This window comes from Mangifera indica, chromosome 2, assembly GCF_011075055.1.
Source record: "Mangifera indica cultivar Alphonso chromosome 2, CATAS_Mindica_2.1, whole genome shotgun sequence".
Classification (NCBI taxonomy): Eukaryota; Viridiplantae; Streptophyta; class Magnoliopsida; order Sapindales; family Anacardiaceae; genus Mangifera; species Mangifera indica.
In genome coordinates this window covers 14937098-15008302 of record NC_058138.1, presented here as the reverse complement: position 1 = coordinate 15008302, position 71205 = coordinate 14937098, and the positions used below count along the sequence as shown (strand labels likewise).

Here is a 71205-nt window from a genome sequence, read left to right as displayed (position 1 = left end):
CAAAAACCCGAAAAATGCGGTTTGACCTGTGGATCTTCCATCCAACGGCTGTGGTGTTACATATAAAAGTTGACTTCTTCTCAAAGCCTTAGAAGCTTCTTGGTTTGATTGGTACAGGTCGGCACAAACGAGAATGTAACTCTCACGCGCTTTATCCGAGAATGAGCAACACTATCCTGCCATTTATCAGTTGGTGACGTCATCACACGGAAAGTTCTTTTCTGCGGATGATGTCAACAATTCTTTGCCTTTAACAGCGTTCCATGCTAATTTCTAAATAAGCTTTTTTTTTTTTTTCCTATTATAAAGTAACAAAGTATTTAATTTAGTAATATTAATCAAAATATATTTATAAAAAAAAATTACTTTACCATATACTTATTAATTTAATTAAATATAGTTATTTCATTTTTTTAAAATTTTTAGTAAGATTTAAAGTAAATTTATCTTTATTAATCTTTATCACTCTTTGTAATTGAAAAAAATTTAAAAATCAAAATTAAACAAAAAATATTATAAGTCTTATATTATTATTTCATTATTTTTTATTATTTTATAATTAATTTTATATTTAATAATATTTTATTTACTTTAGATTTAAATTATGTAAAAGATCGATGTGATTTTGAGTTATAAGTTGTAAAAAATTGATTGAAATCGAATTTAACTGTGTTAGGGGTTGAGAAGGTGTGATAGGAATGGTAGACAGAATAAGCGGGTGGTAGGTGAAGTGGGCTAAAATGTAAATTTTCCTGAGCTTTGGGGTTATTAATTTTAAATGTACATTTTTTCTAATAAATAACTCCTCTAAAAAAACATATTTCTTTTATTCCTATTCCTCCACCCTATCCATCTCGCTTACTGTGTCTAATTTACCCAAAACACACTTAAATTAGGCTTCAATGAATTTTTTTACAAATTATAACTCAGAATCATATCAATTTTTTGTAACAACATAGATTTGAAGTAAATAAAATATTCTTTAATGTAAAATTAATTAAAAAATAATAAGAATTGACAAAATAATAATGTATATTTGATCACTTCTACTTTAATTCTTTCAAAATATTTTACATATTTTGTATAAAATTTAACTTTAAATCATATAAACAAAATTAACAATTATATTTATTACTTAAATTAATAATAACAATTAAAATAGGATCCAAAAATGTAGATTATAAGTGACCACTCCTACTGTCTAACACTGCTTATATTAAAAAGTTCTTAAGATTAGTGATTAAGACAAAATGTATTGAATTGAAACCTTAATTATATTATTATAATCGATAGGATTTTGACTAATATTGACTAACTCTAACAAAATTAAATTGAGATTTTAATTATATTATTATAATCCATAAGATTTTTAGATAAGACTGTCTTTGTCGTATAATCGTATATAAAATAAGAATAAATTAAAATCGAATCAAGTTTGAGTGTAACTCAACTAATAAATGAACAAACTTGAAAATACATGTTCAAACTCAAGCTTATAGCTTGACGAGCTGTTGAGCTTGGCTCAACTAGGCTCATTACTGTTTATAAAGCCAAGCCTCTTAACTAACTAGAGCTCATAAGAAGCTTCTTCTAGAGATTTTTGTAACTGTACAGTATATACAGTATACTTGAAATCTGAAAGCAACATATAACAACATATCACAGAATTAAAGCAGATTACATATTTACAGTACACTTGAAATCTGAAAACAGAATTAAAAATGCAGATTACATGTTCTCTCTGTGTTCCCAGAAATGAAAGTATCGTGAAATTGGGAAATATAAATTTGCCTGTATAGCTCAAGGATTAAACCAATGACACTTGAAACATACACATATTAATTTGTCGACGAAACCTCTAAACTCAAGTATATGAAGTCTGCATTTTCACTTTAAAATTTTAGTAAATTAATTAAAATAGCTACATAACTTAATCAAGACTTGTAAAATGTTTGGCAACGTTGGTCAGAGAGTTTTCCTAATTGGTAAAAGAAATTGAAAATCTATTTACCGAATCCTTGTAGATTTCGATAACTTGTTATCTTTATATACACGTCTTCATCTTTGTTGATTTCAATTTTTTTCTTCTATTAAGAAACCTTTTTTTCTTGGTTTTACTTTTAGCTTCTTTGTTTGATCGATCATGGAGAATTTTCACTTTATTCATCTGGTTGGTGAGGGCTCTTACGGGAAAGTTTGGAAAGCTCTTGATAAGCGTTCAAGTGAGCCGGTTGTGATTAAGGAGTTACGAAAGAAATATCATTTTTGGGAGGACTACATGAACCTAAGAGAAGTGAAGTCGCTAAGCGAGATGAATCATCATAATATTGTCAAGATTCACAAAGTTATCAATCATTGTGATTCTTTATACTTTCTCTTTGAATACATGCAAAACAATCTTTCTTATGTTATTCAACAAAGAGAATCTTTCTTTTCCGAACTTGAGGTAAGAAGCTACTGTTTTCAAATTCTTCTGGGTCTCCACCACATGCACCAGAAGGGTTATTTCCCTCGTGACTTAAAGCCATCAAACTTGCTTGTTTCCAATTTTGCAATCAAGATTCCTGATTTCAGAATGGTGAGGGAGATAGATTCTGAACCACCATATATTGAGTGTGTTACAACTCGCATGTACCGAGCACCTGAAGTAATGTTGAAAGCTAGCAATTATAACAACAAAATTGACATGTGGGCTATGGGTGCAATCATGGCTGAGATGTTTGCATTGCATCCGATCTTTCCTGGAAAAAATTCAAACGATCAAGCGTTCAAGATTTGCTTTGTTTTAGGCACTCCAACTGAGAAGACTTGGCTGGAAGGATTACTTTTGGCAAAAAGTTTAAACTATCAATTCCCAGAGTTACTTGGAGTCAATCTGTCCAGGTTTTGACCATTAGCGAGTGAGGATGCTATAAGTTTAATTTCATTGCTTTGCTCTTGGGATCCTTGCAAGAGGCCGACAACTGCCAAAGCCTTGCAACGTCCATTCTTCAGGAATAATGGCTTTTGGGTTCGGACTTCTTCTCTTGGTGAACCTCCAAGATTTAATGTGGTAAGAGGAGCAGTGAAAAAGAATAATAAGATTTCAGATTTTGATAAGGTCATTGGTCCTCGAAAGCTGCAGTTTAATAAGGTTTCAGATTTTGATAAAGTTGTTGGTCCTTGAAAGCGGCAATGTATCATGCACCTCAAGCAAAATCTTCTGATGAAGACTAGAGTAGGATTGCAATGCTAATACTGAAAAATAATTGTAACGACAATGGAGTTCCACTTTGAAGAAAGATATTTGAGTAGGTTTTTATTTCAAATTTTACCTGACTAAAAAAAAAATTGTAACAACATTTTATGGGTTATATATCTAAGGAATTTATATGATCATTATTTATTTTTAAGCATTTTTTTAACATATATTTTTGCATTGCATTGCACTGTTTAGACTAAACTTGGTCCCCAGCACATCATATTGTGAATGATTCAAGGAAAATGAAATTTGTATACTCATTTAGAGAATTATGTTAAATGCGTTGAGACTACTCTTGTCACACAAATAATAAAAATATAAGGTAAATAATGATCTCTATTAATCTATAAAGGGAAATGGTGGAAGATCCTCTGTATCTATGTCTAATGTGCTGTCTTGCAGCTGTAGAATTGCTCTGAATCTAACAAGAACAATGAATACAACAACAATGTAATATAATAGCAGAGCTGCTCTGCACCTATTGGTTTGTACCAGACATTTTGAATCTTAACTATCTCCACAGCTATTACACTGGGAGGCCTTACATCTTCAAATTGTAAAAATATTTTGCATCTCAAATCTTCCACATGTAGATTTACTGCATTAACCTTAAAATAGGGAAAAGAGCAGAAAAAATAACGTCAGTACACACCATTGCATAATGATTTGATAGAACATGAATCAACATTAGCATAAACAAAACATGAACAAATAAATCATAGTTTGCATTGTTGTTAGCAATATCATAAAAACTCTGACAACTGCAAGCATTAGTTCCTATGTTTTACGAGTTCAAAACTCCAATAATTACAAATGCAATAAGAACTTTAACGGAGGCCAATATAACAGCACTGCAGCTGTATTTCCTGCAATAGAAATTAAAATTTTGAGTTGATGTTATTTTAAGAATTAAGAAATTCAGGAGTTCTACACATTGGCCCAATTTCTAGTTCCTGGTTTGCTGCACTAGATTCTTTTTTAGGAAAATTTTGATCTAAAAGAAATTTATGATTTTTGAGACTCAAAATGAAACCATATGAAACCAGGTGATAAAATCTGTATTCAGAAACTTGTTGTGATCAAACCAGAAGGTATTGAAATTTGAAACATCACAGCTGCATAATAAATACTTACTAAATCCATCTTCTCTGTGGAGCTGCACCCTTTGACGCAGTTTGAGGCCGCCTCCTACTCTTCTTGAGATCTCCTCTTGTTGACAGTTGGTTTTGCCTCGATGAAGATATTGTATTGGAATTTTGATTTATTGATATTTCAGTCAGAGGACTACTTTGACAAGAGGTTATACGCAAGTCAGTAGGCTTCGCCAATAAACTAGAGAATTTGACTGGAGCTGACTTCTGTTCACTTGGTGAAGCAGAGTCACCATTCAAAACAGGTGCACCAACAGCTTTCAGAACAGTAATTTCTGGTCGATTCACAGGGGAAGAATCGGAATCGGAAGAAGAAGGGCTTGTAGTACTATCCATATCATAAAGCAGGTTATCTGCCATAATTGGAACTTGCCAACTGTTTGTGGCTGATGCAGTGGAAGGTCTCTGAAGCCTTGTCAACTGCACCAGCTGGGATTTGGAACAAAGTTTAGCTGGTTACTCATGAGGTGAAGGTAAAAGCTAAAGTACTTCGAGAAAGAAATAAGTGATCAAATGAAAAAAAGTCTTTCCAATCCAGATGCCTATATTTTCACCTTATTAAACTAAACAAAATGCAATTTTAGTGTTGATTTCTCACACCTTTTGTTCTAAAACCACCATGTCTTTCTTCAGTCTTGTAATTATCATGCTCTTCCTCCTTATGATGTCTTCCAGATCTGAGATCCTCTGTTATTAAGAGAAGGAAACAAGCTTGATTACTCAAGGAGAAAATACATGTGAAAACATGAAGGAAAACATATATATATATTACCTTTGAACCGTTAGTGTTTGATGACTGGAGAAAAGCAGTTAGCTCCCTTATGCTGGAATCCTTGTCTTCACACTCCTTCCTTAGATTGCTGATATCTTGTTCCAATGCAAAGTTGTTCATCTGCACAAAGATAAACGGAACAATACAATCTGAAAGCTTGATGATACCATAGTCAGCATTATTCTCTTTTTACCAGATCCTGCCACATCAATGATTGCTTGTATCAAGCCACAAATCTACAAACTCTCTTTCCATGCAAAGTGTATGATAAACCTCTTTGTTGATCAATTAAAGCCCCAGATAACAGAAGTCTTCACTCAAAAAATCCATCAAACAGCTCTCTCCAAAGTGCCAACCATTCATCAGAGTGCAATTCTAGGACCATCCAACTAAACTATTATGTTGTAGCTATGGCCAATGATTTCTTAAGCAGGAAGATGATAAGTGCATATCAGGACTTTACAAGATTAATTTCCGAAATTCAAATAACAGGTTATGGAGATCATTGTATCGAAGAAGCTAAAATATGATTAACATCCTATGATCTCTTAATCAAATCACATGTTATGCAAAATCCAAAAACCAGATAATTTTTCTGAACTTCCATCACCTGAACTTCTACACTAGATGTGACACTTGAAGCCCAATCTGACAAGTCAGACATGCGGCGCTCCTCCGGTTCCACCTCATTCACATGATTCATTTTGAACTGCAGCATCTCATTCTCATCCCTGCGGGAAGCTTTCACAGCAGATCTAGCCTGTTACCAAATTAATAAGCCCAAAAAAAAATCATCAGTTAATAAATTAAAATTATTGTAGAAGTAAAGATGAAACTTTACCATCAACCCATTAAAGAGATGATGATGTTGATCACAAAGCCAACAGCCACACTCAACAAAACTGATTTTCTCATCGCCAAACGTTTCGCCAAATGCTGACTCTTCTTTCCCTTTTAATGGTATATTGGCCTTTATTTCCTTCTTGTCCTTGGCAAAATACAACTGTTCACAGAGACTGTCAAGCTTCTGCTGCATGCTCAAAAGCACTTCATCCTTGAAAAGCATTTGCACAAGTTCATTCAAAAAGACTCGAATTAATAAAAAATTCCATAATAATTGAAAAAAAACAAAATCCCTTTACATAAAGCAGAGTAAAAGTTTTAATTAAACATAAATTAAATCAATACGTATAAGAAAACCCAATTAATAAACATGTTAAAAACACAAACCCTAAGTTCAACAGATTTTTTGAGTTGCGAAATGACCCAATTCTTCTTCGACTCAGCGACGGCGACGCCGATCACGGCAACTATCAAGAACCTCTGAATGGGGGTAAACATCTCCCAAGCCGCGGCTTCCTCTCGGCTCAACCATCCCTTTATAGTTTTAGACGAGCTGGCTTCTTCTGCATTAACGAGTCGTCCTTCCAAGGACACCCAAGCCAACTTACGAACCGCGGAAACCGGGGGGCTCGGGCGGGTGAAATGGCTTGAGAGGCGGCAAGGGAAAGGGAACGGAATTGCAGAAAATGCCGCCAGAGAAACTACAGATGGGGAAGGAGCCGACACAGAGCCTAAACTGAAGCCATGATTATGGCCGTCGTCTTCCATAAAGAGACCAAAGTGAAATGAAAATAAATAAATAAATCAATAGATAGATAAAAGATTAAGGGAAGAGAATAAATAGAAAGCAATCAAAGTTGAAATAGAGAGTGAGAGAATTGAATGAGTTACTAGTATTGAACTGTACGTCCTATTCAAATTGTTTTGAGTTTGAGAGGGAAACCAGGAGGAGGAGGAGAACGTTGGACTTGGAATTCAAGTTTTATTTTAGCTTCTCATTCAAAACAGTGTTTATTTTTTGAATTAGTAATGTTCTGTGTATAGTTTTTATATACAAATAATGATATATTATTACATAATTAAATAGTTAAAAATTAAAAATAAAATAACACACAATTATATTATGACATGTCATTACTTTTTTTTTTGTTTACTCGAGGAATTTTTGTAGTAAAACTTGAGAGACCGTAACTACTTAGACTCGTAACTACAACCTAAGCAAATTAAGGGATAAACTTTATTGTGATATATCACATTAGAGTCACTCAAATCTTGAACAATTGCAAATAACCCTTCACCCTTCACCATTTAGAGCAATCTTTGAGTCACATGTTATTGTATATTATTTTTTCATTCGCTAGTTACTAATCCGAAAGTATTCAGGAAAATATTGGCAAATTTACACAATATTAATTCATAAATGATAACAAAATTTCTGTTAGGGTAGATTTAGTTTAGGTAATATTTTATTTAAAAATAAAAAATTATCACAAAAATAAATTACCAAAAAATTATTATGTATAAATTATTACTATGTTTAATAAAATTTTATAAAAATAGTTATATTTGATAAAATTTGATAATTATAAATCATTATTATATTTTGTTTGGGATAATAAAATAATATTAAGATATTATTTACTTAAATAGTTTCAGTTATAATTAAGCTAAAATATATATTATGTTACTTGTTGTCTTAATTGAAAATGAAGATATTTTTGTCCTAAAAAATTAATAAATAAAGATAGAATTGTAATAAAATCAGTATAAAGATAGAATTGTAATAAAATCAGTATTAAATAATCAAATTATATTTTATATTAACTACCACATTATCATTAGTAATTAAGATTACTATAATATTTTATTATTTATAAACAAAACAAATTAATGTAAATAATAAAATAGAGATTATTAAAGTAATATTTCTTTACCTGCAACCAAACTAGAGATGGTAATTTCAGTCCGAATTTAAGATATCCGACCCTCTTAGACATTAACAGGGAAGAGATTTTTTGATAGAAATAGAGAAGGGGATAAAGATTAAAAATTCCCCACAATCGGGGACAGAGATGCATGTGTCCCCTCTCCGCCCCTTTATATTAGGGATGTGCACGGTCCGGTTTGGTGGGGTTTACAATATTTTTCAACCCAAATTGAAAAAAACGGTTTGAAAAAATTTCAAACCAAACCAAATTATTTTAAATTACAAACCAAACTGAAACTATACGGTTTGGTGCGGTTCGGTTTATGGTTCAAACAGAATAAAAAGTATTCACTTTCAATTTTTCAAATTCAAGAAAAAATAAATAAATAATAACCATAATTAAAAGACATTATAATTCAATATTTTCTACTTAGGGTCTACTTTATTCACATCATTTAGAGAATTTTTCTTACACCTTGACAAATGATTTTTTAGTGTACTTGTTCCAAGATTTCTTGGGGAACACTTGTACACTTGACCACAATAATTGCATTTACATTTGTTTTCCCCATTAGATTCAAATTTGGTAAAATGCTCCCATATCTTGGATCTTTCCTTCATAAATTTTCTTTTTGCTACTGAAGAATCACTATCATTGCTCTCAACTTGAGGTAAAGAAGATGAACTTCCTCTCTCTCCTAATGGGAACTCATCATTGATGTCTTCCATTTACAAAATTTAATGAACTATACATTAAATAATATCATACTAACATTAATTAAAGAGATTAACCTTAAATTAATTAATAAATTGAACCCATTTGCCCTTAAATTTTACCATTTGATTAATTAAATCATTTGATTAATTAACACAAACTATTTACTTTTCTATACTATACATTAGATAATATTATACTAATATTAATTAAAGAGATTACCCTTAAATTAATTAAACTGAACCCATTTACCTTTAGAGTTTACCATTTAATTAATTAAACCATTTGATTAATTAACACAAACTATTTACTTTTCTATACTATACATTAGATAATAGTATATTAGTATTAATTAAAGAGATTATCCTTAAATTAATTAAATTGAACCCATTTACCCTTAGATTTTATCATTTAATTAATTAAACCATTTGATTAATTAACACAAACTATTTACTTTTTTATACTTATATTAATGCAATATATTCATACAACTTTAATTTTTAATATTGTAAATTAACATTAGTTGATAATAATTTGGCCAAATCTCCATATCAAAATGTAATATTAATATATTACTTTAATGTGTAGTAAACACGTCTAAAATTTATTGAAAAGTATAACCTATTAATGAAAATAAGGAATATGATGATTAAGCCAACATATATAACAATATGAACAATAATAGATGCATCATTGGGTTCTAAAGTAAATTGATGACTTACCGGCGACGATGATGAGTTGAGCGATGGTGAGTTGACTGGTGCTTCAAATGAGAACTTAGACCAAAAAGATGGTGATGGTGCTATGGTTCCTTTTTGCTGAGAAAGAATCACAAAAATTTAAAGTGTGCTGCGGTGTTGAACGTAGGAAGGGGAGAAAGAAATTTTCGTGGAAAAAAAAGTGAGGTATTAGGTGTCGGATATGTTTTATTTTTAAGAAATAGATTAATACATTATTTTTATATATATATATTAATTAGTGGTGGTTGTATATATTTATAAAATATTGTATTAGTTGTTATATGTATTTATGAGTGTTTGTTATTCTTTGTATGTATGCATATATGAATTGCTAACTGCTGTGTCGGTTCTTGTGTAAATATATAGATATATATTTTTTGATGTTGGCTGCTTACCGTGTCATATATATATATATATACACGGTTTGGTTTGGTTTGAAAATCGTTCAAACCGTAAACCGTTTTTTAAAAATTTTTCAACCCAAATCTTGGACGATTGCAAATAACCTTTCACCCTTCACCACTTAGGTCAATCTGTGGGTCATATGTTATTATTTATGCACATAGTTTTATTATTATTTTATTTGCTAGTTACTAATCCCAAAGTATTCATGAAAATATTGTCAAATTTACACAATATTAATTCAAAAATGATAACAAAATTTTTGTTAGAGTAAATTTGGTTTGGGTAATATTTTATTTAAAAAATAAAATATTATCACAAAAATATATTATCAAAAAATTACTATATATAAATTATTACTATGTTTAATAAAATTTTATAAAAATAGTTATATTTGATAAAATTTGATAAAATTTGGTAATTACAAATCATTATTATATTTTGTTTGAGGTGATAAAATAATATTAAGATATTATTTACTTAAATACTCTAGGTTATAATTAAGCTAAAATATATTTTATGTTACTTGTCGTCTTAATTGAAAATGAAGATATTTTTGTTCTAAAAAATTAATAAATAAATATATAATTGTAATAAAATCAATATTAGTTAATCAAATTACATCTTATATTAACTACCACATTATCATTAGTAATTAAGATTATTATAATATTTTATTATTTATAAACCAAATAAATTAATGTAAATAATAAAATATAAATTATCAAAGTAATATTTATTTACTTGCAACCAAACTAGATATGGTAATTTCAGTCCAAATTTAAGGTATCTGACCCTCTTAGACATTAACAGGGAAGAAATTTTCTGATAGAAATGAAAAAGGGGATAAAGATTAAAAATTCCCTACAATCAAGGACAAAGATGCATGTGTCCTCTCCCCGCCCCTTTATATCAATATTTGTACTTAAAATACTAATATATTTTTATAGTTTTATATTATATATGTTTTTCAAATTTATTTATATTTTTGTTATGCATATTAAAGTAGTCAATATATGTTATCTATAGCATTTGAAATAATTAGTTAATTTTAATTTTAATTAATTTTATTGTTTAATATGTTTATGTTGTATTTAAAGGATAAGAAGAGAAATTTTTTTCTCGTGGATAAAAAGACAGGAATGAGATTTTTTTTTGTAGGTAAAAGATGGAGAAAAGATTTTTTTTTACAGAAAAAGATAAAAAATCTTTATTATTCCCACAACGGGAAGGAAGATTGATATTCTTCGTCAAAACAGAGATAAGGAATAGGGTCTTAGTCAAAACAGAGATAAGGAATAGGGTCTTAGTGCTGTCCTTTCCCATTATCATTCCTAAACCAAACCCACCTTTGAGGATTTGAATTTAGGTGCATTTTGTTCGGCAATGTTTTATTACTACCCACCTTTAAGGATTTGAAATTAGGGTGCGTTTTGTTCCGTAATGTTTTATTATTAAGTATAAATTATTATAATATTTGATATAAAATTTATAAGTATAAATAATTATTATATTTAGTTGAATATAATAAAAAATATTAAAATATTATTTTTTTAAATATATTTCAGTTCAATTATTTTTAAAATATTTTACATGTTACTCATCATATTAATTAAAAATAATATTTTAAAAATTAATAAATAAAAATATAATTATAATAAAATTAATAGTCAAAAAAAGCATTACATATATATAGAATTTCTAATTTTTAATTAACTAGTAATATCTAATGTAGTAAATATAATTTTTCTCTTATAATTAGGATAATATAATACACATACTATATAACAAGGATAAATTAAATTAAGATTAAAATCTCTAAAATTAGGAAATCTTAATAGTAGGTTCCAAATCCCTAAAATTAAGAAATTCCCACATTTTCTGCGGCTTCTAGACAGTCATGTTCTCAAATTTGAGCAATTACGTTGTTTATGGGTTAACTAAATTAAGTTTTTGGTCAAATCTAATGACTCAGCTCCATTTTAATTGTAAAGGGTTCAGACTTGACTGGTATTGGTGGGAGTTAATATAATAAGTTAGACTTAAAATAACCACATTTAACATCATTTAGCATATTTTAATTAATTTGCCAAATCATATTGTTAAATAGAACAGGTTATTATATATCATTATTGGTCATATATTATATATTTCTAAACTTTAAAAATATAATAACATAAATTTATATCATGCTATAAACCTTTATCTTATGTTAGATTTGATTTTCAATATAAATATGATATTCTATATTATAGATCCATCTTTCACATTTCAAATAATTGGAAACATAATTAAAAAAAAATATTTATTTAGTATTAAATGGAAAAAACAATTCCTATATATCAAGAAAAGCTATATTCTTAAACTATATATAGGAATGAAATTCATATTCATAAGTGAATCAACATTAAAATTGACTAGGGATTGGGTATGCTCACATTAAGGATGTAGACAAAAATATATAAGTTAATTCTCAAGCAATAACCAACCAATAAATAGCAATGTTATGCATATCCTTTTTCGAATACATAAATGAGTACATACGTGATGTATTATTATGTAATTGAATGTTATTTTATTTTTAATTCGAAATCATTCAATCATTTGATGACACATATCAAGTGTTTACCAATTGTGTATTCAAAATAAATACACATAGTTTTATTAATCAATAAATATGGATCCCTCTAAGAAGCTTCAAGTTATTAAACCAAGGAAAAGATGAACGGTATTCTGAGTTTAGGTATGAGTGTTTTAATACGTTATTCCAAGAGTTTTATGAAACATTAAGCTTATATGCTAAAGTATAATGCAGTTTAGCTTGTTGACGTTATGAAGGCATAATATGTGAGTTTGAGAGTCATATTTTATGTGATATGTGACTCGAGTTATGAATAAGTAAGTCATATGTTGTGTAATCTATGACTTAAGTAAGATGTGAAAACATAAACAAATCTCAGGTGTTATTAAGCATTCGAGCAATAGTGTATGATGCATGAAAACATATCACAACAAATTTAATGAGGTGAACTAGCATTATATATATACATGTTTTCTGGAGCATTAAGGTGTTTGTATTTTCATAAGGGATTCGAACTTGTATAACTTTATGAATGATAGATACTTTCTATTAATCTTTACACCCATTTCCAAAAAAAAAAAATCATTGACCAGAAGCTCAAAAATTATGTCTTTAAACAAGGTTCTCAATTTACTCATGAGTTTATTTTGGTCAAAATCTTTTTTATATATCGAGACAAATTCATCCAATCTTACTCTAAAGGTTAAAACAGGGTTTTTAAAAATTTTTGGGGATTATTTTCATATATCCCCATAAAAATAATATATTAATTGATTTTTCACGGATAATATAAATAAAATTATGTGTATTTATTTTAAGTATATAAATATATACATATTTATATGATAAAAAAGTTATTTTTATTGACTGAAAACCAAACACCCCTTAATAGGTATTAATCAGAAAATGTAACAAACTTTGGATATTCTATATTATAGATACATCTTTCACATTCCAAATAAAAGGTAACACATAATAAAAAAGAAAATATGTGTTTAGTATTAAATGGAGAAAATAATTCCTATAAGCAAAAACCATATTCTAAAAAATTTAAAAAATATATATATAGGAATATAATGAAATTCATATTCATAATAAGTGAATCAAAATTAAAATTGACTTTGAATTGTTATCCTCACATTAAAGACGTAGACAAAAACAAAAGTTAGTTGCCAAGTCGGCAATAAATATGGGTCCCTTCAAAAAAGCTTAAAGTAATTAAAAAGGTCCCCCACTCAAAAATTAAAATTAAAAAAATAAAATAAAAGTCTTGTACTAATATAACCCTACGTACAGGACAGTAGTAAATGCCCCCCACCACCGAATTAGATAGAAAAGGAAAGTTCAGAATAATCATTTTATAAAAATATACCTAAAAAGAAATAATTATATTGTACCATTAATATGATGGAATTTTATCTAATTTGCGTTAAAAAAGTTTAATTTAAAATTAATTTAAATATAAAAAATTAACTCTAAATAGGTTTGAGATTAATAGATGAAGTTCATATTCAGAATTAATATCATATTTCATTTTAATCGATATAAACTCAACTTATTTAAGAAATTGAGTTCAATTTTTAATTAATTCAATCTTAATTATTAATAAGATAAAATTAATGATATAATAATTTTATTCAATATGTAACAATTATAAAATTTAATATAATTATTTAATAGAAAATTATTTGGAGTTATGAAGCGTCATCCTTCGTCATTTGGGTGGAGCGACGAAAAGATCTCTATCTCTTCATCGCACCGTGTGACGAGGAGATGGAGATCTCTTCATTGCACCACCGTCGTCGCACCAAGAGAAAAAGGAGGTCGAAGATGATACCAGAGACAATGTCGAAATATGAAGTTAAAGAATGGAGGTGAAACTGTTATTTTTAAAAGTTATGGGGGGCAGCTGTGTTTTGAAAAATATGAAAACTCTTGATTTGAGAGTAAAAATGTTACTTTTTAAAGTTTAAAAACTTTAGGTAAAAATAAAATATTAGTTTCTAAAACTTAGGGGGTTGAAAAGTAATAAACTTTATAACTTTTAATATAAACAGTAAAATAATTATTTTACTAATCTCTTTAACAGAAAAAACTTAATAGAAGTTTAGTTATGGGTGAGAGTTTAGGTTTTTCATCTTCATGGGTGTGACTTGTAATTAGGCTAAAATTTGGGTGGGACATAGTCCTTTTCCCTTATTTTTAATTAATAGTTCTCACTTGGGAAGAATGACATAAGACATGACATAGCACTCACTCCCAATTGATAGTGACTTATCTAGAGAGTGCAAGAACTTCAAGTGCCCAATTACTTAAATACCAAATTTTATTTCGTTATAAAATAAATACCCGATTAGTTGGGCTTATTTATCAACTAAAATAATTTTTTAATATTGAGAAAATTAAGTTGCTTTTACTTGATTGCAGTTAAGAAAGCTCTAAATATTTAGTAAAAAGTATTATTATTATTATATATAATTTAGATAAATAAATAATATATTTTAATATAATTTAATATTATTTTACCTTTAATTTATAATCATCTAATTATATAATAATTATATATATCTATTTTGGATATATAAATGATCATGTTTAAGATTCATCATATAAGTGATGAAATTATATGTACCTATTTTCAATTTATCTCTATAGTTTAGTTTAAAGGTTTATCATATTATCTTATTCATTGTTTTCCTGTAGATTCCTCTAAGGTTGCTCAAGGTACGATTGGTGAAATTAAAAAACCTACTAAGACTATACGTCATATTTGGAAGGTCAAATTCTTGCCATTTTGATCAAATTTCTTTACACTTCACATGGTTATAACAACCATAATGCTATCTCACACAATACTTACCATGTCTTAGGAAACTATAGTCTATAACCCAGGATTAACCAATTGGATCAAACGTCTTAATATTTTATCATTTTATATCAAATTGTAGTAAGAACTCTTAATATCATCAAGACTAATCATCACACATATATTGATAATAGTGTTGACAAGCTTCTCAATCTAAATTTCAATTTTCTTTTCCTCTATCGTGAGAATCCTCTTAACAAGGCTAAAAATCTACTTACTAATAGATTGTATAATATAAGTTTATAACAAAAAAACGTTATCTACCCGTAAGGGGTGGTTTGGGTGATGAGTTTGAACTTCTATTGTGGGGTCATTAACTAACCTTAGGATTTGCTAAAATGGTCATTCATCCCCCTTAAATGATTATATGACCTTTAATTATTTGATGTGATATTATCCATTTTATCTATCTGACTTGACACAAAGGGATGTGTACCGATGTGTACCCTTTATGTGTGACCATTCAACAATCTTAATTTCAAATTCTTTGTACTTAGTCATTTCCACAAAGTTAAATATCAATTCTATTCATAAATTAATATTATGACTAAATTAACCTTGATATGCATTTATAGTTGTTACACCTTCTTCATAATTTTTACAATAATTCAACCATTATATCACTGTAGGAACCTCGCACCTATTGTGAGGCTAGTATCGACCCTTCTGGCAAAAAACAATGGCAACAGAAATTAAGGCTCTTACAAGTACATATACTTGGGATTTAGTTGATCTACTACTAGCTAAATCTAAGTTGGTTACAAATAGTTCTGTAAAATAAAGACCGGGGAAGATTGTTTAGCTGAAAGATGTAAAGATAGACGGATTGCAAAAGGGTTCACACAAGATTAAAACATTGATTATGGGGAGACATTTACTTTAATAGTGTGTCCTACTTTAGTTCAGTCTCATTGAATATATAACAACTAAGCATTGACAGCTATTTCATGTGGACGTTAAAAATGTCTCTCAATAACGATGTTTCTAAAAGAGGTTTATATGCACCCTCCTCCTGGTTTATTGTTTGGAATCTCACTGAGCATAAACGAAGATGAATAGCTTAAGACGTAGCAATGTCTTTATCACTCAAATATGCCAACCCACTAATTGCCCAAATCAACAAATATGTTTTAACTAACAACATAAAAGTATACTCTATAGAAACAAATATGCATTGGGGCCAAAAGGGCACCCAAAATTAAGATCCAATACGGGAAAAGGGATATCCATTTTGTGGCCTTTACTCTCGAAAAAGATAGAAGTCCTCGTTTCTTCACATAAAGCAAATCACTTATCTCATTCTTCAATCAATCATTAATTTGATAGACAAATTTGGCATCCCACAAGTTTCCCATGATATATATTGGGACAACAATAGATGGCTTCCCAGCCTTCACTACATGACAAAAGTTAAGCTGAGCTTAACCCCCTCTCTCTCTCTAACATAAACTTAACAAAGTTGAGTTAACTTACAAATCGGAAATTAAACACATGTTAAGTACTAAAATAGAATTGTTAAACCCATACAATCGAATAGATTTTTTATATCACAATCTAAGGATTCTGGTTTCCAAGGCTGGTTTCTGATAAATAGAAAAACTAATCCAGCACTTCTGTATAAACCCTTCTTAAATATGCAAATTACTAGTACAAATTGCTGCTTATAGTTAGCTTTTAGCAGCCTCTTCCTTTTCCCCTTTTTTTCCTCTTCAAACCCACATAAAAGATCTTTTTTTGTTTCAGTGAAGAGGAGAACCTCTGCAGTCTTGCCTTTTCATCTTCTTTTGACATTTCTTTTGTTTTATGGCTGTTGCGGCTTGCTTGAACACGTACACCTTGCACGTTTCTCAGAAAGTGCCTGAAAAATAAATGGGAAAAAATCAGACACAAACCTTCTTGTTGAGTAAAGATTTGTGAATTTTGACTATAGATGACAACACCTTCACTTGAGATTGAAGCTCTTTCACGTAATCTACAGCCAAATCCAGCATGTCTGCCGTGTTTGTTTGCTGCAAATTTAGAATCAGAATTAGTCTCTAAGGAACTAACTTCGACTAAAATTCTTAGAAGAAAACGTTGGCGTAATGAAAATATTAATTGTACCTTGTCCATGTTTGGTACAAGATCTTGAAGTTTCTTCATGCGTTCGCTAATTTTGGTTCTTCTCACCTTGAAATAACGCAGATGCAATTAATTCAAGTTCAGTTATAGAGTTAATGGGGTTTTGAGAACAACCCAGATTGCAAAAATGGAAAAATTAAGTACCCTCTCAGCAATGCTTCTGGGATGAGTTGCACAGCCCCGCTTTGCTCGAATCTTGCAGGGCACAGAATCCTGCAACTGTAAAAGCTTCTCGATTGATGTGAGATCTTTCGGTAAACTCAAGTGATGAGCCAACAATGGAGGACGGCGACTTTGGGCTTCCAAATTCTGCGAAACAACTGATAGATCAATTTCTGATCGTAAAGTTACACAATCTCAAACAATCAAATCTCTTACCTCTGTTTCAGCTTCACTAAATCCAGAAAGAGTCCTGTCTTCGTCTCTAAGCCTTTTCACTCCACTGAGATTCTCTGAAATCATAGAAGATTCGTCCCACGAATCGATGCCGAAACGCCCCTGATCGAAACTCTCATTGTCGCCTGCATTTTCCATTTCCGCTATAGGACTCATAGGCACCGGTGGCCTCCCTGAAGAAAAGGGTGCTTCTCTATTTGTGTTATTTCCGCCGCCATAGTCTCCCATGCCTTTCATCACAACATAGCCTGCAATTTTTGCCAAGAATGATGAAGCAGAAACTTTAAATTGCTATAATAAGTACCAAAAGCAAGAATTAGAAATAAGATTGTCAAACTTTAATAAGAAAAAGCTTCATTTAATGCTTAAAATTTTTGTTTTCTAAAGAATGGATCGTTAACCAAACAAAGAAATCAAGCAATAACATACCGTTTTCAATGCTAATATTGTTGAAAAGTCCTGCAGGGGAGCTGCTATGGCGGATGAGATTTGAACTATTACCACTGCCACTCATCTTCATCGGCGGCCGAAAACGATCAACCCCAACTGAACTCATCGCTCTATAGTCCATTTCTGAGCTTAAAGTATTCTGATTTTGCACGTTCTGTAGAGGCTGGCTCTGGTAAAAACCCTGTGAGGCAGGGGGAAAATTTCTCTGCTGATTACTTGATGGAGGAAGAGCACTCTGACCAGACTGTGAAGGCTCAACCATCTTCTCCGTCACCGGGTACTGTTGCCGGGTTATTCCCGGACTTTGCTCCGACGAACCTGATAAGTATTTTGAGAAGATTCGTTCGGTTTCAGGACTTGAAACTTTGAGAAAGTCTTCACAGAATTCTGTGTCTAAGAAATTTGAAAAGAAAGTGCTCGGAGCTGATTGGTAACGTGTCAAGCTCGAGTTCGTCTGTCGCTGGTGGTGCTGAAGCTGGTGATCATGGAGATAGTGATGGTGCTGTTGAAGATCTGATTCCATTTTTTTGTCTGCTAACGCTGATCAAACTTCAGACTACCATTCAAGTAAGCAGAAAACAGAGAGAAAAAACAAAGAAAACCAGAGGTAAGAAAGTTGAGATTTTGATAATAAAAAAAGGACTAAGAATCAAATCTGAAAACAACCCATTTTCATAAACTTGAATCTGAATCACTCAACTCAAGAAGATGATAATAACAACAAAAAGCAGCCACTCAAAAAGAGGAATATTATCATATCAAAAAACCCAAGACAAAAAAAAAAAAAAAAAACAGTAGAAGAACAACAACATGAACCCAACAAACAAGGAAGCAAGGAAGAAAGCAACTCTCTCCCTCTCCCTCCACCACTATTTAAATAATAACCTTTTGTTTCAGAAGTGCTTCTGTTGTACCTGCGCTAGCTATTGCTGTTGCTGTAGCCAGAAACTGAGCAGAGAGAAAGTAAAATGAATAAACCCAAAAAAGAAAATACAGAAAATATTTCTATTTCCCTCTGAATGTAAGAAGAGCCAGAAAATATAATATTTAATTTCTAAGTTTTTTGACTTTATTACCCTTCACGTTCTAGATTCACATTACGTAACGCTAGCAAATCAATATCAACCGTTAGATTGAGCTACACCAACAATGTGATGGGAAAATTCTAATCGTTATTTCAAAAAGTAGTTTAAGTTACAATAAAAAGATTTTAAAAAATTCAAATATTTTTAAAATAAAATTTTAATTTATTTAATATAATTATTATATATCAATTATTAAAATCAAAATTTTATCTGATATTTAATTATAATTATCTCTAATGGATAGAATTAATTGCAAAGGACGTCACTGTACACACGTATGAATTGGATTTAAATCTTTGAAACTAAGTTAATAACATGCCTTGATTAACAGGAATTCGTTCAGTTGAAATGACTATTCTACCCCTCATTCCTTGAATAAATGAAATTAATTAATGCGCCCCTTTTATTAGGACAACGAAACTTAAATATTAAAATATAATCCCTCCTTCAGTATGGGAGAAATAGGACAAAAAAAAAATTTTTTGTTAAAGTAATTGATTTAATTACTTAATAAAAATTATAATTTCACTTGCCACGAAGTGGGTGGACATTGGTTGCGTTGCGATTAAAAAAAAAAGAAAAGATGGGCATAAAATTATAATTTTGGGTCCACACTTTGAGATAAGCCACATGTGACACATTTTTTAACGCAAAGACAGAAATGTCCATGTTTAATCATAATTAATTATGTCTTGATTGATAATTAATTATATTATCATATAGAATTAAAGAAATATATGCATGATGACAAATCTTGCCTGTCAAATAATTTATGTTGCCTCGTCATATATTAAGGATGTTTTGATATATTAAAAGGTCACAACTTCTTTTTTTTTTTTTTAAAATAAATGTGAGCATTATCCTATTTGTTTCTTTTATTTTAATTGTATTATTAAATTTCGAACCCCATAAAAACTATTGGAAATCCACCCAAAGAAAAAACATTTTATTAAGAGAATGTTTAAATCTCTATCATGCTTATAAAATTTTAATTTATCTGATTTAATAATTATGATTTGATCATTATATTTCAAGTTTATCAATCCAAGTAATATGAAGGGATCCTTAATTACAAAAAAAAAAAAGTCTCTTTTTGGCCAAAGACCTATTTCCCTCCAAGTTTTGATGTGTTTTTAAAGTCATACTCATAAGATTTGAAAAACTTAAAGTCTCATTCATAGACCAATTAAGGTTAAAATTTTCTATTAGAAGTAAGGGTAAAATTATTATTTTACTAATAATATTAAAAAAATAAAATTAATTACATTTACCCTCTTAAGTTTTAAAAACTAACAATTTCACTCTTACCTGAAATTTTTAATTTTGAAAAGTTAGATATCACCCCCCCCCCCCCAAATATAGGGTTTTTTCCTTCTCCGCTTCGACATTGACTACCTCCCCTCTCCATCCTAAAACGTAAGCCAACATCTGACGAAGAGATCTGGAGAAGGGAGGTTATCGTGTGCCAACCAAAGTTCTAGGGTAGAGAAACGAGGTCGTTGATGTCAAAGATTATGGCTTGAGGGGTGAACGAAAAAACCTTGGTTTGGGAGAAAATTGTAACTTTTCAAAATTAGAAAACTGTACGCATAGGTGAAGTTATTAGTTTTTAAAATTTATAGAAAAAAAATATAATAAATTTTATATATTTTTAATATTATTACTAAAATGATGATTTTATTCCTGTTTCTAACGAAAATTTTAATGACAACTTATCTATAAATAAGATTTTGAGTTTTTTAAATTTTATATATATGATTTTGAGAATATATCAAAACTTAAGGGGGAATAAGTCCTTCCGCCTTTATTTTTATTTCTTAATGTTGGATTGCCATAAAATGGCATATTAAAAGGAAAAGCTAACTTAGTGGAGTTCCCATCAAGAAACTTTAATTGACATAATCAAAAGTAAACGTTACTTAAAAGTTAATTTTAGATTAGGGGCTAACGCACGTGTTAAGGCAACGCCTAGCAGATTAATCATTATAATAATCCACTTTATACCCAATACTAATCCCTCAAGGTCATTGAAATCCCACTTTACATGTTGAAGATCTTGTTTTTACTGATCCAATTTACATTGAATTAAGACTAATCACCAGTATAATAGAATATTAGTTGAGATTAATTAAGTCGTTAATCATGTGAAGCTCATCGTGACACGTGGAAATTTGAAGTGGATCCCACCACTGGAGAGTGATTCTCGGCGATTTTGTTTTCGTTAATTTTATAATGCTGTCACAATTAAAAATAGTTTCGCGTCATTTTCTATCGAAAGATTACTTTAGCTTTGCGGTTTCTAGTTTTGCCAGGTGCTCGCAGCCCAAAATTTAGTGACGGCAACTTTCAATGATGTGCTTTTGAACTTTATGCCTTGCTTTTAGCATATCTAACGAAATAAAAAGTGAGAAATAAAATCATGTACACAAATAGGTTAAAAGACCTATTCTCACCTAAAATTTAGTGCATCTTTGAATATATATTTATAAGATTTTAAAATATATATTTATAAGATTTTAAAACTCTAAATGCTCATTAATATATTAAAATTTTTTATTAACGTTAAGAATAAAATCACTATTTAACAAAAAAATTTTTAAAAATTAAAATTTTATATTATTTCATATCATTCAAAGTTAAAAAAGTTATATTTTCCTTCTAATTTTTTTCTCTTTCTCTAATGACGGTATTCGTTTCGACCAACAACTGACATTCACCAACTTCTTCTCTCGTCAAATGTCAACACATGATGATTGTCTTCATTCGACCTAAAGATGTTTTTGTCTTTCCATTAGACAAAAATAGTTTATCTTTGTTCGACTACTCTGTTATGATGAAAAGCTCTGATGAAGGGAGAAGAAGATTGTGAGAAGGCTAATCGAAGATGGGAACTGATTCCTATTGCTGGAGAAGAAGAAAAACCTTGTTGGGGGGAGGAAGTGAACTTTTTTAAAACTTAATTTTGAAGGAGAATTATTAGTTTTTCAAATTAAGGGGGGAAATGATTAGGGGTGTTCAAAATTATCCGATAACCGAATCAAACCGATTTTTAAACCGAAACCCTAACCGAAAAATAGGTTATTCGAAAAATCGGTTCGGATATCAGTTCAAAAATATATAAAAACCGAATTTTCGGTTCGGTTACCGGTTTGCCAAATTTTCAAAACCAGTTAACCGAACCGAATCGGTTTTTAAAAAATCGAATAAAAATTTAATAAAATATTAATAGAATATTGAATAAATTTTCAAAAAATTAGAAAAAAATAATAATATATGATAATTTTTAAAATTCGGTTCAAAAATTGGTTAACCGAAAATTCGGTTCGGTTAATTGATATTTTTGGTTCGGTTCAAAATCGGTTAATTTTTAAATCGGTTCGGTTTCGGTTCATGATTTTTTTCAAACCGAAAATTTGGTTCGGTTCAAAAAATGGGCAAAGCGGTTCGGTTAACCGGTTTTGAACACCCCTAGAAATGATATAATATTTTAGGGTTTAGTAATAAAATGATAATTTTAACCCTTATAATTAATATTTTTGGTTAAATTTAATAGTCCATGAGTAGGTGTTTGAGTTTTTTAAACCCCACGGATGTGTGTTTGGAAATGAACTAAACCTTGGGTGGGAATAAGTCTTTTGGCTATACAAATAATATGTACAATTATATATATATATATATATATATATATATATATATATATATATATATATATATATATATATATATATATATATGATTAAATATTATTTTAGTTCTAATTTAAAATTACTCAATCATATAGTAATATATCATTTTTTATACATGAAGTTATACATATTATTTGTATATAATGTTTGTGCATAAAACACTACTAATAAAAAACGTATATTTGGTTTATTTTAGAGGAATTTTATTTAAAATAATAGAACAATATTATATGTACAAATTTTATTTACTTACAAAAAAAAATATAAAGATGATGCATTAGTATATGATTAGACGTTATTTTATCCTTAATTCAAAATCATTCAGTCATGCGATAACATATCATCTATATATCTATTTTATATACTCAAAATATAGACATATAGTTTTATTTAAAATAATATGTTATTTTTTAAAAAGTATAATTAAAATAGTTCATCCCAAAACATTTTTTCTATTTTAAAAAATAATATTATAAGAATAAAATAATAATCTTATAAAATTTACAAAAATACAACTTCACGTCTTAACATTTTAAATGTAACAAGGATTTTATCAAGCATTTCAACTTTTCAACCTTGACTCTTTTGCTTATTAACAAACCACAACAATCTATACCCATTTCAAAAGGGTTAATTATGAGAGATGGTGAATGTAAAATAAATCTTTTAAATGAAAAAAATAAGCGTTGGGGTGAAAGTACATAAGAAGAATAGTGTGTTAAAAAAAAATATTAAAAAAGAATTTTTTTTTATATTTTATAATTTTAAAACAATATAATAATTTTAAAAAATAAAATAATTAACAATAATATAATAATTTCACTTTTTAATAAATATTATAATTCTTTTTAGGTGAATGGAAAGTGTGAATTACGTCAACAATGAATGATTAAATATTTTTGGTCAAAACACATGGTGGGAAAAGTAATTTACTCATTAGAGTATTAGATTCTAGTTCGTGAGGAAAAAGGTGGATCAAAGTATTATATTAATTTCTCAATTATTACGTCATCCGCAATAATTTGTAGGAATAGGTATCAATTATTAGTAATAGAACAGTTATTAGATTTTAAATTTTTACCTATTTGATCTTTAAAAGAATTTATTTGTCTCAAATTTATAATCTAGGACGTGCCAATTTTTTCAATAATCCTTTGAATTATGATAGAAACATATCATATATCGAGTATCATTTTATATGATACAATTTATAATATATAAAATAATAAAAATTCTAAATAACACGTAATCAATTTAAAAAATATTATAAATATCTTTAAAATTTTAAAAAATTTTATATACATTTTTATTGTATAATCATTTTTTTCCAAAGATATATCGATAATAATTTATTATATAATATTAATTTAATATACTTAATAATACATATAATTTTTTATATTATATTATAAAATATATATCATAAACCATAGATTCTGATAATCGCATATATAAATACTCCAAACAGTCACAAGAAGGTCCTCCTAATTTAATAAGAATACCCCATACAATCACAAGAAGGCCCTCGTAATTTAATAAGATTAATAAAAATTCTCCAACTGTAGCAAGAAATATTAAATAATGAACAGATAATCAAATTAGGCTGCAGTACTGAATATAAATTTCTGAGATCGTGAAAATCGGATCCTGTCTATATCGGACCCCACACTACCATTTTATTAAATAACCGAACCGGACTTAACGGGTGAATCATCTGAAGTCTCACATAATTATTAAGAAAAAAAAGATGATTATTCAACCTCCTTAATGAAGTTTTAGGCAAGCAACACGTAATCACCGACATTAAGGAAAAAAGGGGAGTCAAATTAAAGAAAATAAGTGTGAACTTAACAAAAAGTTTTGTTTCCGACGGCACCGTTTGGATAGACTTGCGTTAATAAATAATTAATATTTCAGGTAACGAAAATAAATCAAAATATTTGACTTTCGCAATGAACGCACCGCTTTTGTTGAAAAAGAGTCCATCTATTATTATTTTCTCTTTAATTGTATACTTTTAGATAAAATATAAAAATATATTACGGTTTTAAAAATTAAATCAGATTAATCGATTAAATTGTTAATCACTAGTTAAACTAATTTTGTTTTATATAAAATTAGATTTAATTTAATTAATATGAAAATTATTTTTTAAAAATTTATTATGAAATTTTAAACTTAAAATCTTATTTATCACATTTGAATATATATATATATACACACTATCAATTTAAATTTATTTTAATATTAAATAAGTTAAATTATATAATTAATAATAAAACATACAATTTTTTTAAATATTATTTTTAAATAATTAATTGATTTGATCATTAGTTAATTAACCAAATCACTGATTAAATTAGATCATTTTTTAATTAAATTAATATCCAATTCAATTCTAAAAACATGGAGTGTATGCCAATTTATATCCTCTTTTCCTTTTTTTTCCTAATATGAGAAATTTATTTATAAAAAATATTTTTAATATTTATCTTTGCAATGATTGAAAAATGATTAGGTTTCTCAATATTGTAACAATAAACCCCTTAAATTACTTATTTGTCAAAAATATGTTAAACTATGGCTTATTTGTTGATTATTTTAATAACTTTAAAACCATTGGATCATTAAAAAAATAGATGGTAATAAATTAATAAAAATAAATTAAAAAATCATAGCCCATTAAATAATGTTCAAAATACAATAAAGAATAATATTATATATACACTTTTTTTTTTTACATTATTTAGGTACACAAATAATATATTATCATACGATTATATGTTATTTTATTTTTATTTTAAACTAATCTAATCACATAATAATATATAATCTGTATATACTAAAAGTTAGAATGGAATATATCTTACTAAATCTTCTCTAAAAGAATCTTTATATCTTCTTCTTCTTCAAAAAAAGTCAAACCCTCTAAATATATTACTTCAATGGAAATTTTAGAAATAAAAAAGAAATGTTGAGAAGAAAGCAAAGCAAAAGGAGAGAAATGGAGATATAAATAGGAAGAAATAAATGAAGAGCAAAAGGGTAGTTAGGATTTTGAAGAAAAAGATGAGTGGATGAGGTGGAAGGGCCTAAAAAAGAAAACATAATAATTGAAAAATTATAAAACTCAAATAATTGGATTGGACCAAAGAACATGGATTGGAATAGATTCTTCACAAAATTTGTGACAGCTAACAAGCCCCGTTTATTTTGGTATCAAATCTTATGTTCCATTTTCACAACAAGATTCATACTGTTTTCATTTTTATTTTTCTTTTTGTTTTATTTCCACTACCACTTTTCCCCCAACTTTCTTCGCCCATTTTGTTGAAAGATATGGTCCATTAAATTAGGTTTTATTTTAGGCTAAAGTAATAATTCCAATTCGAAGAATGTTGTTTTTATAAATTCTTACTCTTTAATTTTAAAAACCTCATTTATATATTAATAGATAGTTAAGTTTGCTAGTTTTAAGAGTAAAATCGTTATTTTATTTATAATATTAAAAATATATTTCTTTTCCCCCTAAACCTAAAAAAGTAAAAATTTTTTTTCCTAAATCGAGTTTTAAAAAATTACTTCCCCCTCTGGGGTTTAACTTCAATATCCAACCACTTCTTTTAACACCATCTCTAACAATTTCTCCCTCTCAATAGTTTCTCTTCCTCCGATGGTCTGCTTCAGTGTCTTTTCTCCCTTTGGCAATCGTGCATTGCTCATTTGGGAAGAAAATTGTCTTCCCGAAAGAAGACAACTCATCTTTTTTTAGGAAGACGACCTTCTTCTTAGACAAAAACGAGATCCCTCATTTTTCCGGCTTGAATAGATGGTCGGAGGAGGGAGAGATGACAAGAGAGACATTGCAGGAGGAAGAGGAAGTATCGGGAGAGAGAGGTTGTCGAAGATGTTGTCGAAAATTGAAAATTAAACCCTAAGGGGAAAAATATTGTTTTCTTAGACTTGGGGGGGGGGGGGGGGGGGGGGAGGGGAATTGTTAGTTTTTAGGGTTTATGAGAGAAAATGAGATAAAATTTTTAAAAGTTAGAATTTCGTTAACTTTAACTGTCTATAAATAGGTAAATGAGATTTTCATAATTAAATGGTGAAAACTTGAAAAATCAACAAACTTTGGGTGGGAATTAGTTCTTTGGCGTTTATTTTACCTTGAATCTTACATCTGAAGTTCTACATTGAATCAGAATTGCAAAAGTTTTTCCTGATCCATTGAGTTAGCCCTGAGTTAGCTTTGTTTATATATATATATACACACACACACACACACACACACACATTAAAGATGATCACGAGCACCAAAAAATTATGCTAGATTAAGAAAAATGAAAATTCTCTAGCATTTGTCCAGATTGAAATGAAATATAAATAAATAATAAATTCTTTCAAATATATTGAGAACCCATTATATGAATCAATGAAATCGACGTGAAATATTTTATTGAGATGAATTTTTCATCATTTTTCTCTTGTGTTTGAGATGTCACATATGAAAGGAAAATTAAGACTTTGTTAGCATGAGTATAGCTAAAAGAAATAAGTGCTCAAACATATAGTATTATGATTTTAAATCAATAAAACAAGAATAATTTTAAATCAATAAAACAATACGTACATAATTTGTGTACATAAATAATGTGTTATTACGTGATTAATGATCTTAAACTAAATATAAAATAATACTTAATTATATGATAACACATCATCTGTATATCTAAATTTATATAAAAAAAAAAATGAACATAGAACATTTAAAACTAGAAAATTTGAAATTCTACGTGAGATGTACAACATTACTTGATTCATAGAAAAATATTTGGAAACATATCCTAAAAATTAATGATAGGAAGAAAAAAAGGGAGAAAATTTTGACTGAAGCTCAAGATAGTAAAAGCCAGTTTTGCATGATTAATCAACATAAGAATTTGTGAATCTCTTAATGAATCTACTTGACCTTAACTCAACTCTTCTCCTCATAAATGACAAGAAGATTGACACCTCAAAACTTAGAACACAAGGAACAATGAAAATTGAGAATGTTGTAAATTTAAAGCAAAAAATTTACGTTTGCCAATTTGGGTCAAGCCCAATATGGCCCGGCCCATGTCTTGTTATGGGCTCAATCGAGAAGAAAGTGGGCTATGATTTATGCTATGATAAAAATATTGATAGTGTTTCATTGTTTTTTGGATAGAGAGAAATTTTATTCAAATCAAATTATTGAATAAGATAAATCTTAAGTTCAGTGAAAAATATTATAATCACTCAATTATATAAATTAAAAATTTAATTTTGATATATTATCAAAGAAAGATTTAAACTTATATCTTTTTTTACATAAAATCTCATTTTTTACTATTAAAAATATCTCTTAAAATAGTTTAAAATGCTTTATGCAGAAAGATAAATTTGAAAAGAAATTTAAAAATTCCTAAACCATGAGAAATTGCAAATACAAATTTCAATGGCAGAAAATAAACTTCGCGTACTTGCAATTTCACTCTCATTGTTTTACTAAATTATCCCTTCTCTCCAACTCTGGAATCCCTAAAGTACCCTCCAACCAACACGTGTCACTACCAAATGACGCGTAGCTCTCACCTTACGACGATGCGAGCCCAAGAAACCGATCAAACCCCAGAATCTCTTCTTCACGGGACTCAAACCCTGAACAGAACTCAATACTTTTTCTTCAAAGTTCAAATTCCTGCTCAGAATCCAAAACCCACAATCGGGTCCCCGTTGGTTTTTCTTTTTTCGCTCAGTTTACTGGTAAAGTTTCGTTGTTAAGATTGTTTGTTTGTGTCTTTTTGAAACTTTCCAAAAATTTTTAGCCACTTTTCATATTGTTTTAATTTACGTTAAGTATGGTTTGATTAGGCTTAAATTATTCAAATTTATGTAGTTATGATGACAAATTGTGGGTTTAGTTTATTTTAATGTAAAAAAAATTTTTTGTTAGGTAATATTGATATTGCGAATTTTATTGCTTGTTTTTTCCTTGGCAATTTTGGGACAGATTGAGAAGTGGGTAATGGTTAAAAATTAAATAGAGGACAAAAATTTTGATTTTTTTCCTTTTGATGTAAATGTGTGTTTAGTTGACAGGGAATATAAACAATACATTGTTTGCCCGATTTGATGCTCATTAGTCTCAAAGTGCCCGGATTTCCAGAGATTTTTGAAGCTGAAAATGTGGATTTCTCAATAGATTTTATGACTTTGGAAAGTGAGTTTGTTGCAAAAAATGTTAGTAAAACATGGTGGACTGTATTTGTTCTATAGTAAATTGCATTGTTTCTGAATTTAAAAGGGGTGGATATGAAAGGATGTTTTTGCTGATTGATGCAGTCGAGGATGGTTGAAGGTTGCCTACTTGTAGTTGAATAAATTTATGTCTTGGAATTGGGTTGACAAGGTTGTTGTTGGCATATAGTCTTTAGGAACTACTTGGGAAACAAAAGACTAGGCTTAAGAGTTGAAGCTGTGAAAATTAAAATATGAAACAGATAACAATGTTCTGGATGGGCTCTTATCATCATTATTGCGTAAATTTATGCATGTGGTGTGGTAATTTGGTGATACTCATCTGGATACTTGATTTGACTTATGTTTGATATAATTGAAAGAAAGCTGCTTTGTATTTATTCTTTGTTGAGGGTGAGATCGGAGTTGCTGCCAAGATTTGGTGTACGTTATAGGGGATTCATCGTTAGTATGTGTGATGGAATGGAACCATAGGTTAAATTGATATTTAGACATGGAATAATGCTTAGAAAACTTGGGAAAATGCTTCTTTTGTATTGGGAATAAACTATGTGTCAGATATGTGAAATCAATAGCTAAATAGTCAACTTAGAGTCAATGTACAACCTAATAAACCTCAATAACAATTAGATTATAATATATTAAAAACTTTCCACTTTAATAAGCAAATTAAAAACTGGATCATTAACACTAATATTACCAGAGACTCTTTTCTTAGATGAAAAATGCTTTTTTTTTTTTTTCGGAAGACCAATAAATTATAGGTCTAGGCTTTCAAAGAGGATATATTTTTTCTAAATTTTATAGATGTACATTGTGCTTTGTTAGTTGATGTTCTTGAAGAATTTTTGTATTTATGTTTTAACAGAAGTTTGTGTTCTTTGCCACAGACTTAAGTGTTCTATTGAAGTTTTTCAAGTAGTAGCTTTTAATATAGCGTTTGAGTGAGCAGCATTCGATAATGGCCTTTAGATTTCTATGGTTTCAATGGTTGAATTACTAATTCTTTCCTGACATTAAGTACCCTTTTCTATTTTAAATATTATTACATTTTAGGTCAGTTTTTCTTTTCTCATTTATTTAATAGCTAAAACGCTGTTAGCTTTTTGTCCAACTGACAGAATCTTATCCATTCAACCATTCCAAATCTATATTATGTTGAATGGGATTATTTATAATCTCCAACAAAATTATGTAATTAAGAAGCTATGTTGGAATTCAATTGATTAATGTGATCAACCATTAAATCATATTTGGGGGTCAATTTTTGCTTACACTTTTTATATATTCGTTTCCCTTTTATTACAAGTGCATCTTGAGATCAAATAGAGAAATTGTTTATTTATTATTGTTGATCTATATTAATTGCCATTTGTCTGTTTAGGCACCTTAATGATGGAATCATTTTGTAAAAAGTTTAAACCAGCGCCACAAGATTTTGAACAACCACCTTTGTGATCACATGAAAGACTGAAGACAAATGTGGGAAAAGAAGTGCCAAAATTTATTTTGATTAGAAGTGATCTGAACAGAACTAATACCATGATGGGTTCTACTGACTTCATGGGCAATTCTCTTTTAGAGCCTCGTGATGATATGGAATTTGAATCACATGAAGCTGCATATTCATATTACAAAGAATATGCCAAGGCTATGGGGTTTGGCACCGCTAAATTGAGCAGTCGTCGTTCTAGGGCATCAAAGGAATTCATAGATGCAAAGTTTTCATGCATAAGATTTGGAAACAAGCAACAGTCTGATGATGCCATTAACCCACGACCATCTCCTAAAATCGGTTGCAAGGCAAGTATGCATGTGAAGAGAAGGCCAAATGGAAAGTGGTTTATATTTAACTTCATGAAGGAGCACAATCATGAGCTTTTACCAGCACAGGCACATTTTTTTCGAAGCCATAGAAATGTTGATCCACATAAGAATGATGTTAGGATAAGAAGGCGTAAGAACCTAGCTCCAGTTTCTAAACTTTTTTCTGCTTATCAAAATGTTGATTGCTTAGAGAGTTACGTAAGAAACCAACATGATAAGGGACGAAATTTGGTTTTAGATCCAGGAGATGCTCAAGTGCTTTTAGAATATTTTATGCAAATGCAAGAAGAAAATCCTAAATTCTTCTATGCAGTTGATTTAAATGAAGAGCATCGGTTAAGAAATGTATTTTGGGTTGATGCCAAAGGCATGGAAGATTATACTAATTTAATGATGTAGTTTCTTTTGACACTACATATGTCACAAATAAGTATAAAATACCTTTGGTCCTTTTTGTTGGAGTTAACCATCATATACAACCCACATTACTTGGTTGTGCATTGATTGCGGATATGACTCCTTATACCTTTGGTTGGTTATTGCAAACTTGGTATATAGCAATGGGAGAACGAGCTCCCCAAGTGATTCTCACTGATCAAAATGATGCCATTAAACCAGCTATTGCAGCAGTATTTCCAGACACACGTCATTGCTTTTGTCTATGGCATGTGTTGGAAAAGATTCCTGGGAATCTGGAGTATCTAAGCCCATGGCATGATAGTTTTATGGCAAAATTTGATAAGTGTATAAACAGATCATGGACTGAGGAACAATTTGAAAAGAGGTGGTGGAAGTTGGTTGACAAATTTCACCTCAATGAAGTGCCATGGATTCAGTCGCTCTATGAAGATCGCAAACATTGGGTTCCTACATTCATGAGAGGTATTTCTTTTGCTGCATTGTCTACTATCTCACGCTCGGAGAGTTTAAACTCTAAATTTGACAAATATGTGCATGGAGAAATGTTATTGAGAGAGTTCATCGACCAGTACAGAGTGATTATTGAGGATAGGTACGAGGAGGAAGCCAAAGCCGATTTTGATGCATGGCATGAAACACCTGAATTGAAATCTCCATCACCTTTTGAAAAGCAGATGTCCCTGGTGTACACACATGAAATTTTCAAGAAATTTCAAGTTGAGGTTTTAGGAGCAGCTGCTTGTCATCTTAAGAAAGAAAATGAAGTTGATGCAGTGACAACATATAGCGTGAAGGACATCGAAGATGATCAGAACTATATGGTGGAATGGAATCAATCCAAATCGGATCTATATTGTTCATGTCGTTCATTTGAATATAAAGGCTATCTCTGTAGACATGCTATTGTTGTTCTGCAGATGTCTGGTGTTTTCAGCATCCCATCTAAATATATATTGCAACGGTGGACAAATGCAGCTAAGAGTAAGCATGCTATCAGTGAAAGATTAGATGAGGTGCAATCCAAGGTTCGCCGTTATAATGATCTGTGCCGAAGAGCTATAATATTGGGTGAAGAAGGGTCATTATCGCAAGAGAGTTATAATATTGCACTGGGTGCCATACAAGAAGCTCTCAAGCAATGTGCAACTCTGAATAACTTAATGGAAAACAACATCAGACCTCTTGCCTCAGATATTCTTGCTTTGTGTGATGCTGAGGAAGAGAATCAATTTGGTAATATGTCTAAAGACAAGGTTTCCAATCCTTCGGTGACCTATACCAACAGAAATCCTAGCAGAGCTGAGGCAGGAAAGGGAAAGGGAAGTAATGCAAATAAAAAAGGAAAGGTTAGTGAGTTAGATGTTCATATTTTGGCTTCTCCAGCATATTAATCTTTAAATGTTTCGATATACAAATTGGGTACAAAAACTAATTGCAGTCTACTTCATTTATGTGGCAGAATACTCAATCGAGCGATATGAATGTTGAGACTCAAGATGGCTGTCACCAAATGGTTTGTCATGCTCCCAGTTCTTTATTTAAGAGATTAGCTCTTATCCTGGCATAGATTAATGAAACTTCATGATGCTGAATTCAGGATAATGTACTCTCATGCAACTTAATATTACTGTCGATTTTTGTACTAACGGAACTTTGGACATCTTAATTGGCCTGTTGGTTATATAGGTGCCTTAATTTCACTTCTGTAGAATTTAGCTTCACTGTTGATGATATGCATTTCTTTAAACATTAATACCCTTCCATACTTGCTGTTGCAGGAGCTTTCTGACATGAGGCCAACGCAGTTGCATAATTTTGTGCCAACCCAACTGCAAGTGTTACCTTCAATGTTTCACAATGTCCCCGCAACACAGTTTCACAATTTGACAGCAACACATTTGCCAGATAATCGACACCCTCGGTAACTCAAGTTTAGTTTATTCTGTAAAGATTGAGTAGACATGAAATGTTTTAGGTCTGTAGGAAGTTAAATGTACTATTTCGCAGTTTAAGAAATTCTTGCCTGTTTTTCACCCTCATCTTCGGTTATTTATCTAAGGCCATGTATTCCAGCTCTTCAAATTGTGGGGTTATTACACAACCCTGTAATTGATGTGACATTATTTGCATATTCTCTCTGCACCATCTCAATTTCTTCATTAAATAGTTTATCTTTAATCTTTCAAATACTCAACAAACCCATAATTTAACTTGGTTATTTGTCACAATGCTCGAAAATCCCTGCAGAAATTCAGGACATATAAATTATGTATAATCCATTAAGAATATCCTGGAAACTTCCAAACTCTTTCTTCTGTAGCCTTGGTTGCTAAAATCACACACAAACGAACCCTTAAATATTCCTGAGAGGCTCTTGATTGCCTGCACAAATTTCTCAAGCTGGTCATCAAATCACTGTTTAATATTAAATGGGCACCAAACATTGCCGGACTTTAAGGTGAAAGCCAGTAAATAAGACCCGAAAAAGTGAAGGCAAGGGGTATCTGCATGTTCAGTGGGCATGTTTTGTGGAAGAAGCACATGCAACATCCCAAGTATCCGGTTCATCATCTTACACGTGACAGATTATTCTAAATCCAATCATGCAACAAAAGAAAAGACATGATTTATGTTTAATTTTTTTTTTAAGTATGATTACAGAGTTAATAGCCAGCTAATTGGCAGATCCCCAGAAAAGAAAATCAAATAATTTTCTTCTGTTGTCTCACCTTTTGCAAAATCTTAACAGAAACAAATCATTTATTTTTTTTTTTTTGTAATGTATATTTGTTTATTCATTTTATCTGTTAGCTATTCAAATAATCCTGTGGATAAGTTCTAAAATTGAGTGCATTATTTTCATGGTTAAGTTTTAAAAATAAAAAAACACATCCATCTATTAAGTTTTGTAATTATTATCTACAGTATATATTATTATTTAAAAATTTTATTAAATTTTTTTTCTTTCATCTTAATTTTAAAAATTAATAATATTTTTATTTTAGTTTTTATTAAAAACTAAAAAAAAAAAATTCTTATATCTAATAAACTTAAGTAAGTGAGTAGTACATAAATATGTGAATTAGACTTTAATACAAACTAATTAATTTTATATAATATGAATTTTAATCTTCATATTTGTAAACTTAATATATATTTCTGTCAGTTTTAAAAAATGACCTTTTCACCCCCATCACCCAAGGTTTTTATATTTTAAGATTAACAATGACTCTCCTCAAAGTTTAAATTATTACACTTACGTATCAAAAATTTTATTATCTTATTCTAATAATTATTTTTCCTAACAATTTATTCTGACATATTATCAACTCATCATTTGACATCTTCTCTCTCTCTCTCTCTCTCTCTCTCTCTCTACTGGTTTCTTAATACAAAAACCACAAAAAATTGGATCGAAATAACTGGAGATGCATGCGTCAAATCGCATAAATAAACTTTTTTCTTTATTTTATACTTGAATTCAGTCTAATGAAAGCATTCAATAATATATTTACATTATCAGTTCAATAATGATCAAGGATCCTTAGCCTAACTGTGTCATAATTCAGCAAATGTCATCTTCAAGATGTGCTGAAAAATTTTTGGTTGTTTGAAATCCACATGTAAAGACGACAAAACGTCCTAACATGATCGACTTGGGTGATTTGATGACCCACAAGCATGATCGTCATCTTTCTGGGGCAGCTTCTACGGTTGAATACAAGCCAATCTGACGGCCCAGATCACTCCGTCGGCCACAATCTGAATTAATTACAATTGACTACTTCCTAAGTACCGAACTGGTGATACCCTTTCGGCAGACAAAGATTCATATCCTCGTGGAGCAATCGACAAAGGACAACGATATTTAGTATTCTTCCTCAATTCAATCTCAACCCAAGTTTGAAACTAGAGTTTTATGAGAAATTTGATAGGTTTGGGAAGACTGTAAATTTTACCAGAGTGAACTGCAATATTTCTGTCATTCTGTGTTTTCAACAGAGATCGATTAAAATGTAGAGGTGTTGTTATTATCCAGAATGATAATGGAGCTGAAACTGCCACGTTGAGAAACACCCCACGCAACACTGCTTCTGCTTCAGTCATAAAATGAAGTGACACTTGTTTCAAGGTTATCTCTTCCCCCATGTTCATCTGTTCTTCAATTATTAGCTTCAGCCAGCTGTTTCACTGTTTGTAACTGTTCTTTTTACCATCCATATGTAATTTGGTTTAAAAAGAAAAAATTTTATATACAAAGGAAGAAATAAAGATTTGGAATTTGATTTACTCGATGTGATTATTTATATCTGAGCACTAGCATTTGAAGGAGAAACAAGGCATTTTTTATATATTAAAACCCTTTTTTAAAAATAATTTAGCAGTAAAATATTCAACATTTATGTAATGTTCAATTTTAAATTACCATGGTAAAATATTAAAAAATTTAGAAAAAAAATTTAGATTTAACCACCCATCAAATTTGTGGAACCTTGATTTTATATATATATATATATAATGGTAAAATTAGAAGTAATCATTGTAAAATCATGGTCAAAAAAGTATTTTCATAAAATTATATACACGTGGCAGAAGAAGTAAGAACCAACTAAAATACACGTTAGGGGCAAAACTGTCACCCAAAAAATATCACCACTATTTAATAAGGTCGTGGTCACTTCCATGCTGGAGCTCAGAGTTCAGTTACTCCCAACGTCCCTGACTCTTAAACTCACCGTTTCCATTAATCTCGACCTCAATGGCTTCACTCTCCCAGTACATTATGCTTTTACTCTTTATCGCCGTTTGTTTTACCGCCGTCAACGGCTGCCATCGGTCAGACCGGGCAGCTCTGTTAGCTTTCAAAGCTGCCCTCAAGGAGCCTTATTTAGGCATCTTCAACACGTGGACGGGCAACGACTGTTGCCGCAACTGGTACGGCGTCAGTTGCGACCCCGAATCTCACCGGGTTGCTGATATTAACCTTCGTGGTGAGTCGGAGGACCCGATATTTGAACGGGCTCACCGAACCGGCTACATGACTGGCTACATATCACCAGCGATCTGTAAACTGAAGCGTCTTTCTAGTTTGACTATCGCTGACTGGAAAGGAATCACGGGCGAAATACCTCGTTGCGTCACTTCGATTCCGTTTCTTCGCATTATCGATTTAATCGGAAACAAGTTATCGGGTGAGATTCCGGCTGATATCGGACGGCTTCATAGGCTTACCGTTTTTAATATTGCTGATAATTATGTAACTGGAAGAATCCCCGAATCTTTGACTAATCTTTCTAGCTTAATGCATCTTGATTTACGCAACAACCGAATTTCGGGTCCGATTCCACGAGATATCGGTCGGCTTCCCATGTTAAGTCGAGCTTTGTTGTCTCGGAATCATATATCCGGTACGATCCCGGAATCCATTGCAAGAATTTACCGTCTCGCCGATTTGGATTTGTCCATGAACCAGATATCGGGGCAAATACCGGCTTCTTTAGGCAAAATGGCTGTTCTAGCGACCCTAAATCTTGATTTCAACAAACTTTCGGGCGCCTTACCAGCGAGTTTGTTGGCTTCAGGTATTAGCAATTTAAACGTAAGTAAGAACTCGCTTGAAGGAAGAATACCGGATGTTTTCGGGCCGAGATCTTATTTTACAGTTCTTGATTTATCGTTTAATTATCTGAGCGGGCCGATTCCGAAATCGATATCGCAGGCGTCGTATATCGGGCATTTGGATTTGAGTCACAACCATCTTTGTGGGAGGATACCGCCGGGATCACCGTTCGATCATCTTGAGGGTTCGCAATTTGCTTATAACGATTGTCTGTGTGGGAAGCCACTTAAAGCTTGTTAAACTGGGATTCGGTTTTCCGGGTTTGATTATGAAATATATAATGCCTGTAAGGCTGCTGCTTTGCATTGTAACGGTAAACAACTAATATATTTATTTTGCTTTCAGTTTACTTATAAGATTGGAGAAAAATAAATTTTTTTAATGAATCGTGCAAGCCCTAAATACACTAGCACAAACCTTTTGGGTTTAAATGGTTATTTTACCTTTTTCCCTATCCGAATGATAAGATTGGAGAAAAATAATTTTTTTCAATGAATCGTGGGAACCCTAAACAACAATAACCCGACCCCCGTTAAAATAATAATAATTTTACTTTATTTTATAACAGAAATTAATTCATAAATAAATATTTAAAATTTAAATTATTATATGTTTATTTTAAAGATTTATCTAAAACTTTGATAGAAAATAGTCCTTCAATCTTGTAAAAAAAATAGAATTATATGTATAATTTTTATACATAATTTTATATATAAATAATAATATATTATTATATAATTAAAAATTAAAAATTAAAAATAAAATAATATTAATTATATGATAATATATTCTTATTTTTATATAAAATTGTGTATAAAAGGATATTTTGTTTTAGATAATGTCCAGTGGTCGGTAACGCGTATGGAATTGTGAGCTCTCTCTCTCTCTCTCTCTCTCTGCTGTAAACAACACACGTGAAGCTTGCAGTGGGGCAGCAAGTGTCTGAAGACGGTGGAAATATTATGTTATTAAGTAGCGGTGGCAAGCACAAGCAGTAAATTCTTGGCTTGGCTACAGAGGAATAAATGTTTGATTCTTCCTTCTTTAATTTACACCAACAATGGTCTTGCTTCACCGCTTTTGGTCTAATCAATTTTGTTCCACATTCCTCTTATTTTATCTTAGTACTTGGCTGATATGGTAAGTTTTCGGAACGAGAGAATTCCTATGAAATTCCTCAATTAAATTGAATGTAACAAACAAGCACTCCGTTTATATCAATTTCTATGCAAGCTCCTATTAGTCCTTGCAGCTTTAAGAAAACATTCAGCTTGAGTGGTTTAGTCATTGCATCAACCAATTCTTCTTGTGTGTCACAATGCACCGACTCCACGCCACAGTATTGGCCTAGGTGAGCTCTCAAAGAAAATGGAAACGTATATCTATGTGTTTACTATGATCATGCAGGATTGGGATCTTCAAAAATTTGATTGTAAAGCTACTAACACAACTGATAAGAGTTGACTTGTCTAATCCAAATATTTGTAACACCTCCAATGCATACTTCTTTTGATTAATAAAACACCATCTGATTTTTGCAAGACTTTGAGATCGAGAAAATACCTCATCTTACCAAGATTTATCATGTCGAACTCATACTTCATAACAATTTTTAAATCATCATTTTTATTAAAAATGAGATCATTAACATACAAACTTACAATTAAAATTTTGTCTTCTTTTATTTTATTGATGAATAAAGTGTGCTCATATTCACATTTCTCAAAACCTTCTGTCATAAATTGGGTTTTTATATGATTGTATCAAACACATGATGCTTGTTTAAGCCCACTAAATGTATTCTTTAATTTTTAAACCTTCTTTTATGTCCTTTTTACACATAACTATAAGATTGCTTCATAAAAATATTTTCATTTAACTTATCATGTAAAAATATAAATTTTGTGTCTAACTGATAGATAGTACATCCTGTTTGAACTACAACTACTACTATCAAACAAATTGTCTCTTTGTGTGCCGCGAGTGCAAATACTTATGTATAGTCTAGCCTATGTTGTTGTGCATATCACTTCACTACAAGCCTAGCATAAGATTTGTCCACTTCTCCATTTTCATTAAATTTAGTCCTATAAAACTCATTTCACCCCAACTTTCTATCCTTGTTCAGGTAATTTAGTTAATTCCTATGTGTCATTCTTTTGTATTGCTACCATTTCCACATCCATGAATTTCCTCCATTTCTTACTTTTCATGACATCCTCAGGTGAATAGGATCAACAGCTACAAACATGGTCCAATAAGCTCCATTATCTTCCTCAAAAAGTCCTTTTGTTGTTAAATATAGTCTTTCATCCAAATTGGTGGTGTCTTCCCTTGTTCCTTCTTTCATTTGAGCAAGGATAGTCGGTCAAAGAATCAGAAGATAGATTCTCCACTTATTCTTCTATATCAGCATCAAGATCAAATTCACTCCCCTCTTCATTCTCATCAAACTCAGTTGCTTCCTCCTCACGATCACCCCATTCCAAATTGCACACAATGGCTTCTCATATTTCTTATCCCAATCCGAATTTTTGTCTTCTTCGAATACAACATCCCTGCTTATTATGATCCTTTGTGAAGTTGGATCATAAAATTTATAAGCCTTCGACTCCTCGCCAACTCCCAATAGAACACAACTCAAGCTCTTATCATCTAGCTTAGATCTTTTATCGTCAAGTACATGAACATGAGAGATACGTCCAAAAACTCTAAAATACTCAACCGAAAGCTTGACTTAACTCCAAACTTCTTCTAGGGTCTTATTTCTCACTACCATTATCGGACTTTTGTTCAAGATATGCATTGTCTAGTTGACTGTTTAAGGCTAGAAAGTTTTGAAAATCTTCTTGTCTGAAAGCATGCGACGGACCACATTCATAATGGTTCTATTATTTTGTTTCACAGCTCTGCTTTATTATGGTGTGTATGGAACTGTCAATTGCCTTCGTACACCATTTACGTTACAAAAATTGGTGAACTCTCATGATATAAATTCTCCTTTGCGATCAGTATGTAAGCCTCTATAGACAAGTTTACTTTCTTCTCAACACATATCTTAAAACTTTTGAAAACAACAAAGGCTTTTGATTTCTCTACTAAAAAGTAAACCCATGTTTTTCTAATACAGTAATCATTGAAAGTAATCAAATACCTTTTTTGTGTATAAAGATGGGTGTGATCGGTCCTCAAATATCAACATGTACCAACTGAAGAATTTGTGAAGAGCTGCAGGTGCTCTTTTTTGGAAACGAGTCCCTTCGTTGCTTCCTTACCAAACAATCCTTGTGACAAACCATTTACCATTTTCTTCTGCTGAAGAGTCCTTAAGCCCTTAAAGCTCAAGTGTCCACGGACAAAATTTAGATTTTGATCTTAATGTATGTGATGCTAACTTTAGATTTAGAGGAAGCTTGTTTGAACACCACTTCTCACCAAGAGAAACACAAGCAATAAGTCTAATTAAGACTCGGGATTGTTTAACTAACAAGCACGAAGGGAAGAAAATCTAGTTCTTGTAGTTCCCATATTATATTTTTTTAAATATAATTACTGTATTAGTTAAGTGTGAAGTGTTGTTGATTGAATGAATACATTTGTTGGACACAAAAAAAAAAAAAAAATAAATAAATAAATAAAACTGCCAAAATTAGTGTTTCATAATTAACAGAGAATTAATCTAGATCAACTTCAACATTCATTAGAAAATTATCAAGGTAGACCATGAAGCACATTATTGATTATGCACACGATTTTACAAGGAATGGGAAAATTAAAGAACAATGATAATTTATTGGCCTCTCTACTCCTAAACATTTAACTTCTCAAGTTGTCATGTTGAAGTAAACTGTATAATACTCATCTCTAAAGTTGTACAACGGCTCCAGAAGGAAATTCCTCCTCACTCCTTTGGCAACAAAGCTAATAGGATGATATTGGCTCAGTCCTTTCCCTGTTACAAAGCTAGCAGCATCGCTGAATTTGGCATCTGATGATCCAGAGTTGCAGCTGAGCTTTATTTCCAAGTTCCTGCAGCTATATACAAAGCAACCCTTATGAGTTTCTGATTCCAAGGATACTGTGTCCTTTCCATTTAATCCTGAAACCAAATGGAAAGTAGAGGACTGAGCACTGGAAGCATCCTGGACAGCAAGTATGTTATCTTTTCCTAGATGAGCTACAAGCATTCCTGGAAAAGCAATTGGTTCTAGCACGATGGATTTGCCGATGATGTCTTTGATGCATGAGAATTTGGTGGATGGATCAGTGGGGATGATTCTGAAAGTGGCTTGAAGAGCAGCCTCAGTGCCAGATATATTGAGTCTTCCCATTGTTATTGATTGGTTTGAGTTTGTTATTACAAAAGTTGAGTCTCCAGAGCCATGGAAAAATGTAAATAGTTGATCATTGTATGAGGCAGGAATTGGACTTAGCCATTCAGAAGGAGGACGCCCTGCAGCAGCCTTGATGTCCCAGTCCCCATTTGAGTGACCAGCAAGCAGAAAAGGACCGAAATGTATCGCCTGTAGAGAAGCATATTCCAGCCGATCATCTGATCAACAAAACAACTTTGATTAATTAGTCAGAGAAAAAAAAATTAACTTCTGTATGCTACTCATGAACTTAACTACCTTTAATAGGTTCGGTCCTGAAAGTGATGGGTAGCTCAAGAGTTAATTTGTCACCAGAGCTCCATTTTTTTGTCACATGTAGAAAATTACCTGCATCAAGAATGTGATTCAATGCTAACTTGCTACTTTAAACTCGGGTGAGATAATAAATAAGAAATGTGCTGAACTTATTCAAACCTGGAGCTGGTACAGGCAATTTCTGGCCATTCAATTTTGTCTTAGAACCACTTGACTGTGTCCAAGATGGTATCCGCAAAATCAGGGAGGATTCGTCACATGCCTGCAAACATTATGGAGATCAAACTTGGCTGAAAAGCAAGTTACTAGATGTGTTGTGATTCATGATAACGTAAACACCGCAAGTACCTTGCTCGAAGTGACTGTCAGTGTCAATCTCAAGAAAGGATCCCAAGAAACATAAGGATCAACATTCTGATAGAGCGTAAACTGCCCAAGTTGCCAATTGATTGTGCTTGATATAAACTGGATGATGTAAAGGCCAGGAACCTTTCCTTCCTCTTGAAAATATATGGAATCTCCCAACTTAGAGAATGATTCAATCCCTGCAAGATATAATCACCAGGTTTTCAATAATAGTTCAAGTTTTTGCAAGGGGAAATGCTGGGTATGTGAAATAAATCAGAGACCTGTGCCATAACAGCACCAAAAAGAATCAAACTTTGTTCCCCATCCATGGTAGCTCACTGCCCTGGAATTTCCACGATTGAGAGGAAGCATGTAAATCATCACTCCAGGTTCTCTTCCTCGTTGGATACCCATGACTCCATTTGTCAGGGCGCCTTCATAATAATCTGCATAAGCCATTTCTTTTGTCCATGTAAACAGGTTGCGCGCAACCTGCGAAATTGCAATAGGAAAAAAAAGTGAATTGTGAAGCTAATTCTGTAGCAAAAGTGAGAAATGAACTTACCTTCAACATGTTATAAGTTGTGCATGATTCTTCTGTTTCTGTGTCTAAAGTGGTTGCCATTCTGTTTGGATCGCTCCTTCAATAATCAGATAAGGATTAAGTTGAATAATGTATGAAGTAAATATTGTAATTGTCAATTCAGAATGGCACAAGGAAATTAAGGCGGGGGGCAGGGATTAAATTATTACTGAATGAAGAAAATTTTTAACTGAAGGTGGCTAAAGTCAGTACCAGAATTCTCCTGATGATGTTCCTCCTGTTGCATAACTGAGAGAAGAGTTGATAATGTCCATGAAGTATATCCCCATTGCCTGTTAAACCATTGTTATATTATCAAAAATCTTTTTTTTTTTTATAACTCTGATAACTTAGCACAATATACTTTCTCCTAGCTCCAAATTATATCAATTTAGGCATATATAAAATGTCCCTAGTAAGCAATTTACCTTGGAAAGTTCATCACCGGTGACTTCATACCGCATTTGTGCTCCAATAACAATTGGGATATGAGTGTTGCTATGGAAACCAGAAATGTCATTAGCCTACAGGCATAAGAAAGAACTTTTATATATTGACCTCAACAGCAATTAAAAAATGAAACTTCTCTTATTACAACATAACCTAAATCCTCTAAATTCTGTATCCTGCAATTCTGAACCGGAAATCAATACTACTATGATCTCAACATATCATCAAAATTCTCTTTGATCTGTTGTCTAATAAAATCAGAACCAAAAGTTTGTAGTCACCTGTACAGCAAGCAACCCCAAAAAGCATGGTTTGTCAAAGAGGTGAGCCAACAGTAAGTGCTTTGGATTTTTCTGGGTATAGTAACATAAGAATCATGTCAAGAAAATCAAATTCCTTACAAAATTCAGAATTGTGGTGCTACTTTTCTAAATTACAGGGGATTTACTAACAGATTAAAACCTACCGTGATGCTGAACAACCTGTAAAGAACATCATTCATGCCACCAAATTCTTCATTAAGAGACTGAAAGTGTCTTTCGATACTGTACTTCTTTATGACATTCTTAACACGATTGTAGAAATAGTCAGCCATCCGTATGGTCATTTTCAAAGCTTGATCATTTCCAGCAAAAGTAAATTGATCTAACAAACCCGCCAGGATCTGTCAAAGGATGCAAGTTTAAAGCAAGTTATAAATTTCACAAATTTTCATCACTATTTACCTTTATGGAAAACAAGGTAGGCTTTTCACCTTGTGAATGGTGTAGTAAGGAGCCCAAACAGGTATTAAAGCTTCAACGCGATCAAATTGCTCGGTTGGAAAAGCAGAAAGATACCCAGTTCCCATTTTTCTCTGACACTCACATAATATGGACACCACTGCTGACATTTTTTCCCTGAGAGTATCGTTGTGAGTGCTTGCCCACATTTTTGCAGTAGCACTCATAAAATGCCCTTCAAAATCCCAAAGAAAATCGTGAAAATGAGAAATAATTATTCCCGCGAAATATAACAAGAACTTTAAGATAATCACAAGAGAAAACTTGTACCTACAAAATGACCCCGGAGCTCAACATCTGGTGCTTCCCAGCCTCCATAAGGCTTTCCAGGTGTAGGCAAACAAGCAGTTTTTCTGAAGCTCCAAACTAACCTATCAACATCAAGCAACAACAGATACTCCAAATTTGTTTGCTGTGCAATCCAATGCAATGAATAGGGATCCAGTCTAACGTCATGCAATGAGACTTCTGTAAGAAATTTTTTTCCAGGAAATTGAAATGTGCCCGGAAGTTTAAGTTTCTTGTACATTAATGATGCCCAGTTGTCATCATCTTCCTCACTCAACAGCTTCCTGGAAGAATCGTAAGGATGATAATGAGCTGGTTTCATATGGTAAGTCGAGAAAATCTCTTGTTTCCAGGTTTCATTTTTGGATGTTAAGAGTTCGTATCTAAGAGAATGCGATGAACTCTCAGGAAAAGCGTTTGTGCATATCTTAGCGGAAGCCAAACCACAAGAGAGAAACATAAACAAAACGGTAAATAACCAGAAACCCGCCATGTTTTTGTTCAGAGCTTGGATATCTGCAGAGGTTTCCAAGCAGATCGAGAACAAAACTCAACCAAAAAATATCAAGAAAAGAAATTCCCACTGAACACAAACTTAAAGAACAAAGGATGGCTGCATAAGAAGCTTTAAAAAGTTAAAGCTCAAGCACACTGAAAGCTGTACGCCAAGGAGCTGTATATAAATATATGCATAAAGATAGCTGCGAGATTACTGGACGGAAAAAACGAAGAATCAGAGATAAGTGTTTCCCTCTGATTTACTGGTTTGTTTTACTGAGAGAGCGGGAATTTTCGATTATATTATGACTAGAGATTTCTGGGTCAATTAGAATTTACAGAAAATGAGAGAATATTTTTTGAGTCACTGAGGACCATTTGACCATTGATGAAGAACTATGACTGGATCAACCTATTTGGTCGGAAAATTTTGCCCGGTGATCAGTATCAACATGTAGCAACAAAGGGATAGATTTGACTGTGTTTATTTAAATTTAAATTGAGTTTGAAATAACTTTGACTAAAATAAACTTAAAATTGAATTTAAATTTAAAAATTAAATATTTTCCAACTTAACTTTTATGATTGTTCAATTCGTCAAACTCGCGAGTATAAATATTTATATATGAATTAACTAAATATATATTGTTTTGATCAATACACATCAATACCCATTTATTTTATTTATTATAGTTAAACTGGGATTCGGTTTTCCGGGTTTGATTATGAAATATATAATGCCTGTAAGGCTGCTGCTTTGCATTGTAACAGTAAACAACTAATATATTTATTTTGCTTTCAGTTTACTTATAAGATTGGAGAAAAATAAATTTTTTTAATGAATCGTGCAAGCCCTAAAATACATTAGCCCAAACCTTTTGGGTTTAAATGGTTATTTTACCTTTTTCCCTATCCGAATTATAAGATTGGAGAAAAATAAATTTTTTCAATGAATTGTGGGAACCTAAACAACAATAACGCGACCCCCGTTAAAATAATAATAATTTTACTTTATTTTATAACATAAATTAATTCATAAATAAATATTTAAAATTTAAAATTATTATATATTTATTTTAAAGATTTATCTAAAACTTTGATAGAAAATAGTCCTTCAATCTTGTAAAAAAAATAGTATTATATGTATAATTTTTATACATAATTTTATATATAAATAATAATATATTATTATATTATTATATAATTAAATAATTAAAAATTAAAAATAAAATAATATTAATTATATGATAATATATTCTTATTTTTATATAAAATTTTGTATGAAAGGATATTTTGTTTTAGATAATGTCCAGTGGTCGGTAACGCGTATGGAATTGTGGGCTCTCCCTCTGCTGTAAACAACACACGTGAAGCTTGCAGTGGGGCAGCAAGTGTCTGAAGACGGTGGAAATATTATGTTATTAAGTAGCGGTGGCAAGCACAAGCAGTAAATTCTTGGCTTGGCTACAGAGTGAATAAATGTTTGATTCTTCTTTCTTTAATTACACCAACAATGGTCTTGCTTCACCGCTTTTGGTCTAATCAATTTTGTTCCACATTCTTCTTATTTTATCTTAGTACTTGGCTGACATGGTAAGTTTTCGGAACGAGAGAATTCCTATGAAATTCCTCAATTAAATTGAATGTGACAAACAAGCACTTCGTTTATATCAATTTCTATGCAAGCTCCTATTAGTCCTTGCAGCTTTAAGAAAACATTCAGCTTGAGTGGTTTAGTCATTGCATCAACCAATTCTTCTTGTGTGTCACAATGCACCGACTCCATTCCACGGTATTGGCCTAGGTGAGCTCTCAAAGAAAATGGAAACGTATATCTATGTGTTTACTACGATCATGCATGATTGGGATCTTCGAAAATTTGATTGTAAAGCTACTAACACAACTGATAAAAGTGGACTTTTCTAATTAGGTTTTCCCAATGCCCTTTTCAATCATATCGTTTGGCATGCATACATATGCAACTGCAACAATAAACTCTATAGCAAGTATTGTCCACCTTAACTCTACCTTCATCCTTCATATGCTTAAAGCGAAGGACAATTGGATTTTGAACAAAATTACTTCTATCCATTCTAAATATTTGCAACACCTCTAATGCATACTTCTTTTGACCAATAAAACACTATTTGATCTTTACAAGACTTCGAAACTAAGAAAATACCTCATTTTACCAAGATTTATAATGTCAAACTCATACTTCTTAAAAATTTTAAACTATAAATATCAATCATCATTTATAATAAAAATGAGATCATTAACGTTATAATCTTATAATTAAAACTTTATTTTTTTTTATTTTATTGTTAAACAAAGTATGCTTATATTCGTATTACTTAAAACCTTCTATCATAAATTTGGCTTTTATATGATTGTACCAAGCATGTCTTGCTTGTTTAAGCCCATAAAGTATATTCTTTAATTTTTAAACTTTCTTTTTGTGTTTCTTTTGCACATAACCACAAGACTCATTTAACTCACCAAGTGAAAATGCAAATTTTGTGTCTAGTTGGTAGATGGTACATCCTCCTTGAGCTACAAATGCTACCACCAAACAAATTGTCTCCTTGTGTGCTGCAAGTGCAAATACTTATGTATAGTCTAGCCCATGTTGTTGAGCATATCACTACACTACAAGTCCAGCATAAGATTGTCCACTTCTCCATTCTCATTAAATTTAGTCTTATAAAACTCATTTCTCTCCAACTTTCTTCCCTCCTTCGGGTAACTTAGCTAATTCCCATGTGTCATTCTTTTGTATTGCTACCATTTCCACATCCATGAATTTCCTCCATTTCTCACTTTTCATGACATCTTCAGGTGAATAGGATCAACAGCTACAAACATGGTCCAATAAGCTCCATTATCTTCTTCAAAAAGTCCTTTTGTTGTTAAATATAGACTTTCATCCAAATTGGTGGTGCCTTGTTCCTTTTTTCATTTGAGCAAGGATAGTCGGTCAAAGAATCAAAAGATAGATTCTCTACTTATTCTTCTATATCAGCATCAAGATCAAATTCACTCCCCTCTTCATTCTCATCAAACTCAGTTGCTTCCCCCTCACGATCACCCCATTCCAAATTGCACACAATGGCTTCTCATATTTCTTATCCCAATCCCAATTTTTGTCTTCTTCGAATACAACATCCCTGCTTATTATGATCCTTTGTGAAGTTGGATCATAAAGTTTATAAGCTTTCGACTCCTCGCCAACTCCCAATAGAACACAACTCAAGCTCTTATCATCTAGCTTAGATCTTTTATTGTCAAGTACATGAACATGAGAGATACGTCCAAAAACTCTAAAATACTCAACCGAAGGCTTGACTTAACTCCAAACTTCTTCTAGGGTCTTATTTCTCACTACCATTATCGGACTTTTGTTCAAGATATGCATTGTCTAGTTGACTGTTTAAGGCTAGAAAGTTTTGAAAATCTTCTTGTCTGAAAGCATGCGACGGACCACATTCATAATGGTTCTATTATTTTGTTTCACAGCTCTGTTTTATTATGGTGTGTATGGAACTGTCAATTGCCTTCGTATACCATTTACGTCACAAAAATTGGTGAACTCTCATGATATAAATTCTCCTTTGCGATCAGTACGTAAGCCTCTATAGACAAGTTTACTTTCTTCTCAACACAAATCTTAAAACTTTTGAAAACAACAAAGGCTTTTGATTTCTCTACTAAAAAGTAAACCCATGTTTTTCTAATAAAGTAATCATTGAAAGTAATCAAATATTTTTTTGTGTATAGAGATGGGTGTGATCGGTCCTCAAATATCAACATGTACCAACTGAAGAATTTGTGAAGAGCTGCAGGTGCTCTTCTTTGGAAACGAGTCCCTTCGTTGCTTCCTTACCAAACAATCCTTGTGACAAACCATTTACCATTTTCTTCTGTTGAAGAGTCCTTAAGCCCTTAAAGCTCAAGTGTCCACGGACAAAATTTAGATTTTGATCTTAATGTATGTGATGCTAACTTTAGATTTAGAGGAAGCTTGTTTGAACACCACTTCTCACCAAGAGAAACACAAGCAATAAGTCTAATTAAGACTCGGGATTGTTTAACTAACAAGCACGAAGGGAAGAAAATCTAGTTCTTGTAGTTCCCATATTATATTTTTTTAAATATAATTACTGTATTATTTAAGTGTGAAGTGTTGTTGATTGAATGACTACATTTGTTGGACACAAAAAAAAAAGTAAATAAATAAAACTGCCAAAATTAGTGTTTCATAATTAACAGAGAATTAATCTAGATAAACTTCAACATTCATTAGAAAACTATCAAGGTAGACAATTAAGCACATTATTGATTATGCACACGATTTTACAGGGAATGGGAAAATTAAAGAACAATGATAACTTATTGGCCTCTCTACTCCTAAACATTTGACTTCTCAAGTAGTCATGTTGAAGTAAGCTGTATAATACTCATCTCTGAAGTTGTACAACGGCTCCAGAAGGAAATTCCTCCTCACTCCTTTGGCAACAAAGCTAATAGGATGATATTGGCTCAGTCCTTTCCCTGTTACAAAGCTAGCAGCATCGCTGAATTTGGCATCTGATGATCCAGAGTTGCAGCTGAGCTTTAATTCCAAGTTCCTGCAGCTATATACAAAGCAACCCTTATGAGTTTCTGATTCCAAGGATAATGTGTCCTTTCCATTTAATCCTGAAACCAAATGGAAAGTAGAGGACTGAGCACTGGAAGCATCCTGGACAGCAAGTATATTATCTTTTCCTAGTTGAGCTACAAGCATTCCTGGAAAAGCAATTGGTTCTAGCACGATGGATTTGCCGATAATGTCTTTGATGCATGAGAATTTGGTGGATGGATCAGTGGGGATGATTCTGAAAGTGGCTTGAAGAGCAGCCTCAGTGCCAGATATATTGAGTCTTCCCATTGTTATTGATTGGTTTGAGTTTGTTATTACGAAAGTTGAGTCTCCAGAGCCTTGGAAAAATGTAAATAGTTGATCATTGTATGTGGCAGGAATTGGACTTAGCCATTCAGAAGGAGGACGCCCTGCAGCAGCCTTGATGTCCCAGTCCCCATTTGAGTGACCAGCAAGCAGAAAAGGACCGAAATGTATCGCCTGTAGAGAAGCATATTCCAGCCGATCATCTGATCAACAAAACAACTTTGATTAATTAGTCAGAGAAAAAAAAATTAACTTCTGTATGCTACTCATGAACTTAACTACCTTTAATAGGTTCGGTCCTGAAAGTGATGGGTAGCTCAAGAGTTAATTTGTCACCAGAGCTCCATTTTTTTGTCACATGTAGAAAATTACCTGCATCAAGAATGTGATTCAATGCTTACTTGCTACTTTAAACTCGGGTGAGATAATAAATAAGAAATGTGCTGAACTTATTCAAACCTGGAGCTGGTACAGGCAATTTCTGGCCATTCAATTTTGTCTTAGAACCACTTGACTGTGTCCAAGATGGTATCCGCAAAATCAGGGAGGATTCGTCACATGCCTGCAAACATTATGGAGATCAAACTTGGCTGAAAAGCAAGTTACTAGATGTGTTGTGATTCATGATAACGTAAACACCGCAAGTACCTTGCTCGAAGTGACTGTCAGTGTCAATCTCAAGAAAGGATCCCAAGAAACATAAGGATCAACATTCTGATAGAGCGTAAACTGCTCAAGTTGCCAATTGATTGTGCTTGATATAAACTGGATGATGTAAAGGCCAGGAACCTTTCCTTCCTCTTGAAAATATATGGAATCTCCCAACTTAGAGAATGATTCAATCCCTGCAAGATATAATCACCAGGTTTTCAATAATAGTTCAAGTTTTTGCAAGGGGAAATGCTGGGTATGTGAAATAAATCAGAGACCTGTGCCATAACAGCACCAAAAAGAATCAAACTTTGTTCCCCATCCATGGTAGCTCACTGCCCTGGAATTTCCACGATTGAGAGGAAGCATGTAAATCATCACTCCAGGTTCTCTTCCTCGTTGGATACCCATGACTCCATTTGTCAGGGCGCCTTCATAATAATCTGCATAAGCCATTTCTTTTGTCCATGTAAACAGGTTGCGCGCAACCTGCGAAATTGCGATAGGAAAAAAAAGTGAATTGTGAAGCTAATTCTGTAACAAAAGTGAGAAATGAACTTACCTTCAACATGTTATAAGTTGTGCATGATTCTTCTGTTTCTGTGTCTAAAGTGGTTGCCATTCTGTTTGGATCGCTCCTTCAATAATCAGATAAGGATTCAGTTGAATAATGTATGAAGTAAAAATTGTAATTGTCAATTCAGAATGGCACAAGGAAATTAAAGCGCGGGGCAGGGATTAAATTATTACTGAATGAAGAAAATTTTTAACTGAAGGTGGCTAAAGTCAGTACCAGAATTCTCCTGATGATGTTCCTCCTGTTGCATAACTGAGAGAAGAGTTGATAATGTCCATGAAGTATATCCCCATTGCCTGTTAAACCATTGTTATATTATCAAAAATCTTTTTTTTTTTTTTATAACTCTAATAACTTAGCACAATATACTTTCTCCTAGCTCCAAATTATATCAATTTAGGCATATATAAAATGTCCCTAGTAAGCAATTTACCTTGGAAAGTTCATCACCGGTGACTTCATACCGCATTTGTGCTCCAATAACAATTGGGATATGAGTGTTGCTATGGAAACCAGAAATGTCATTAGCCTACAAGCATAAGAAAGAACTTTTATATATTGACCTCAACAGCAAGTAAAAAATGAAACTTCTCTTATTACAACATAACCTAAATCCTCTAAATTCTGTATCCTGCAATTCTGAACCGGAAAATCAATACTACTATGATCTCAACATATCATCAAAATTCTCTTTGATCTGTTGTCTAATAAAATCAGAACCAAAAGTTTGTAGTCACCTGTACAGCAAGCAACCCCAAAAAGCATGGTTTGTCAAAGAGGTGAGCCAACAGTAAGTGCTTTGGATTTTTCTGGGTATAGTAACATAAGAATCATGTCAAGAAAATCAAATTCCTTACAAAATTCAGAATTGTGGTGCTACTTTTCTAAATTACAGGGGATTTACTAACAGATTAAAACCTACCGTGATGCTGAACAACCTGTAAAGAACATCATTCATGCCACCAAATTCTTCATTAAGAGACTGAAAGTGTCTTTCGATACTGTACTTCTTTATGACATTCTTAACACGATTGTAGAAATAGTCAGCCATCCGTATGGTCATTTTCAAAGCTTGATCATTTCCAGCAAAAGTAAATTGATCTAACAAACCCGCCAGGATCTGTCAAAGGATACAAGTTTAAAGCAAGTTATAAATTTCACAAATTTTCATCACTATTTACCTTTATGGAAAACAAGGTAGGCTTTTCACCTTGTGAATGGTGTAGTAAGGAGCCCAAACAGGTATTAAAGCTTCAACGCGATCAAATTGCTCGGTTGGAAAAGCAGAAAGATACCCAGTTCCCATTTTTCTCTGACACTCACATAATATAGACACCACTGCTGACATTTTTTCCCTGAGAGTATCGTTGTGAGTGCTTGCCCACATTTTTGCAGTAGCACTCATAAAATGCCCTTCAAAATCCCAAAGAAAATCGTGAAAATGAGAAATAATTATTCCCGCGAAATATAACAAGAACTTTAAGATAATCACAAGAGAAAACTTATACCTACAAAATGACCCCGGAGCTCAACATCTGGTGCTTCCCAGCCTCCATAAGGCTTTCCAGGTGTAGGCAAACAAGCAGTTTTTCTGAAGCTCCAAACTAACCTATCAACATCAAGCAACAACAGATACTCCAAATTTGTTTGCTGTGCAATCCAATGCAATGAATAGGGATCCAGTCTAACGTCATGCAATGAGACTTCTGTAAGAAATTTTTTTCCGGGAAATTGAAATGTGCCCGGAAGTTTAAGTTTCTTGTACATTAATGATGCCCAGTTGTCATCATCTACCTCACTCAACAGCTTCCTGGAAGAATCGTAAGGATGATAATGAGCTGGTTTCATATGGTAAGTCGAGAAAATCTCTTGTTTCCAGGTTTCATTTTTGGATGTTAAGAGTTCGTATCTAAGAGAATGCGATGAACTCTCAGGAAAAGCGTTTGTGCATATCTTAGCAGAAGCCAAACCACAAGAGAGAAACATAAACAAAACGGTAAATAACCAGAAACCCGCCATGTTTTTGTTCAGAGCTTGGATATCTGCAGAGGTTTCCAAGCAGATCGAGAACAAAACTCAACCAAAAAATATCAAGAAAAGAAATTCCCACTGAACACAAACTTAAAGAACAAAGGATGGCTGCATAAGAAGCTTTAAAAAGTTAAAGCTCAAGCACACTGAAAGCTGTACGCCAAGGAGCTGTATGTAAATATATGCATAAAGATAACTGCGAGATTACTGGACGGAAAAAACGAAGAATCAGAGATAAGTGTTTCCCTCTGATTTACTGGTTTGTTTTACTGAGAGAGCGGGAAGTTTCGATTATATTATGACTAGAGATTCCTGGGTCAATTATAATTTACAGAAAATGAGAGAATATTTTTTGAGTCAATAAGGACCATTTGACCATTGATGAAGAACTATGACTGGATCAACCTATTTGGTCGGATCATTTTGCCCGGTGAGCAGTATCAACATATAGCATCAAAGGGATAGATTTGACTGAGTTTATTTAAATTTAAATTGAGTTTGAAATAACCTTGACTAAAATAAACTCAAACTCAAATTTAAGTTTAAAAATTAAATATTTTCAAATTCAACTTTTATGATTGTTCAATTCGTCAAACTCGCGAGTCTAGATATTTCTATATGAATTAACTAAACAAATATTGCTTTGATCAATACACATCAAATTAATAATATTTTAGTTATTTTTGCTTTTCTCAAATGAGCTGAACTCGAATAACTTTGATGCATACGTAAACTTGAGCTTAGACAACTTAAGTTTAACTCAATTCAAATCCGATCGTATTATATTTATATATTACTCATTTATTTTATTTATTATAGTTATGAATACTGAAAGTGCTGAAAGGATAAAATAAAATATATGTAGAAGAAATTATTAACCCCTAAAATGGGTAATTTGTTAGAAGATATGTCAGTTTAAGCTTATTTATTAGTAATTAAAGTTTTGGTAATAAGAGGTGATGCTTTAAAATTACAATAAAATTATGACCAAAGCCAGGAAAAGGAGATAGATTATATCATCATGTTAAGAAATGTAAACAATGAATTCACTAGGGCTAGATCTAAACAGAGCTTGTTAAGTCTCAAAAATTGGGTTCATTCTATTCGAATTTAAGTTATATTTTAAATTGAGTTAAACTCAAGTTAAAAAATATTCCACTCAGTTTGGTTTGAATTCGTGAGTCGAATCGATAGTTTGAATTTGTAACTTAGTTCAATTTAAATTCATGGTTTGGTTTAATTTGAATTCATAGTTTAATTTAATAATTCGAATTTGTAGCTCAATTCAATTTGAATTCATAGCTTGAATAAGTGATTTTATCTATTATTTGAATAAAATAATATTGTTTTAGTAATTACCTATGAACTTAAGTTATGAATTTGAACCATCGATTTGAATTGAATTGAGTCACAAATTTAAACTATCAATTTAGATTAGAAATTTGAGTTAAACTCAAACTGAATCATTTTTTATTTAAACTGAACTTGAATCACCCTAAATTTTGGTTCAATAAACTCGAACCAAACTCAAACCAAACTATTTTCTATTCGAACTCAACAATATTCATATCCACTTCTAATCTATATCTCTTAATTTTGAAAATTTTTTAGTTTAATATATATATATAAAATGAGTAGTGTTATATACATAAATAACGTGTCATTATATGATTGAACAGTTAAAAATTAAAGATAAAACAATATCTAATTATATAATAATATATAATTATTTATACATAAAATTATATACAGAAATTATACACATACTATTATAAAATTTCAAGTATAGACTCTAAAATATTACTTCTCTTTTGTTTTTTTATTATTTTTCAGTTAATGTCTCTATATTTTATTCTTATTCAAGATCGATTCATCTAAGTTTTATTTGCTCATATTTGCAAAGAAAACTTACGAAATCAACTGTGTCATCATATCAATCTCAATAATTTTGATGAGATGGTGCCATAACAATTGCCTTATAAATTAGTAGACACGCATTATTATTGTACAGATGAAACTAAACAGGACTCCAGATTACAAGACTATAAGATTACAAAGAAATGATAACACTAGCTCCAGAGTTCTGTTTTCGTAATTGCTATTGCTTCTTGGTGGGATTTTAGCCTACTCCCTGCATAATTTTGCCAGGTTTAAGATGTAAATGGAATATGGGTATAGCCATTGCAGATCAGAAAATGTTTGAGAAATGTAGCGAGGCGGAAAGTGTCATCAGTCTGAGAAAAGCCAGGATTACTCACTTTCCTGCTGGTGCATCGTAGGCCATTAAGCTTGAATGTTAAAATAAACAGTATAATATTCATCTCTGTGGCTCAGTAATGGTGCCAGAAGAAAATTCCTTTTCACGCCTTTTGCCACAAAGCTGATTGGATGATATTGACTTATTCCTCCTTCCATTACATAACTGACTGCCTGGTTAAATCCAGCGCCTGATGACTCTTTACCGCAGCCAAGCTTCATATTTGTGCCTGACTTTATATTGGCACCACTGTACACATAGCAGCCCTCTTGGCTTTTGGACTCCAAGGATACTGTTCCAGGCTTTCCGTCTAATCCAGCGATCAAGTGGAAAATAGATGAGCCCCCATCAATAGGCAAATTTGTGACCACAAGTTCGCCATCTTCTTGCTGTGCTATTTGCATTCCAGGAAAATCAATAGGTTCTAGGATGACTGACTTGCCAATAAAATCGTTGAAGGATGAAAGTTTTGAGGAAGATGGTTCCCCCAAAATAAGTCTGAAAGTTGCATGAAGAGCAGCATCAGTGCCAGATTTAGGATAACTTTCCATTGTAATTGACTGGTTGGAGTTTGTTAAGACAAAAGTTGAATTTTCAGACTCTTGCGAAAAGGTAACCAGTTGAGCATTATATGAGCTGGGAATTGGAGTTATCCAGTCGTAGATTGATGTAGCTGACTGAGCATTGATGTCCCAGTCCCCGCTGGAGTAACCTGAAAGCAGATAAGGACCATATAGTATTGCCTGAACAGAAGCATATTCAATCCGGTCATCTGAGAAAAAAAGGAGAGAGAGAAACCCCCATCAGTGAAGAATTATATACAAGTAAAAAGAATCAATTGCATATTAAACAAATTTACAATGAAAAGCCTATAAAAGGATCAGCACATATGAAGATTTGTATGAGAAAATTATTTTATGCTGATACCTTTGATAGCCTCCGTTCTTAGAAGAATTGGCAGCTCAAGGGTCAATTTGTCATCAGAGCTCCATTGTTTTGAAACTGATAAAAATTCACCTGCACAAAGGAATTTATCTCAATTTTCAGTCATCATTCTAAAAAATAGATTACATGACACAAGTGAAAGGCATTGGAGCAATAATAATGTTAAAAAATAATAGAGAAAACAATATAGTGAGTCCCTTTACTTCCTAGAACAAGAAACTGAAAAAGAGAGATAGACATCGTAAATTGTTCCACACCTGGAGCAGGTAGAGTTAAACTCTGGCCATTTAGTGTTGCCTTGGCACCATTTGATCGCGTCCAAATTGGTATTCGCAAATTCAAGGAAGATGATTTGCTAGCCCCCTGTGTTTATATCACATCCATCATGAATACTGGTTCTCATTTTTATTTTAATGCTTTAATCAATTTTATGATCTAGTATAAGGAATGACTACACCATTGCTGATTCCAAAGTGTTACTGAGAGCATTGGCACAAATAAAACTATTAAGGTCAACTGTATCTCAATATTCCTTCCGAGCACTTCTAAAAAGGGAAGCAGAACAAAAATACTAAATCTCAAATCTAGTTATATGTTAATGTGAAAGAACTAAAAAATAAATAAAAAATTCCCTCCAACCCTGTTAGCATCTGAGCTCTCCATATAAAGTTCTTTGACCTTTAAGCATCTACAGCTATATTCATCAACATCATTAACTTAGAATCAACAAAAGATATATGGGACTATCTCAAAAAAGAATACAAGGGAATGACAGGACCAAAAACATGCAAGTGTTGAATCTGGGGATGGAATTCGAGATGCAAAGAATCAAAGACAATCAAGGAGTACTCTTAACAGATTTCTCAGCATTGTGGACAAGGTAAGACTTCTTGGTGGTTAAATGTCTGTTAGCAGAATGGTAGAAAAAGATCTTGGTAACTATTCTTGAAAGGTTTCAATCCAAAATATTTTCTCTAGAAGAGACTAAGGATTTGTCAAGTATTTCCTTGGCAGAACAGTTGAATGCATTGCAAGCACAAGAGCAAAAGAGACTGATCAAAGAAAAGAGATCTGTGGAAGGTGCTTCATAAGCTAAGTTGCAGACTAAAGATGGTGGCAAGGGAAAGAAAAGGAAGGGAAGGATAAACAATGCAAACAAGGAGATGTTGGAATAAACAGCATCAACAACAACAGAAAAAATTATCCTCCATGTTAGCATTGTGGTAGAACTAATCATCCACAATTTAGGTGTTGGAGGAGGCCTGATGTGAGGTATTGGAAGTGCAACTACATCGGCCATATGAAAGACAAGGCTTGTGGTCCAAGTATATGCTCAAATAATTGGTGTGGATTTTTTTGAAACCTTTGCACTTGTTGCAAGGTTAGCTACAATCATAATCCTACTAGCAATTGCAGCTCACATGGGTTGCAAGGTGTACCAGCTGGATGTTAACTCAGCCTTCCTAAATAAATTCTTGCAAGAGGAGACATACGTAGAGCAGCCCGAGGGATTTGTTGTAATAGGACATGAAGAGAGGGTGTACCTGTTGAAAAAGGTTTTATATGGTCTTAAACAGGCACCAAGGGTCTGGTACAGTAGGATAAATGATCATCAGTTGAGTTTCAGATTAGTAAAAAGTCCTAGTGAATCTACTTTGTAAGGTTTTTGAGATGACAGACCTTCAACATATGCCTTACCTACTTGGAATGGAAGTGAAGTATAATGAGATTCTTATCTACTAGCAACAATATGCAAAGGAGATCCTCGGAAAATTTCATATGGGCAATTGTAAGGCCACGCCACTCCTCTGAATCAGAAGGAAAGATTCAGCAAAGATGGTGAAGCTGACAAGGTTGATGAAAGGCTTTATCAAAGTCTGATTAGATGCCTAATATATATCACATCAACTAGGCCTAACATAGTGCATGTTGTGAGCTTATTGTCTTGATTCTGTGCATTGTGTCAGTGAGCCACACTTTCAGGCTCCAAGAAGGATGGTTAGATATATCAGAGACATGGTCAACTATGGTCTAAAATTTTATAACTATCAAATTATTAAGTTCTACAGATTTTGTAACAGTGATTGGGCAGGTTCAGTTGAGTAAAACTGGATTTTGTTCCAGTTTTGGTTTAGAAATGTCTTCTTGGTGCTCGAAGAAGCAAGAGTTAGTGGCATAAAGAATTGTAGAAGCCGAGTATGCAGTTGCTACAGAAATTGTTAATCAAGCTCTGTGGTTCAAGAAGGTGTTGGCAGATTTGCATACAGAACAGAAAGAAAGCAAACAAGTGTTTCTGGACAACCAAGTTACTATATTTATATCTAACAATCTAGAGTTTCATGGTAGAATCAAGCATTTCAAAATTAAATCTATCTAACAATTGCTTCATTGCAAGACAGAAGATCAGGTTACTGATGTCTAGACTAAGGCACTACCTAAAGCCAATTTTTGAATTATTGAGAGGAAAGCCAGGATATGTAGCATTTGATGCAAGGAGTGTTGTTTAATGTGTACCATAAGATGTGGCAGAGGTAATGTTGACAGATTACTAGGAGAACATGCTGAGTAGATTACTTGGAGAAAAGTTTTTTAATTGCTAGAAATTAGACATTAAAATTGTTACTTGGAGAAGAAATTTATTTTACCTGTATAAATTGCACTTTCATTAAATGAAATAAACACACAGTTTTCTACAAAACAACAAAGATCAATCCAAGATTGGCACTGGTTCAACTAGAAATTGTGGTAACAGGAACTATATGCAGAGTAATTTAGCATAAATTTACTTATTTCAGCATAACATAGAGTATACAACAAGGGGCTAAGTGAATAACTTCCTTTCAATCAATGTATAGTGCTGAGTCATAGCCATCACATCACTTGGAAGTTTAAAAGTCGGAATCTCAGCTTTGTATGTATAGCATTACTGACGGAATATATTATGTACTATTTATTAAGTATAAAGACAAAATGAGATAATGCCAAATCTTAATTTAAATGTAGCCAGTACCTCCTCTGAAGAAAATGTCAGTGTCATGCGAAGGAAAGGATCCCAGGAAACAACAGGGTCAACTTTTTGATTCAGCACAATTTGTCCTGATTTCCAGTCAAATGAGCTTGATATATATTGGATAATGTAAAGACCAGGAAAATCTCCTTCCTCTTCAAAATATATGGAATCTCCTAACTTTGAGAATGATTCAATTCCTACATGGACAGCAAGAAGAAAATCTATCAATGACAGCAACAGAAAAGATAACATCAATTAAAACCTTTGTCAGCTTTCAATACAGAAACACCAAGTGACATAGCAGGCTAAATGACTTGGTCAAACCACTGGAGACAAGAAAACCAATCATAAAATTCAAAGAACATAAGAATAAAATCTGTATCTTTGTGATTACAAAGATTAAAGAAAAATAGAGCAGATCAATTTCATGTGAAACGAAAAGTTGAATATACTCCATATATATCACACCTGTGCCATAACAGCACCAAAAAGTGTTGAACCTTGTTCCCCAGCCATGGTAGCTATCTGCCTTTGAACGTCCATTGCCTAGTGGAAGCATGTAAATCATTACTCCAGGCTCTGTTCCTCGTTGAATGCTAAGCACACCATTTGTCAAGGCACGTTCATAATAATCTGCATATGCCATTTCTTTTGTCCATCTAAACAGATGGCGGCTGACCTGCAAAATCATAAATATTATGAATAAAACCGCAACACTGTAGACATTATATGCAAAAGGAGTATGAAAAAATGTAAGGCAATGATCACTAAAAAAGATTATTCCAAAAGGTATATCCATAATGGAACTGGGGTATAGACAACAACAGTCTTTGCATTCGCGCCAGTAATTTAAAAAGAGAAACTAAGAACTAGAAACTGTGACAGGATATCCTCACATGAAGCATCTTTTCCTTTTGCATGTTAAGGGTCAACAATCATCTTTTAAAGAATAAATAACAGAAACCATTTTAACCTTCAGGAATTACAGAGCAATGGACATACCTTCAACATGTTATAAGTTGTGCACGATTCTTCATTCTCTTTCTCTAGAGTGCTTGCCAATCGCTTTGGGTCTGACCTACTCATTGAAAGAGACAACGAATTAAGAAAATTTCAGGACCAGAAAATGAGAATGAAACCACCAATAATCAGACAAAGTAAATACATAAATCCATAAAGTAATTTTTGTTTTAGAAAATCCCAGAACAGGAAATGCGAATACAGGTAAGAGCGGGAACTTATTATAAATGAAAGAAATTCTAAATAAAAGTTATAATGTTAGTACCAGAATTCATGAATTGATGTTCCTCCAGTTGCATAACTGTGAGAAGAATTGACCACATCCATGAAGAATGTACCTATTGCCTGGTAAACCATTGTTAGACAGCAAAATTAACACTTTCTATAATAACTTTTAAGAGTTTCCTCTATCTAAATTTTAATATCATCGAAATATAAACAGTAGTGCCTATGTAGTCACTAAATCCAAAGATTTAAACTGGAAGAGAAGACGATGATTGGAAACTCTGAAAACTAAATAAATATATGAAAAGCAAGCACCAGAACAAAAATAATAGTAAAAATTTAAGGCCACCTAGGCAGGGGGCGTGAGTACAAGCAATTTAGATGTGGCCATGCTGTATTGAATACAGTAACTCGGCTAATGATATTTTTCACATAAAGAAATTTACCTTGTAAAGTGGATCACCAGTGACTTCATAACGCATTTGAGATCCAATAACAACTGGGATATGTGTATTGGCATGGAAACCAGATATATCATCAGCCTACAAACAGAAGAAAGAAGTTTTATGAACTAATTAACATCAAGATGCAAATGAATTTCAAATAATTCATCTCTTCATTGCACAACTTTAACATGATTTTTGCCCCTCTGCTCACAGCACTATCCTATACCAGAAACTCAATCTTGCCTCTCCTATACCCCAGTATCTAAGGCTAATTTTTTCTTGAAGCTTAGAAATTAAAGCTGCAGGCAAGTCATTACTGCAAGCTCTGTAGAGAACCTAATCATATCTTCCTACACCATAAAATCTCCGGTTAACCAGAGGCAACTATCTCAGTTATGGTACCTGGGGGAAATTTCCCTCTCCAGAATATTTATATGTTTAAACTTGCTAATAAGGTCCATGTTGCCAAACATTAATAAATCAGTTCGAACAATCAACCACAAAAAAATACTTTGATAACACTAACCAGAACTTTACCACTTTTTTTCAGAATTATTCTTTTTTCTGGTAAAATCAGTTTACCATACCATGCCAAACAGCCAATAAACAGCAAAGCCGTTATTTACCTGTACTGCAAGCAATCCCAAAAAGCACGGTTTGTCAAACAGGTGAGCCAACAGCAAATGCTTTGGATTTTTCTGGGGACAGTAACACATAAAAAGCTCATGTCAGAAACCAAATTAATGATGATTAACAACTGCACAACTTATAACCAAAAACACAATGATAAAATGACTCAAAGATTACAAAACCAATCCTAAATAGAAAAAAATTCCAAAACTAACAATCTAGAACCAGATAATATACGCTACTAATTGTCCTTTTTCCTCTCCATTTGAATGGAAAGTTACAAACCATTGTGCCCACAGAGGCCCCTCTATATATAAATAGATAATTGTTGTAAATTCCTCCCAAATACTTGTTTTCTGTAAAAATGAATATGGAATCATTGAATGAGATTATGCTGTTAAAATTAATACACGTTGCAACATAATATCATGTCATGAATGCCCAAAGCCCATTTTCAGCGCTTCTAGAAAGGTATGATCATTGGATAATTAAACAGGGACATTCCTGCTGATACTTATACCAACCAAGTTCTTGTAACATCCCTAGTTCAATAACTCGGCCCACTGTCAAGATATTGTCCACTTTGGACATACGGTCCATCATGGGTTTGCTTCTGGACTTCGTAACCCAAAACGCGTCTTAACAGTTAAGAAGCTCGCAGACTATTTAATTAGTCAAATTCTTCCACCACTAACCGATGTGGGATACATAGCAGAGCACAGACAGACCCAGTATTTCTCTCGTGCTTTGTCGATGTGGGATTTGTCTAAAGGTATCACATACACCCCCGTAAGCTTACGGGACTCAGCGTTCTCTTCAAGAGGACACGCGGAGTTGTTCTGATACCATTTGTAACATCCCTGGTCCAATAACCCGGCTCACTGTCTAGATATTGTCCACTTTGGACTTTGCTTCTGGGTTTTGCAACCCAAAACGTGTCTTAACAGTTAAGGAGCTCACAGGCTATTTAACCAGTCAAATTCTCTCACCACTAACCGATGTGGGATATATAGTAGAGCACAGACAGACCCAGCATCTCTCCCGTGCTTTGTCGATGTGGGATTTGCCTAAGGGTATCACAGTTCACAGCACGATTTCATGCACGTAATGAATTATGGAGTCAGATGAGGAGATAGTAGATCTCCAAGCATAAGATTACTTACGGTTATACTGAATAATCTGTAAAGCACATCATTCATGCCTCCGGTTTCCTCATTAAGTGAGTACCAGTGTCTTTCTATGCTATACTTTGTTATTACATTCTGAACACGATTGTAAAAATACTCAACCATCCATGTTGTCATGGTCAAAGCATCAGAATTATCAGCAAATGTATACTGATCCAATAAGCCTGCAAGGATCTGTCAAAATAGACATATTTAAAGCATAACATATGAGTTTTATAAAGTAGAGATGAATTGTTTGCATCTACAGCAACAGGAAAGGAATATTCACCTTGTGAATGGTGTAATAAGGAGCCCAAACAGGTTTTATAGCTTCAAAACGATCAAATAGCTCAGACGGAAAAGCAGAGAGATATCCAGTGCCCAGTTTCTTCTGACAAGCAGATAGAGCAGACACCACAGCGGCCATTTTCTCTTTAAGGCTATCATTGTGAGTGCTTGCCCACATTTTTGCTGATGCACTCAAGTAATGCCCTTAAAGATTTTTAAAAAGAGTCAATAAAAACCATTCAAACTAAAATCTAAACAATTACGCTGTGCACCAAAATATGAAAAATTTAATGAGTTAGAGAAAACAATAGCGGCTGAGAAAGGTTGCCGTTGCAGTTTCCAAAAATATACTAAAATAGAAGCCAAATTTCAATGTAAGTGAATTTAGTTAATATATCCAACTTACAAAATGTTCCAGGTATCATATCCACACACAACCAGCAAATATAACCAAAGGGATTACAAAGATTTGGATGACAGCCATTCACACTGTTGCATACCAACAGAATAACATTTTGAATCCAATTACTCAACAAATGGAAAATGAAATTGAGACTGTAATAATTCGTTGACTGAAGAAGTCAGTTTTGCTGAAAAAGCTGACTGAAGAGACAAAACTGAAAGAAACATTGCAGAATCAAACTAATGCCAAAATGATTTTGCATTGACAGTAAGAATATTAATCACAATGGAATATGAGTAACATTGTTATAAAATCTGAATCATACTATAGAGAGCATCAGAAACTCATCTTATACCTACAAAATGACCACGGAGCTCGCAAGTTGGGGCTTCCCAACCTCCATATGCCTTTCCTGGCGTTGGCAAACCAGCAGTTTTTCGAAAACTCCAAACCAAACTATCCACGTCCAACATCAACAGATACTCCAAATTTGTTTGCTGTGCCTGCCAGTGCAATGAACTTGGATCCAACCTAACGTCGTGTAGTGACACTTCCTTGAGAAAACCACCAGACATTTTAAATTCACCTGGATTTTTCATTGTTTTATACATCATGGCCCAACTAAATTCATTTTCCTCACTCAACATCTTTCTTGGTAACAAATTAGACCAAGTGGAGTCATCGGTTGGCGTCAAATGGTAATGAGAGAACATCTCTTCTTTCCATGATTCATTTTTGGATGACAACAGCTCATATCTAAGGGTGTGAGATGAAAGCTGTGGAGGAGTGTTTGTACACTCCTTACCCAGAGTCAAACCAAATAAGAGAAACAAAATCCAAACTGTAAAGCACACAATAACCTTCATTTTTATGAAAAATTCAGATTAAAAATCTCCAAAATTTAATTAAACTAAGTAATAAACACTAAATCAACAGTTTAAGTTTATGAAGAAAACAGAACCAGTATATTCATTAACATGAAGTTCCCAGAATTTGAGAAAGTTCAAGTAATCCAAAATCAAAAGAACTCAAATCAAGCGTCTAGAGCTCAAATTCAACACAAAACAATCAAAATATTAAGTATTACAGAAACCCCAGAAAGCAATGTCCCTTGAAACAAAATTTAAAACTGAACAAAGAACAGAACACCAAGATTCAACTTTGAACAATACCCAGAAGACAAAATCTCAATTTGATAGAAACAAAGTTCAACAAAACCACAAAAGCACACAGTTCAACCTCAACAAAAGACAACAAAAGAAGGTTTGAAAAGTTCAAAGCTTAAGCACATGTGAAGTCTCAAAGTCTAAAGCTCTATATATCTATATATACAAACAGAGAACAAGTTACAAGCAAAGCAAGAATACGAAGAATGACGCACTGACTTCAAGCATCTCGTGAAAGCTAAGAATAAATTAAAATTGAAAAATGAAAAAGGGTATTATCTAATATAAACTATTAAAAAAGAGACATTTACAGAGAGAGAGAGAGGGTCACGGAAGAATGTAACGGATGCAGTTTTGACTCAAAGGAGATTTATTGATGGAAAAGCCCCCAATACTGTAGATACTGATTATGGTTTTAAGGACAAAAAAATGATAGTACTCAGGAGGTCAATCAGTCGCTGAGCCATAACGTGTTGCAAACTGAACCAACCAACTCAAGAGGAATCTATCAGTTCACAGGCTAAATAATTTTATTGAATTCCTAACCAAACAATATTTTTCTCATATGCACTCAGTCTTGGATATTCAATTTTTGCATGCTGGTATAAATAACAATTTTCCAATCAATATCAATCTTTATTATAGAAAATTATTATGGTTTACTTTTGTTGAAAATTTTTTAATTTGTAATTAAACAATCAAATGATATATGATAATATAATTATATGATTCTGATTTAATAATAAAATAATATTTTATTATATAATTTTATATTATATTAGTCAATTAAATATTCAAAACTAAATATTAATAAAACTGCTTGATAGTTTGATTTTCTATTTCAATAAGCAAAAACACCAGATTCAAATCCAGGGAGAATATAATCACTTTTTCATGGTGGAATTTAAGAAGCCTGGTATGCTGAAAAGTGGTAGCATCTTGAAGTACTTTTTCCAACACTGGGATAGAATGATAGCTCAACAAAAGGTAACATCGAAGCATTTTTCCAAACAGTGAGATTAGTTTCCCACTCTTCCAATCACTGGGACTAGTTTTAGTAAACCATGAGAGAATGAGTTTAGGCTGACAATGCAGGAGGATTTATCAGCATCACCACTTGAAATGCTGGGAAATTGAAGTTGCTTCTTCTTTGTTGCTTTGTCGACACCACTCATAAAGTCCCTTCTATTGGACTTGCTCTCCTCTGCTAGACCAATTGAAGAAATATGAGATGAGGGCCATTTTTATAAAAACCACGCATTGAATTGAATCTGTGGGTGAATGCTAACAAGAGCACCGCACTTTTTTTCCCCTTTTAAATTTTTTTACTGTGTCATACATTTTCAACTTCTGGATTTAATTTTTTTTATTTTAAAACTTTTTTTTTTGGGATGAAATTTGATTTTGAATTAAAAAGTGTGATTCATACCACCAAATGATTAAAAAAAAATTGTTCTTTTGTCGTACCTTGGGTGGGAAAGTGCAAATCACCCTTTTAACATTTGTTTTAGGCACATCAGTAAGTGTAGAAGAAGATTCATGCCATCACTTTCTAATCTAGCACATTATAATTCGAAATCAATGCAATCGTAATTACAAACAATTAAGTGAATTATTATGATTTTAAAACAAATTTTCCATTTTATGGATCATGTTAAGTATAAATTTTGATATTATTTTTTAACGCATAAATAAAATAAACTCCAAAAGACTTATTCTCACCTAACATTGGGTAAACTCTCAAACTCATACTCACAAAGTTTTAAAATTTTAAATATTTGTCATTATGTTAAAATTTTATATTAGGGTTAAGGGTAAAACCATTATTTAATAAAAAATATTTAAAAAACTAAAATTTAATTTTATTTCTCCCTCACCTTTTAATTTAAAATATTAATAATTTTTTCACTCAAAAGTTTGAAAAGTTACATTTTCTTTTTGGGTTTTTTTCTCTTTCTTTAACAACTATCTATGTTCTCGTCGTTAGTCGACCTTCGTATTATCTTCTTCTCCCATCATTGGTCTTCCCCCATCTCATTTTCATTAAATAAAGACGAACTAACAATTTCTTCTCATTCAAAGGTTTGAAAAGTTACCTTTCCTCTCTAAGTTTTTACTCCGTCATTTACCACTATTTTGTCCTTAGAAAATAAGATGTTGGGAAGCCTGATGACAAGAGAAAAAAATGGTACGAAGGCTAGTCGATGGCAGAAACAACGATGGTCGCCACGAAAGGAGAAAAAAAAAAACCCTGGGGAAAAAGATAACTTTTCTAACCTTTAGACGAGGGGAAATTGTTAGTTTTTTGAAATTAAATATAGAAATAAGATAAAATTTTAGTTTTTAAATTTTTTTTAATGATAATTTCACCTTTAATCATAACAAAAAATTTTAATAGAATTGTGAGTATTTGAATTTTTAAAACTTCATTAGTAAGAGGTTGAGATTTGACCAAACCTTGGATGGGAATAAACCTTTTGACCTTTGTTTGATTCATGCATTAAAAAATAATATCAAAATTTATACTTAAAATGATCAATATAATGGAAAATTTGTTTTAAAATCATAATAATTCACTTAATTGTTTGTAATTATGAACGCATTGATTTCGAATAATAATGTGCTTGAAAATTGTATGAATCTTGTTCCACACTTGGCTTGCTTTATATATTTTTCTAAATTCTAAACAACTTTCAATTGTTTATATTTTTCCTTTTTTATTGCTATTTCTTTGTTTCGGAAGACCATTATTACATCTTAAACTTACATTGATAGTTTTAGTAGTGATTGATTGTACGCAACCAAAAGTCATTTAAAAACTTGATACACAATCAGAAAGTGGGAATTTTTTTACAACTTTGGTACTAGAAGAAATGATGAATAAGAACAAAGCAAAGAGATACACACCACACACAATTGTGAAGACAGAGACAAAGAAGCCACCGATCATCTGTTAGAAAGGGCCCAACACTTGGCCATACATCATATGATTTGTTGAATTTGCATACTTTTATTATGAAAGGAATAATGTCATGCATACAAATAATAATGTATCATGATATAATTAAATAGTTAAAAATTAAAAATAAAATAATATTTAATTATATAATAATATATTAAAATTCTTCTGCCCTATATCTAATTTTATTATTTTTCTTTAATGGGATTTTCCATATATATATATATATAGAATTAAATTGTTTTTAAAATTAACTAGGTTTATCTTCCTTCATTATTTATTTTGTGTTAAATTACTTTGTATATAAAAATTTAAAACCACCAAAAGTTATCTGATTAGAAATTATCTATTAGGGTGCGTTTGGTTAACGGTTTTTAATATTACCTTGGTAATCTATCTTTTATTCCCTTGTTTGGTTTGTCAGTAATAAAAGATTACAGTAATCTTCTATTACCAATGCTGACGTGACAGGTAATATAGGTGGTAATCTGATTATCACTTTCATCTTAGGTATTTAAAGATTACTGGGATAATCTTGAGTTTATTATAGGAAAATTATTATTTATTAATTTTTTGAGATAAAAATAAATTTATTTTTAATTAATATGATAAATAATATAAAAAATATTTAAAAATAATTATATTCAAGGGCATTTAAGTAAAATAATTTACTAGTAATATTTTATTACCTTTAATCAAACACAATAATTATTTATACCTATCAAATTTTATCAAATATAGTAATCATTTATACCCAGTAATCTTCTAAGTAATCTATCTTCAAGGTAATCTTTCTATTTTAGTAATCAAACATTACCCAAACCAAACGCCTCCTTATTGTTTTTCTTCTGGGTAAATTTATTTGGTAGTTTCTATTATTATAATTAGAAGAAAGTGACAATTTGTACTTGAAAAAGGAGCCCATCATAACTTAGCAGAGAAGTGTGTAAATTATTGATTTTGTTTTACTCATTTTTCACGCTTTTGATTTCCTCCTTTGTCAGTTTTATATTTGCACATGGGCCTACTGTAGCCAGGAAGATTAAACTTGTCCGGGGTCTAGCCTTTCTGGTTGCTCACGAAGGTAATTAGTAGTATAGTTATTAATATCTTGTTATTTATGATATAATATAAAGAAAAAAAGTTATATATTAATAAAATATAATAAATATTTTATACGATATAATATATAATTTAATTATCATGTTTAGTGGTTGAATCTTTTTTATATATATAGAGTTTAATTTTGTTATCAATTTTAAAATAAAAGATGCAAATTAGGTGTGACAATGACATTGTAATTAATGAGTTTGAATCCAACCATGGACCATAATATTTAAATAAATTACATTAAAAAACCATATAAGATATAAACACATTTAAGTCGAAATAAAGAGAAAATAAATTTGTATATGCGTAGGAGTTTTCGGATGAATGTGTCTCATACTAGTGATATGATATATAAATTATGAATCTTTTTCTTTTAATATATGCATAACTATATCCATATGAAAGGTATTTCATATTTGTATATAGGTGTACGTATTTTGATTCAAATCGTAAAATCAAATTGAACCAATTCAAATTTAGGGTTTGGTTTGGAAATTTTTTAAACTTTTTTTTTTTTTCAGTTTAGGTGATTTTTAAATTAAACTAAACCGAATTATAAATTATATTTTTTTAATATATATATATATATTACTATATTTGATAAAATTTATATATATATCATATTTTTATTTACATATTTATATTATGTTATAAAAAACTATAATTCAATTAATTTTATTAAATAATATATATTTAAAAGTGAATTATTTTAATTGATCCAAACCGTAATCTAAATTATATTTTTTTAATTTGGTTTTATTTAGTTTTAAAAAACTCTTAAATCGTATCAAACTAGATCATATACAACCTAAAGTTATTTTACAATAAGCAATTAGATCTACAACGTTTTTTATATTATTTTGTCAACTTCTTTATATATATATATATATATATATATATATATATATATATATATATATATATATATATATATATATATATATATATATATATATTATGCGTAAGTTGGTTTGGTTTAATTTGAAAAAACTTGTAAATTGTATCAAACTAAACCATACACACCCCTAAAATTTTAATATAATTAGTAAGTTAGAGAAAATGAAGATACTAATAAAAAAAAAAACAAATAAATGTTTAAGTTTTAATAAGATTATTTCTATTAATTGAGGAACTTCATTGGGATTAGTTGAAGGGAGAAACCTCATACTATTTTTGTACGTATAATTGAAGAGCAATAAAAAATCGGTTGTGAAGGTAGTGGGTTTAAGTTATTTTCATGGCAATAAAGAAAGTGCAGGAAGATTTTTGTGCAAGTGGAGTGGAAGCCACACATGGAACTGTCACCCCATAAGAAGCAATAAGGACATGAATGAATATACATTATATGTATAGTTTTCTCTTCCGAGACAAGCAATATTCCAAATCAAACTACTCCTTTTCCTTGTTTATAATTTTCAGGTCGCTTTCACTCCAGCTCAATGCCCTCTAACTCCTTCTCACCATTTTCATCCGTCAGTGTTTCACCTTTCCACATTAGAGACCATGATTAAACTTTAATAATAAGAAAATTTTAAGGCAGTACAGCTATTGGTTGAAAAAATCTAGGGATGTATGGAATCATAAGGAGAAAAGGATATGTTTATATTGTTGGAAAAGAATGGAGCAGAGTGGCCAAGTTGTCGTAGTTTACTTGGATAAGAAATATCTAGTCATCATCTACATCATACTTACATTGATTAGTGTATTTATAATTACATTTGGTAAGTGGGCACTCTTCAAGAGAAAGGACCGGATGGATGGATGTCAATTTGGTAAGAGTCTAACTACTTTTTCTGACCTACATTTGGTCTTGCAACATTACACTTTTTCACTTATTAAACCAATTTAATGAAAAAGGTTCTTATTAATGTCATAAAGTTGGATTATTAAATTATTTTTTATTATATTACTTTTAACGATTATCATATCATCCAAAATTAACCCAATTTTAAAACACCACTTTAGATAGAGTTTTTATGTGATACTATCGAGCTATCATTCTTTTTATTTAGGCAAGTTATATCGCATTCACAACCACTGCCTCACAAGCTATCCTTTCTGTGCATCAATTAAATCAACATTAGTGCAATGGTGCAACCATGACTTTTTATCTTCTTTGCATTAGTTACCCATTAAGAGCCCTTTCACTCAAATCCAAAGGTGTCATTATTGCAAACTCCCTCCATGATGTAGATCAATCAAACTCTCATCATCTTCGACCTTAAACTCCTAAGCCATGTAGTTTTTGGCAACCTTTGTGTCACTCTAATCATTGCCTTCATCATTAGATCAGTGATAATGATGAGATTTTAGTTAAGAAAGTGACTAGGATTTTAAAGACTAAATTGTAAAATTTTAAACCTATAAAAAAGTTGAATTGTCGTGTTTAGAACGTTAAAAAGAGTTATATTTTATCTTCCAAAAATTTTTAATAATAAAATTATTATTTTACCCTTATAACATTATTTTTTTAAAATGAAGTTAAATTTTAGGTGAAAATGTGTGATTTATGTATTTAAGGGGTGAAAGTTTCATTAGGTCAAATCTTGGGTGGAACATGTAATTTACTCTTTCAGGAAAGACGTGCAATTAATTTTATATGAGATGTCAATCTTGACCATTAATATTGAATTGAAAGCAAATCAAGTGG

General features: G+C 31.7%; 7 protein-coding genes and 1 pseudogene across 11 annotated transcripts; 3 read left to right on the top strand and 5 right to left on the bottom strand.

The window, feature by feature from the left end:
* The first annotated feature begins 2263 nt into the window (after window positions 1-2263).
* Window positions 2264-3290, top strand: LOC123196713 (annotated as a pseudogene).
* Window positions 3291-3559: 269 nt separating this feature from the next.
* LOC123207391 lies at window positions 3560-6884 on the bottom strand. Of its 2 annotated transcripts, none has more exons than XM_044624783.1 (7): window positions 6395-6882; window positions 6006-6218; window positions 5775-5924; window positions 5165-5284; window positions 4993-5079; window positions 4376-4821; window positions 3560-3849 (listed from the first exon to the last, which is right to left on the bottom strand). In XM_044624783.1, coding segments are annotated over exons 1-7 (1398 nt in total). In that variant the 5' UTR covers window positions 6776-6882; the 3' UTR covers window positions 3560-3848. The 2 variants fall into 2 exon arrangements, with proteins under 2 accessions (XP_044480718.1, XP_044480725.1); XM_044624790.1 differs by lacking the exon at window positions 3560-3849 and adding an exon at window positions 3861-4107 and having other exon boundaries at window positions 6395-6884.
* Window positions 6885-16516: 9632 nt separating this feature from the next.
* On the bottom strand, window positions 16517-19250 carry LOC123209805 (transcription factor bHLH122-like). 4 transcript variants are annotated; one of them, XM_044627957.1, is made up of 7 exons: window positions 19120-19250; window positions 18185-18761; window positions 17738-18003; window positions 17504-17668; window positions 17342-17407; window positions 17179-17247; window positions 16517-17096 (listed from the first exon to the last, which is right to left on the bottom strand). In XM_044627957.1, the coding sequence occupies exons 2-7, from the start codon at window positions 18726-18728 to the stop codon at window positions 17040-17042; spliced, it is 1167 nt and encodes a 388-aa protein (XP_044483892.1). In that variant the 5' UTR covers window positions 18729-18761; window positions 19120-19250; the 3' UTR covers window positions 16517-17039. The 4 variants fall into 4 exon arrangements, with proteins under 4 accessions (XP_044483892.1, XP_044483890.1, XP_044483891.1 ...); XM_044627955.1 differs by having other exon boundaries at window positions 19091-19231; XM_044627956.1 differs by having other exon boundaries at window positions 18185-18736; window positions 19091-19231.
* Window positions 19251-28471: 9221 nt separating this feature from the next.
* On the top strand, window positions 28472-33634 carry LOC123207911 (protein FAR1-RELATED SEQUENCE 4-like). The gene is given in 5 exon segments (XM_044625413.1): window positions 28472-28763; window positions 30643-31467; window positions 31470-32851; window positions 32965-33018; window positions 33284-33634. Coding segments are annotated over 4 exon segments (2250 nt in total). The 5' UTR covers window positions 28472-28763; window positions 30643-30800; the 3' UTR covers window positions 33431-33634.
* A 2568-nt stretch (window positions 33635-36202) lies between these two features.
* On the top strand, window positions 36203-45566 carry LOC123207906 (DNA damage-repair/toleration protein DRT100-like). Its single transcript, XM_044625405.1, has 2 exons — window positions 36203-37385; window positions 45441-45566. Exon 1 carries the CDS (start codon window positions 36265-36267, stop codon window positions 37363-37365), a length of 1101 nt encoding a protein of 366 aa, XP_044481340.1. The 5' UTR covers window positions 36203-36264; the 3' UTR covers window positions 37366-37385; window positions 45441-45566.
* On the bottom strand, window positions 40789-44986 carry LOC123207901. Its single transcript, XM_044625393.1, has 12 exons — window positions 44208-44986; window positions 43910-44112; window positions 43622-43819; window positions 43437-43508; window positions 43134-43229; window positions 42919-42998; window positions 42688-42763; window positions 42404-42614; window positions 42123-42319; window positions 41934-42036; window positions 41757-41846; window positions 40789-41677 (listed from the first exon to the last, which is right to left on the bottom strand). Exons 1-12 carry the CDS (start codon window positions 44716-44718, stop codon window positions 40950-40952), a joined length of 2565 nt encoding a protein of 854 aa, XP_044481328.1. The 5' UTR covers window positions 44719-44986; the 3' UTR covers window positions 40789-40949.
* A 3459-nt stretch (window positions 45567-49025) lies between the features above and the next one.
* On the bottom strand, window positions 49026-52918 carry LOC123208588. The gene is made up of 12 exons (XM_044626124.1): window positions 52408-52918; window positions 52110-52312; window positions 51822-52019; window positions 51637-51708; window positions 51333-51428; window positions 51116-51195; window positions 50885-50960; window positions 50601-50811; window positions 50320-50516; window positions 50131-50233; window positions 49954-50043; window positions 49026-49874 (listed from the first exon to the last, which is right to left on the bottom strand). Exons 1-12 carry the CDS (start codon window positions 52916-52918, stop codon window positions 49147-49149), a joined length of 2565 nt encoding a protein of 854 aa, XP_044482059.1. The 3' UTR covers window positions 49026-49146.
* A 1920-nt stretch (window positions 52919-54838) lies between these two features.
* Window positions 54839-64984, bottom strand: LOC123206425. Its single transcript, XM_044623618.1, has 12 exons — window positions 63676-64984; window positions 62919-63121; window positions 62627-62824; window positions 61460-61531; window positions 60834-60929; window positions 60428-60507; window positions 60145-60220; window positions 59611-59821; window positions 59143-59339; window positions 56390-56495; window positions 56115-56204; window positions 54839-55959 (listed from the first exon to the last, which is right to left on the bottom strand). The coding sequence occupies exons 1-12, from the start codon at window positions 64184-64186 to the stop codon at window positions 55214-55216; spliced, it is 2586 nt and encodes an 861-aa protein (XP_044479553.1). The 5' UTR covers window positions 64187-64984; the 3' UTR covers window positions 54839-55213.
* Window positions 64985-71205: the final 6221 nt, after the last annotated feature.

Excerpts from the sequence above, each read along its gene's own strand:
- LOC123207391 (XM_044624790.1), bottom strand. The coding sequence starts at position 6,775 with ATGGAAGACGACGGCCATAATCATGGCTTCAGTTTAGGCTCTGTGTCG. Across the intron at positions 5,285-5,774 it reads CATCTAGTGTAGAAGTTCAG|ATGAACAACTTTGCATTGGA; the intron begins GTGATGGAAGTT and ends ATCTTTGTGCAG. Across the intron at positions 5,080-5,164 it reads CAAACACTAACGGTTCAAAG|AGGATCTCAGATCTGGAAGA; the intron begins GTAATATATATA and ends TCTTAATAACAG.
- LOC123209805 (XM_044627957.1), bottom strand. The coding sequence starts at position 18,728 with ATGGAATCAGATCTTCAACAGCACCATCACTATCTCCATGATCACCAG. Across the intron at positions 17,408-17,503 it reads CCAGAAGCATTGCTGAGAGG|GTGAGAAGAACCAAAATTAG; the intron begins GTACTTAATTTT and ends CGTTATTTCAAG. Across the intron at positions 17,097-17,178 it reads AGCTTCAATCTCAAGTGAAG|GCACTTTCTGAGAAACGTGC; the intron begins GTGTTGTCATCT and ends TTTATTTTTCAG.
- LOC123207906 (XM_044625405.1), top strand. The coding sequence starts at position 36,265 with ATGGCTTCACTCTCCCAGTACATTATGCTTTTACTCTTTATCGCCGTT.
- LOC123207901 (XM_044625393.1), bottom strand. The coding sequence starts at position 44,718 with ATGGCGGGTTTCTGGTTATTTACCGTTTTGTTTATGTTTCTCTCTTGT. Across the intron at positions 43,820-43,909 it reads CTTACTACACCATTCACAAG|ATCCTGGCGGGTTTGTTAGA; the intron begins GTGAAAAGCCTA and ends ATCCTTTGACAG. Across the intron at positions 42,037-42,122 it reads TGACAGTCACTTCGAGCAAG|GCATGTGACGAATCCTCCCT; the intron begins GTACTTGCGGTG and ends TAATGTTTGCAG.
- LOC123208588 (XM_044626124.1), bottom strand. The coding sequence starts at position 52,918 with ATGGCGGGTTTCTGGTTATTTACCGTTTTGTTTATGTTTCTCTCTTGT. Across the intron at positions 52,020-52,109 it reads CTTACTACACCATTCACAAG|ATCCTGGCGGGTTTGTTAGA; the intron begins GTGAAAAGCCTA and ends ATCCTTTGACAG. Across the intron at positions 50,517-50,600 it reads TTGGTGCTGTTATGGCACAG|GGATTGAATCATTCTCTAAG; the intron begins GTCTCTGATTTA and ends TATATCTTGCAG.
- LOC123206425 (XM_044623618.1), bottom strand. The coding sequence starts at position 64,186 with ATGAAGGTTATTGTGTGCTTTACAGTTTGGATTTTGTTTCTCTTATTT. Across the intron at positions 60,508-60,833 it reads CTGGTGATCCACTTTACAAG|GCAATAGGTACATTCTTCAT; the intron begins GTAAATTTCTTT and ends ATGGTTTACCAG. Across the intron at positions 55,960-56,114 it reads AAGAACGGAGGCTATCAAAG|ATGACCGGATTGAATATGCT; the intron begins GTATCAGCATAA and ends TTTTTTTCTCAG.